Source organism: Neophocaena asiaeorientalis, unplaced genomic scaffold (assembly GCF_003031525.2).
Source record: "Neophocaena asiaeorientalis asiaeorientalis breed wild unplaced genomic scaffold, Neophocaena_asiaeorientalis_V1.1 scaffold198, whole genome shotgun sequence".
Classification (NCBI taxonomy): domain Eukaryota; kingdom Metazoa; phylum Chordata; class Mammalia; order Artiodactyla; family Phocoenidae; genus Neophocaena; species Neophocaena asiaeorientalis.
The window spans coordinates 6949955-7022043 of NW_020175221.1; the positions used below are offsets into that span (position 1 = coordinate 6949955).

The 72089-nt window shown below is 38.2% G+C and overlaps 1 protein-coding gene across 1 annotated transcript; it reads left to right on the forward strand.

Annotated features, from left to right (window-relative positions):
- Nucleotides 1-9539: 9539 nt before the first annotated feature.
- IL6ST (interleukin 6 cytokine family signal transducer) lies at nucleotides 9540-58056 on the forward strand. The gene is made up of 16 exons (XM_024765354.1): nucleotides 9540-9710; nucleotides 23266-23344; nucleotides 28862-29167; nucleotides 30069-30189; nucleotides 34058-34224; nucleotides 34777-34931; nucleotides 36738-36897; nucleotides 39163-39245; nucleotides 40331-40541; nucleotides 41120-41302; nucleotides 43084-43185; nucleotides 43371-43517; nucleotides 43789-43929; nucleotides 48376-48472; nucleotides 52143-52224; nucleotides 53080-58056. Exons 2-16 carry the CDS (start codon nucleotides 23281-23283, stop codon nucleotides 53815-53817), a joined length of 2757 nt encoding a protein of 918 aa, XP_024621122.1. The 5' UTR covers nucleotides 9540-9710; nucleotides 23266-23280; the 3' UTR covers nucleotides 53818-58056.
- The last annotated feature ends 14033 nt before the right edge of the window (nucleotides 58057-72089 follow it).

Sequence of the window (72089 nt, forward strand, 5' to 3'; positions counted from 1 at the left end):
TTCCCTGACCAGGGATTGAACCCGGGCCCCCTGCATTGGGAGCATGGATTCTTAGCCACTGGACCACCAGGGAAGTTCCCCTAATAACTTGTTGAAAAAGATTATATTTCCATTTTACAGATGAGGAAATGGAGGTTCAGGTGAGACAAGTAACCCGCCTAAAGTTACTAGAGCTGAGAAGTGGTAGAGTTATCTGGTCTTCTGTCTCCTCTCCAGTGACTCTTCTCAGACCCATAATCATAAACACCAAATCATTACCAATTTCACATCATGTAAAAGGTGTTTGCCTGCCTCTATTCACCTAACTGGTTGCTTCCATCAAGGCCCAGCAGAACAGAAATCAGAGCCAACAGCTACCTACCCCTTGGCCAGTGCCTTGCACCCTCACACATAATGTGATCACTGTGAACTTCACTTAGAGACTAACACACAAAACGTCAAGTCATCTAAGGGCACAAAATAGCAATTAATAATTTTCTGTATTTGTATGGTTCCCTCTCCTAGAATGTTAGCTTTATAAATGCTATCATATAATTTCCCCCCAGGCAGTTTTAATGATGTGACCTGTTTCCTTATGTGTGAAAGGCTCAGGAAGAATATTGGAACTCATTACTTGCCTCAAAGAAGAAAATATTTTGCTTGGCACAATGCTGACTGTTAATCCGCAGATTCAACCTAACTATTCTATTTAGAAAAAGCACAAATGAGTTTGGACCCACAAACTCAAGATCTAAAATATTCTGGCCAAATCCTAGCGAAATTGGCCCTCTTACAAGTGAAAATTCCAACCAAAAATGAAAAACACCTCACACAGAGGCGATATTGTATATCTTCAGAGATTGATGCCAGGGCCACGATGAAGGTTTTCAAAGTCATACAATGGCAGCTCCTTCCACCCATAATGTGCCATAATTCTAATTAATTTCTTCCCACTGTTTGGTCTTTTTACCCAAGCTATAAAGTTTCTCAGGTCATGAAGGAGTATGTGTTGGTGTCTACAGTTTTTCTGTTGGGGGATGGTGGTGATAGGGTAAAGTAGGCCAAATACTGGTTGAGCCTGTATTGAGCCTCTCCTCACCCTCTCCCCTCACAAACCAAACCCCAAAAGCCATGCAGAGAGGGGCCTGAGGCTTAGCTGTAGAAGAAGCAAGAGTAGTTGGGAGCAGTCAGGCAGCTGCCTCCTTCTGAGACAATACCCTGGCTAATTTGAAGTTACCATACCCTCCAGCTACGTCTACTGTCAATATCTATATCGATGGACTCTATTTGAAGATTTCATTGGGCTAATAAAAGCATGATGAGTGTAGCTAGTAAAATGAGCTTTTAACAACATGGGAAATTGCTTATGCCATAATGGTAGATGAAGAAACAAAACAAAAAGTATATGCAAGTAAAAAATATTCTTATAAAATATGAATACTTCTAGACCGTAGGAGCATGGGTGCCATGGACACCTGCCATTTCCTGCCCAGCATTCTCCCTCCATGAAATAATTCCCTGTATTTGCTTTAGGGAACCACCCTCTCATTCTCAGACATGTGTCTGGTGTGAACCACAGAGGTGGGACCCAATGGACTGAAGCTGATCAGCTTAGCTCATTCCCTTTGCCATGGTTTGTGTGTGGACATGTAACCTAATTAGAGCCAATGAGACATGAAGAAATGTTTGCTAGAGCTTTGGGGAAAGGCAAGCTTCTACTTTTCCCCTATTAAAATGGTGTGGTAATGTTAAGTTTCAAACTTCTGCAGGTATTTTGTCACCACGGAATGGAAACATGGTAATGACCCAGGTGACCACTGAGTAGAGCCCAAGGCTCCAGCCATACTGTGGAAACACAGTAGAGAGACAGAGAGAAGACACATCCTTAGTGGCATCATTTGAGTTATTGGATCAAAGTTTACCTGGAGCCTCTGGACTACTCAGAAGTAGTATTGGGTTATTCTGTCACTTAGCATAAGGAGCCCTAGCTGATACAGAAATTGAGACTGACTGTACATATTTTAAATTATAAAAATAACTTTATACACTATAATTTATAAATAGCTGTTTTCAGAGTGTTTAAGAGCATAGTCTCAGGATTCAAGTCCCAGATTTTTCACACATAGTAATCCTTACTCATAGAAATTACCACCATGACAGCCCTGATTTAGAGGGAACAACATGACAAAGCTTTGTGGGTAGAAAAGAATTTTCTCCAAAGCCTCTTTCATTGCATTTTGATAAGCACAAAATAATGAAAGTCATTAGAGGCATTTGTGAGACATGTGGTGAGGTGACAATGTAGCATCATTAAAGAATATGACTTGTAGCAATAAAGACTTAGGTTTCAGTCCCCATGAACAGATTTCTAGCTGTGTGACCTCAGCCAGTTGTTTAAACCCTCAGAGCTTTTGCTTCCCCATATATAAAATGGGAATGACAACACTTTCCACATTGCAAGGATTAATTGGGATATAAAATACCTAATACAGTGAGTTCCTGTCACAAAGCTACACTCAAGAAAATGGTTGCTGTCATGACTACCCTTGTTATTCAGGCATCAAAAATTTGTCTCTGAGCAGTTAGAGAAAGCAGCACAATGGATTCCTACCTAGAAAAAACATCATTTTATCTTTTTTTTTTAAATCAAAATCACAGACTAAATGGTTTTGAATAGTTTTCTGCATTTGAGGTTGGGTTCTTTAGCCCATCTGCAGCTAGACGCTAGAGAGGTTTAAAGACATACTCAGCTTCCTTCCCACTTCCTACCATTACAGGTAAACACACGGGAGCTATTGCTCATTGTTTCATTTCTTGTTCTGTGTTCATGCATGCAGAAAAAGGCTGTATATGGAAAAACATCCACGATAATGATGTTAAGAGGTAAGAGGGTGTAGGAGAAAGGAAGGCATGAAGCAATAGCCAAAGCGGGAGAGACATGTAGCGGTGACCTTCCCTCCCACAGCTACACAACGCAGAACTGAGCTAGCCACCAAAAGAAGTTCAGTGCCAGGTAGCTTTTTTAGTTTTTCCCTTTATTTACCACAATAGAGAGTGTGGGCTACCTTGAATGTCACTGGGAAATTTTCTACATGACCTATGAGGCTCAGCCCCCAAGTCAGTCAACCCCTGGGAAAATATCCAGTTCTAAGCTCTGGCCCCAGGTACTTGAAAGCAAGTTTTCATCTAGTTGATCTCTCCCTTCTCACTACCCACATGGCAGAAATCCGACTAAAGAAGTAGACACTCTTCATTCCAATTTGGGGTTTCTTACCTATGACTGTCTTGGCCAATCTGAGAAGAGGGAGCATAGATTTGGAAGTGCAAAAACTTTATTATGGTATATCAAGATATTTTAGTATTCACTCCAAATTATGCTTTTTCTCTCTGCATTCCCCTATTTACTAACTTTCCCCTATTGCTTTAGAAAAATTAGCACATCATTAGCAGAGAATAAAGGTGTCAAACTCTTCCAAGTTCAGAAGCCTTGGTCCAGGTATACGACAGAGATTTGGGAAGAGTGTTTGCTGACCAGTTTTAATTGTCCCTTCTGCTAACATCAACCTCCCACCCACCCCCACCTGCAGACTAGATAGAGACTTTCCAAGTTGAGGAGCACAAAAGGGGACAAATGAGGGTAAGCAAGAGAACTTGAGCTACTGAAGCTGTAAGAAAAGGTCCTCCACCATGCCCCTTACCTTGAGGTTAGATCTAAGGTGGGGAAAGATGATGAAGGCTCATGATGATGTTGGGGATCTGTTACCATGTGAAATCCTGGGAGGCAGCAGCCTAGCAGATGTTTCTTAGCCCACAATATCGTGACAGTAGTAAGTTAAAGATGGCCACATAGAGTGCCATAGGTAAGGAAAGCCTGAGGCAGCTCCTCCGAATCTCTAGCAGCCCCAGAGAGGCATGGGGAAAGAGAAGAGCAAGAGGCTACATAGTCAAGACAATGAGTCGTGAAAGTGGGAAGTAGAATGGAATGTATATCAAGTCCAGGTGGGCCAAAGACATCTCCATAGGTGCCTAATGTGGCAGTGATGACACCTAAGAGCCACATAAGGCTATTGTTCATCTCAACAGACACCAGGGCATGTCAAGACAGAGGACAGAAGCCCTCTCCTAATGACCCAGAAGTTAGCTCACTCTGGAAAAAAGGAAGTAGAGGAGATCACCTGGAATCATTTGCATTCATTTTTTAAAATTAATTTATTTATTTATTTTTGGCTGCATTGGGTCTTCGTTGCTGCATATGGGCTTTCTCTACTTGCAGCGAGAGGGGGCTACTCTGCGTTGAGGTTCGCAGGCTTTTCATTGCGGTGGCTTCTCCTGTTGCGGAGCATGGGCTCTAGGCACGTGGGCTTCAGTAGTTGCAGCACGCAGGCTCAGTAGCTGTGGCTCATGGGCTCTAGAGTGCAGGCTCAGTAGTTGTGGTGCACGGGCTTAGTTGCTCCGTGGCATGTGGGATCTTCCCAGGCCAGGGCTCGAACTCGTGTCCCGTGCATTGGCAGGTGGATTCTTAACCACTGCACTGCCAGGAAAGTCCCTCTTTTGCATTCTTTTGCTGTGAGTTTCTCAGGGCCTAGAGCAGCGAGAAGTCAGAAAAGACTTCTGGAAGGAGGACATAACCCCTAAGACACTGAAGAAAGGTAATCAAGTTAAATGAAGAAAATGAAGAAGGCAATGATAGGCCAAGGGAACAGCATAAGCTCTTTCTTTGGCATGGAAGCAGGAAACAGAATACTGGAGGCTGGCCCAGGAACCATTAGCAAATTGGTAATGTGACAGCCAGGAGTTAGAGGTTATATTAGAGATAAGGCTGGAGAAGTGAGTAGAGGTCAGGTGAAAGAGGATTTTTATGACATACAAAATGGGCTAAGGTGATAGGAAGGCATTGACAGACCTTCAAAGAATAAGATAGTCAGATTTTCAGCATTGTGCGTGACGGATTTGAGGGTTTCATTCTGGTTATTTATTGCTCCTTAACAAAACTCAGTGACTTAAAACAACAAACATTTTACTATATCTCACAATTTCGTGGGTCAGGAATTTGAGCAGGGCTCAGCAAGGAAATTCTTCTGCTCTCTGTAGCCCTGATTGGCATCACAGTACTATTCACCTGGCAGCTGATACAGTCTGGAAGTTTTAAGATGGCTTTATTTACACGCCTGGTGCCGGGACAGCTGGGCCACTGTCCCTCTCCATGTCACCTCAGCCCTCTCACATGGTCTATCAAGGTAGTAGGACTTCTTACACGATAGCTCAGGACTTCTAGAGACCAAGGCAAAAGCTCCTCTTAAGGGCTAGCCCCCTCAACTGGCATAGTGTCACTTTTTCTGTACCCTATTTAATAATCAGTGCAGCACTCAAGCCTACCCAAGTTAAAGAGTAGGGGAAATAGACCTCATCTTCCACAGAGGAGTATTAAAGAATTTGTGGCCATCTTTATTTATTTATTTATTTTTTTTTTCGGTACACGGGCCTCTCACTGTTGTGGCCTCTCCTGTTGCGGAGCACAGGCTCCGGACGCGCAGGCTCAGCGGCCATGGCTCACGGGCCCAGCCGCTCCGGGGCATGTGGGATCTTCCCGGACCGGGGCACGAACCCATGTCCCCTGCATCGGCAGGCGGACTCCCAACCACTGCACCACCAGGGAAGCCCCCAAACTTATTAAGTGGTTTATAATGTGCCTTAAGCTGCTTCATTTTTTTGAAACATATATTGAATTAATTACTTTTAATTCTGTTCAGTGAATTCGATGTTATTAGGTTACAAAGATTTTAACACATACAGGAAAGCTGTCCCCAACTCTTTGAGTTAATATTTAATTCTTTAAATTTTCTAAGGTATTTTATGCTAATAATGAAAAATATAAAACTAGGGGACTGAAACTGGTAAAGGCAGGACCAAGAACTTAGGAGGAAATCTTTTAAAAGAATAAGATTGTTCTTCCTCTTAGAGGAAAAGAAGATACTCACAAATGATTGTCTTGGTTTTTCCAGGGGATAATGAAACAAGGTTCTGCACTAAGAATAAATGTTGGGACAGAGTTGCTAGTTCAAGAAAAAGGGAAATAGGAAATAACATTGAGAAGGTAAACATGGCTGAAGGTCAAGGAAATTAAAGACACTAGTGAGAGTGCAGCTAAAATGGTTGATAAAAGGGTTCTCAGAGTTTAAGAAGATAAAAGAAGGTGGGAAAAAACTGATAAACTAGGAGAACAAAGATTGGAGGTCACACTGAGGACAAACTACAGACTCAGTGGGAGTAAGAGAGGTAGAGGGTAGGTGGCTGTGGGTAGAGAGGGAAACTCACAAGCGAAAATTTTGCAGATGGAGTAATTTCATCTGATGACTGGCTTCAAGGTGTGGCTACATCTGTGGGTTTCTGATATGAGTGAAGTTGAAGGTGACTGAAAAAAGAGAAGGATGAGAAATTGTGAGGTCAGCATGCTGAGTTGTTATCATGGATGCTGAAATCATTAGGTTAATGCAGGACAGGAGGATAATTCAAGGCTGACAAAGAGTTTCAGAAACACAACTGGGCACAGGCAAGGAAGTCAATGGCCATCCTGGTCAGGGTCAGATTTATGCAAATAGCAAGGCAGGCAGAGTTTGTCTTTGACATTTATCACCTTTGTTCTATAGCATTTTCCCCTAGCTTTGTTCATTTACACTTGAGTAACCTCAGTGTCCCCTTTTTGCCCTCTCACTGTACAGGTTCCCCTTCTGCTGCTGACACGTCTAAAATCCCAAATAAGTCCCAAAGCACAAATGGAAAGTTCTCAATTGATATGTCACTTTTCCCCACTTATCTTTGCATTTTGACAGGGCGTGCTAATGACAAATCCTTATCCTGAAAGTGGTTGTTTCAGGACCAGTACCCTACAGAGGTATCTGGAGAGTCATCTAATTCCAGCCAAGGAGAGATGGGCTCTTGCTGTCCTGAAAAATCTTTCTCCAATATTGATTCATTGTTTTTTTTATAAATTTATTTATTTATTTTTGGCTGCATTGGGTCTTCGTTGCTGCGCGCAGCCTTTCTCTAGTTGCAGCGAGCAGGGGCTACTCTTCATTGTGGTGTGCGGACTTCTCACTGGGTGGCTTCTCTTGTTGCAGAGCACAGGCTCTAGGTGCGCAGGCTTCAGTAGTTGTGGCAGGTATGCTCAGTAGTTGTGGCTTGTAGGCTCTAGAGCACAGGCTCAGTAGTTGTGGCGCACGGGCTTTGTTGTTCCACGGCATGTGGGATCTTCCCGGACCAGGGCTTGAACTCATGTCCCCTGCACTGGCACGCAGATTCTTAACCACTGCACCACCAGCGAAGCCCTTGTTTCTTTGTTTTAACCTAGGACTTTAACCATTCTCCACAAAATGTGAGTTTCTTATGGGTTAGTGTTAGCCAATGCAAAGATATCCACGAAAGAACTAACTCAGTCCTTTGCTTTCCTGGCCAGTGCACAAGGCAGGCTAGTGTGCTGTGAGATATTGTTCCCCTCTATCTTCTCCCTATGCCAGAGAAGAATCATCATTTTCAATATACACTGCAATACAAAAAGGTCAAGAAAGCACATTCAATAATGGTAACAGCTGACATTTATTGAGCACCTACTATGTGCCAAGCACTTCATGTATTTTAATTCATTTAACCCTCGAAGCAATCCTTTTAGGTTGGTACCATTATTCTCATTTGGTTGATGAAAAATCTGAGAAGACCTGCCCAAGATCATAGACATGGAAAGTAGCAGTACCAGGATTCAAACCCAGGCAATTTGGAAACAGAAGGTACATTTAACCTCTACACATTGGCCCTAAATAAATGTCCAATAGATCTAAATAAAACTTTTAATTTAACAACTTTTTTATTTTTATTTTTCAAAGTATAGTTGATTTACAATGTTGTGTTAGTTTCAGGTGTACAGCAAAGTGATTCAGCTATATGTATTTCAGATATTTTCATTTATAGGTTATTACAAAATACTGAGTATAGTTCCCTGTGCTATACAGTAGGTCTTTGTTGGTTATCTATTGTATATACAGGTAGTAGTGTGTATATGTTAATCCCAAACTCCTAATTTATCTCCTCCTCAATTTAACTTTTTTTTTTTTTTTGCGGTACGCGGGCCTCTCACTGTTGCGGCCTCTCCCGTTGTGGAGCACAGGCTCCGGACGCACAGGCTCAGCGACCATGGCTCACGGGCCCAGCCGCTCCGCGGCATGTGGGATCTTCCCGGACCGGGGTACGAACCTGTGTCCGCTGCATCGGCAGGCGGACTCTCAACCACTGCGCCACAAGGGAAGCCCCAATTTAACATTTTATAAGTTTGTTTTAAACACCTCCATAAATGGCAGAGCTACAATACAATCCAGTCACTCTCTACAGGTTAGATAACAGGATGCCAGGGAGCAGCAAGAGTGGAACATCCTGCAGCGCCAACCCCAAGCTTGCCTGGGACTCCCTTAGCACTAGGCACGTAGCAGGCCCACTTTTCTGTGCCTTTTAAAAATTATCTGATCAACTAAGAGATGATAATTTGGTCTGTGCTTTACTCTATCTGAATCCCCAATATAATGATGAACCTTATAATTGTTAACTTACGGGTATAATTTGTTCAGGTCCATTAAACCATTATTGCCCTTCTATATAGTCTGCCATTCTTCCACAAAAGGTTCTGGCCTTGGGCGTGTTTCTACACACACACACACACACACACACACACACGCTTATCTTCTAAGCTTCTCATCTTGCTTCGGAAAAAAGCTGAATCAAAGTGAGCCTGAAGGTTCATTTTCCGGACCACGAGCGGGGAAGAAGGGGTTTTAACGAAATTGCTTTTTACTCCGTATTTTTGTCACAGATTGGGAGGTACAAACCGCAAGAAAAACTAGTTTCTTGGCATGTCACCAACTCTGGGGTTCATTGATCAATCACCCCCAAACTCATTTACTAACTTAAAAATATATATCGTGGCAAGGTTCGTTTACATAAAACTTGGACCGAAGCCGCCACAATCTGCGGTAATCTCGTGTGGAGTCATGGCCACCGAGCCCTTCACTTTCCCTCAGAAGCTCCCACGCCTCACCGGTCCCCAAGGACACCCGGCTGTCCCTCGCGGCTCTGAGTACCCTGGGGAAGGCCTCGAAGGGAGGCCGAAGAGGCCACGGCAAGAAGGGAGGACGGCAGGCGCGGGCAGCACCCGGACTTCAGTTCACGACCCCGTTATTCCACGGAAAAATGGAACATTCTGCTCCTTCCGCCAGCAGAGGGGAGGTGGGGAGAATCCTTCGATCTCATCTGGGAGAGACGACGCGGACGCAGCGACCCGAATCCGGGACGCCGGGAACCGCGTTACGGGAATCGCAGCCGCTCGGAGGGCCTCCCCGTCGCCTTCGGGCAGCCGCTGAGCCAATGCCGGCGCGCGTCGGGTCTCGCGGGCGCCAATAAGCTTACAGATCCCAAGTCCGGGGGCGGGGCGTTACGGAGCGCCGCGGGGCGGGGTCAGGGGGCGGGTCGCCCCGCCGCGGGAGGAGGGCCGCGTGCCGCGTCTGCGGGAAGGAGCCGGGAGTGACCCGAGGCCGGGGCGAGGACCTACAGGCCCGCGGAGCCCCGTTGGGAACGCACGGACGCAGCTGAGCTGGGGCCCGCGGCTGCCGGCCGAAGGGCCCGGCCCAGCCTGGCGCCGAGGGCGACGTGCACTGTGGACACGCGGAGAAACGAGTCACCGCGGCCTTTAGGTGAGGAGGGGCCGTGGTTGAGTTGAAGGGCCGTGTAGCGGGAGGGGGAGGGCTGCGTCGGGGCGGCCAGGGGACCTGGCACTCGAGGGGGCCACCCTCCTCCGGGAGAGGGGCGCCCCGACAGCGCGCGCCCCAAACTTGTTATCCCAGCCTGGAAATCCCCACATTCTTTCCTCTCCCTGTTCCCACACCTCCGCATTTGATCTCCACAACTTTTTCACGTAGATTTAAGTACAAGCCTCACTTCCAACACCACACACACACACACACACACACACACACACACACACACACGCCCTTCTGAACCATACCCCTTTTTGGTTACCAAATCCCCACTTTTTCCCCAGTTCTCTTTCCATCTCCCCTTAAATTCCGCTAGTCCCGCACTTGACCCTTCATTTTCAACTCGGAGGTGAATTTTCTTTCCCCAAAGCCATCTTTTCATACTTAAATGGTAACGTTTCAACGTTGCTGAAAGTTACACCATACTTATATAATTTCCAAGCTAATGTCTCTTTTCTTCTTCTGATCGCTTACATGGCCTGGCCCTAATGAACCCCGCATACCACTGTATCGTAAAGGCGCCGAGTTCTGTCTTTTTAAATTCTCTCAGCCGTTCCCCCAAGTTTAAAGATGATTCCAAGTAGCAAGGTTCTGTTTTTCAGTATTTTTTCAAACTGAAAAAAATATCACAGCTTAAAAATAAGACCTGCCACTTTTGTTCTTTTCTTTTTTTCTTCAGAAGGAAACCCATTTCGGTTTAATTTGTGTAGTATTGGGCATTTCAGCGATTATACTGCTTTAAAATAATTATTTGTTAGAATGCCAGGATGAATATTCTAAAAGATTGGAGTGTTTGGTTTAGTCAGTGCTGTAAACAAACCCTTTAGACTGTGTGACTGCCAGCTTCAAGTTGGAACAACTCTTAATTTGAAATTACTCAGATCATCGTATGAGCTATTCGCCATTATCATAATTTCTTAAATTCATGTTAATTCCTATTTGGAAGTATTTTTTAACTGTAAGCTGGAATACTACAATGTTAGAACCAACTTGCTATTAAGTTAAATAGTGCTTTCCAAATATTTCTCTTTGGGGACAATTTTGAACACTTGTTTTTAATCACAAGTGGAAGAAAAAATTTACAGGATGGAGAAAGTGTCAGAAAGGGAGGATAAATTTTGTAGTACAACTTTTCTTTCATCCCAATTCCATATTATTGACAACACTTGTTTAATTTTCTCATAGGTAATTTAGAATATTATAAATACACAGCTAATTTAATACATTTTCTTAGGTAATGAAAAATGTGTTGTTATTTACGAATTGCCGTGTTTTCAGTTTATTTAAAATTTTTTCAAGGGAATTTGCATTTCAGTTAAACGTTAGGGTGGATGTCGATTATCATATATCTGTGAAGTAGGTGTTACAATACCCACTTTATAGAGAAGGAAACTGAAGCTCAGGGTCCCTGTGAAACCTAGATCTATGTAATTGCAAATCCTGTGCTCTCAGTCAGTCACTGTGTCATGTTAACACATTTCTCATAGAGGATCCACTGCTACAGTTTGGTTTGGGAACTTAAGAACTCCCCAAAACTCTTCTGTAGGGAGGGTTTTTTTCTCCCAGAAGCTATTTCAGAACAGCTTATTTTAATGGGAGTCAGAATTCCCTGACGCTAATACATTTGCAGCTTGGCTCTTAGAGAAGCATGGAATGTTCTCACAGTCTTCTCCATTTCTTTGATTGCAGAGACATTTTGATCAGAGTTGAAGTTTCTACTGAGCTTTATTATTTTACATAACAAACACTAAGCACTTAGTACTTGCTGTAGGAATGGACAAAGATGCATGAGTCGTCCTTAGGACCTTCAAAGAGTTTACAGAAATTGGGTAGACATTTTGTGAAAAATGACAAGGATGCAAGGCAGTTTTCGTTATATGCAGAGTGATACAGAAGATGCTATAGGTATTTAAATTAGGGAGTAACCATTTAAGAGTTGAAAGGATGAAAGGATTTAACAGAGGTCAGCCTTGAAACCTGGGTAAGATTTGGATAAAGGGAAAAATGAAAGGAGCCCATTTCAATAGAGGTATATGTGGAAAGGGTCAGAAATAATCAAGGTATAGTAATTATAATAGTCAATATATGTATAATGCTTATTTCCTGTCAGTCACTGTTTTGAACACTCTGCTTATATTAATTCATTTAATCTTCATAACCTTATGAAGTAGATCTTACTATTCTCCTTTTATAAAGAAGGAAACCCAGGCATAGAGAGCTTAATTAACTCTCCCAGTGCCACACGGCTATTAAGTGGTAGATCCAGAATTTATACCTAGACAGCCTGGCTTCAGAATCTGAGCTCCTAAGGATGGTAAATATACTACCTCTTCATACAGTATACTTGAGTGACAGTTAACTAGAATAATATGGCCATTCCAGAAGGTCTTTTAAAACCCACTCTTAATTGTCCACTATGTGCTTCAGAGTATGTTAGATTCTCAGGATATCAAGACATATAAACAAAAATTACAATACAGTGTTATGAATCCTGTTAGGGAACTGTATACAAGTGCATTGGGAGCAAAGATGTTTGTGGGAGTTGGGGGGAATTCCACAGAAGAGATGATGTTTCATCTGAGATATAAACAGTGCAGAACAGTTTGGAGAAAGACATTCTAGAGCCAAGGAATAGCATTTGTAGAATCCCAAACTCTGAAATAGTAAAGTGTGTTAGAGAAAGTCTAGTAGTTTGTTGTGACTTGAGCTTAAAGTCTGTAGGGGTAGCTGGTAGGGCATGATAAAAGGTAAGACCAAATTGTGTATGGCATGGTGAAGTCAGGTAAAATGAAGAGCTTAAATATTTGCTTTGCATTTGGGAAACTACAAAAATAATTTCAGCATGATCTAAGTAGAAACCAGATTGCTCGCTGTTTTCTCTAGAGCTTGAGGGCAAAATCTGAGTAGAGGGTTTTGGTTTTTTTTAGAATAGACTTAAATATTGAAGAAGATAGATTGGGCAGGCACACTGAAACCAAATTTTTAGGTTCTTAAATAGCTGAAGTATTTGGCATTATTATTCACCCTTTTTAAAAAGCTTTTGAGGAAAAGAGTGACAAGTTTAAAGTATGCTTAGAGAGATTTCATCCATCAATAATAATGTTCAGAATGATTTGGAGGGAAAAAAGAGACTAGAAGCAGTTATAAGTATTGAGGTGAGCAGTGCCTAAATTAGGTTGGTCATGGTGGAGGGTAGAAAAGAAAAAACAAGTGGGAAGGATCATGAAGGAAGACTGAATAAGATTTGTAACTGAGAAAAGCTAGAATGTAATGGATAGGCAAGAGACAATGATGGACCCCATCGTGGTAGGAAATTCAAGAAGGGTGAGTGTTTTTAGATGGGGGAAAAAAAGCACTGTGATTTTTTTTTTTAAGTGCATGCATTTATGTATTTATGTGGGCATGAGTATGTATATGTGTATGTTGTTTTTAGACCTGTTAAACTTATTTGAGTCAGAGGCAGAATATCCAAGATGATGATACATAACTGAAATTAGAAGAAAGATCTCAGTCAGAATATTTGAAATTATTTTGTGTGAAGGTAGTAGTTGAAATCATACGTTTTTGAAGAAGTTGGTATTTTAAAAGAATAGTAGACGCCAAATACTTTTGGGTACATTCATAGCCAGAAGATAAAACCTAGCAGAGAATTCAGTGAAGGAGACAGTAAAGTAAATAAAGGAAAGAATATAACCACATGATATGGTTACATAGAAACAAAGAGATATGAGAAATTCAGAAAGCAGAGGTGGTCAACAACGTGAAATGCTTCAGAAATGCTTGTGATATTGTCACAATGGCTACAATCTCTTTTTTATTCTATCTAGTATATCTTAGTGAGATTTAATGAGAAGTGTTAGCCAATTGACATGAGTAAGAAAGCTACATCTCTTGAAACGTGGCTATAGTATAGATTATTGTTTTAAAGCTGAATGTATACATATCCATAGCAAGAGCTTCATTCCTTTCAGCACAATAAATCTGTTGCCCTGTTAAAATTTGAATATTCAGCCTCCAAATTTTCATTTGCTCTTGATCCAAATTAATCAGTTTCACCCTTTGCTCTAAGGTAGATTAGTTTTATCATTACTTCTGAATAATGCATTTCATACTGGTCTTCTGCACAATATGTTTTTGTTTGGATGTTCTGTTGTATGTGTTCCCCTACGCACTCCTCCTAACACAGAGTGTTTCAGACAGCACAGCTCTGGTTTGTAGACTGGCATGCTCTGAGATTTTGCCATTGGTAATCTACAGTTATAGAGTCAAACATGGTGTATAGTTCACGTGTATGCTACTCTCTCTGTCCAGAAAACCTTTACTCTTATTTCATGATGGGCTGTCCTGGACCCTGTCTGAATTGGGTATTCTTTTTACTCCTGTAGCACCCTGTACATATTCCATCTCTCTAAACTGAACTTCTTAAGGGCAAGAACTGTTTATTTGGCTGAAACTTTATTTGTAATGTTTTATTTCTTAAGCTATGGTGAGAACATGGATGGTCATCCAAGTACTCTTTAAACCTTTTCATAAATCTCAAACAGTCAAAGATAATTTGTAAAAGACCTGCTCTAACTATAAGGTCATAAGCATACTCTGTATTTTCTTCTCGTAGTCCTACAATTTTACTTTTACATTTATGTCCTTAATCAGTCTGGAGTGTATGTATCTGTGATGAAGTAGGGCTCTTTTATTTTTTTGCTTGTGGAGACAGTTGTCGCAATACTATTTATTAAATAGTCCTTTATTTCCCCAGTGATACCAGTAGCTTTTTTTTCCATAAGATATTAAATTCTTATATATACTTGGGTCTGTTTCTGTACTTTTTGTTTTGTACTTGATTTAATTTTCTATTCCTATGCCAATGCCATGTTTTAATTACTATAACTTGATAGTATATCTTAATAGATGGTACATCAAGTATTCTGTTTTTTCTTTTTGAAAATTGGCTTTTGGCCATTTTCTAATATTTTATGTGAAATTTTAAATTGGTTTGTAAAGTAAACCACTTTGCAATTTAGATTAAAATTGTATTGCATTGATATATAAATTTGTGAAGAACTGGTATCTCTCTCTCTCTCTCTCTCTCTCTCTCTCTCTCTCTCTGTCTCTCTCTCTCTCTCTCTCTATATATATATATATGTTTGTTCCATGATATTTAAGTCTTACTAATGAACTTTTTAGTAAAGTTTTATAGTTTTCTCCATAAACTATTTGCATTGTTCTGATTTAATTGTTTTTCCTAGATATAGTTTAGTTTTTGATGCTATTGTCAATAGGATTTTTTTCTATTACATTTTCTAACTGGTTATTGCTGAGAGAGGGGTTTTTTGGTGATCTTTTGTTCAGCTGTTATGTTAAACTCTCAGTGGTTCTAATAGTTTGTTATTTGATTCTTTTTGTTTTCATATCATCTACAAGTTTTTCTTTTTCCATTTTTGTATCTTGTTTTTTGTTTATTATATTTTTGTTTAAGCCTTCTAGAACAATGTTGAATAAGTGATGACATCAAGCATCTTGTTTGAATCCTGACCTTAATAGGAATGCCTCTAATTTTTATCTTTAAATATGATGTTTACTATAGGTTTCTGATAAAGTACTGTGGCAGCAACACCAAGAGCTGCACTGATAACAGCTGTTAGCATTTACTGAGTATGTAGTATGCAGCAGATGTATACTACATTGCACTAGGTGTATACTGACTTATTTAATCCTTTTTTTTTAACATCTTTGTTGGAGTATAATTGCTTTACAATGGTGTGTTAGTTTCTGCTTTATAACAAAGTGAATCAGCTATACATATACATATATCCCCATATCTCCTCCCTCTTGTGTCTCCCTCCCACCCTCCCTATCCCACCCCTCTAGGTGGTCACAAAGCACCGAACTGATCTCCCTGTGCTATGTGGCTGCTTCCCACAGGCTCAGTGGCCATGGCTAACAGGCCCAGCCACTCCGCGGCATGTGGGATCTTCCCTGACCGGGGCTCGAACCCGTGTCCCCTGCATCGGCAGGCGGACTCTCAACCACTGCACCGCCAGGGAAGCCCCCCCTGACTTATTTAATCTTGACAGAAGTCCTATGAAAGTAGGTTGTGGGGTTATCCTTATTTTACAGATAAGGAAAATGAAAATTAGGGATATTAAATGACTTGCCTAAGATGTTTTACAAAAAATAGAGGAGCTAGGATTGAATACAGGCAGTCTGATTACAGAGTCCATCCTCTTATCTACTTCATGAGTATAAAGATGGTCTCTTTCAGTCTAGTTTTCTAATACTTTGTTGTTATTTTAAAATTGTAGCTGAACAGTTGTTGAATATTATCAGATGCTTTTCAAGCATCTAGTGGAATGATTGTGTTATTTTTGTCTTTATTAGAAAATATAGTGGATAATATTGGTATCGTCTCTCATGTTGAACCATACTTGTAGTTTTAGGCAAAATACTTGTTAGTATTTACGGCTTTTTTTTTTCTTTTAAATACATTGCTAGAACAAATTTGCAAATGCTTTATTTAGGTTTTTTCACACCAATTCATAATAGTTTGACAATAGTTTTCTTGTGTAATCCTTGTTTGATTTGGTATCCAAATGACTCTGCAACTTCTGGCCGAAACGGGGAAACAAGGATAAGGTTTACCCTCATGTCTGAAACAACCATAAAACAGAAAAAATACATAGAACAGTAATAATCAAGACACTGGACACTGGATGATGAAAGGCAATGATCTTGTGAGATGGGAAACAAATGAGGTAGATCCTATGATTGAACTAGCGTACTACCTTGAGAGAGTTTCCAAACCATGTCAGAGGTTGGGGAAATCTAGGCTAAGCTCAGTGGATACTCTTTGAAGAGTACTGGAGAATACTGGAGAGAATACTGGAGAATCTTGAAACTCTTGAAACAAGAGAATTCTTGAAAGCTTCAGAGTCCCCTTCAGTTATTTAGCTGAGTGCATGCATATAAAGAAACTACCGGGACTTCCCTGGCAGTCTAGTGATTGAGACTCCACAATTCCATTGCATCAGGTGTGAGTTCGATCCCTGTTCAGGGAACTAAGATCCCACATGCCATGAGGCACAGCCAAAACAAAGCAAACAAAAAAAACAACAACAAAAAAGAAACTGCTGAGAAAGAAGCTCATGAAAGGATTAGCGGTAACAGTGCTTAATGATTCCACAGGGTTAGTTAGGAATTGTGCCTGTCCTCACCAGCCAGATTGGAAACCATCTTGATTCACGAGACATTGGATAGAGTACACAGAAGGGTCTTGTGTCAGTAGTAGGGAATAATTAGTCCCAGAATAAGCACTGCTCCAATCCCACCCAACTTATCTTTAAAAGCAAGACCTGAGAGGATCAGATTGTTTTCAAGTAAGTTAACTTTGTCCTGGAACAGGACAGGATTCTGTGTTCAAGAATCTTTAATAGGAATACAGAAGTATCCAACACGCAACAAGGTAAAATTCAGTGTCTGACATTTAATCAAAAATTACCAGGTATGCAAAGAAGCATGAAAATATATGTATTAGAGAAAATTCAGTTAATCAAAACTAACCAAAAGCTGACACATATTATAATTATCAAAGACACTAAAGCAGTTGCCATAACTGTGTTCTATATGTTCAAAAAGTAGAGGGGCCCCATCCTACTCCAGTATGACATCTTTTTCTTTTTTTAAAAAATAAACTTACTTATTTATTTATTTTTGGCTGCATTGGGTCTTTGTTGCTGTGCGCGGGCTTTCTCTAGTTGTTGTGAGCAGGGGTACTCTTCGTTGCGGTGCACGGGCTTCTCATTGGGGTGGCTTCTCTTGTTGTGGAGCACAGGCTCTACACGCGGGCTTCAGTAGTTGTGGCTCATGGGCTCAGTAGTTGTGGAGCGCAGGCTCAGCAGTTGTGGCACACAGCCTTAGTTGCTCCACGGCATGTGGGATCTTCCCAGACCAGGGCTGAAACCTGTGTCCCCTGCATTGATAGGCGGATTCTTAACCACTGTGCCACCAGGGAAGCCCCCCAGTATGACATCTTAACATCTAATTACATCTGTAACAGCTTTATTTCCAAACAGGGTCACATTTTGAGGTACTGGGGGTTAGGACTTCAACATATCTTTTGCGGGGACACAACTCAACCCATAACAGACTATAAGCAAAATAAGTTAATTAAATAGTATTTTAGAACAGGGATTGGCAAACAATGGTCTGCAGACTAAATCCAGCATGCATTCCCTTTTTATAAATAAAGTTTTATTGGAACTCAGCCATGCCAGTTTGTTTACATACTGTCACTGACTGCTTTTGCACTCCAAAAACAGAGTTTACTAGTTAGTTGCCACAGAGACCTGAAGGCCCACAAAGCCTAAAATATTTATTATCTGGCCCTTTACAAGAAATGTTTGCCAGCCTATTTTAGAAGGTTAAGTGCTAGTGAGAAAAAACAGGAAAGGGAAGATATGCAATATAGGCTAGTCAGAAAAGACTTGTATGAGAAGGTGAATTTGAGCAAAGACTACAAGGAATTAATCTTTATGTACTGACTCAGAAAGATGTCCAATATGTAGTGTTAAGGGAAAAAAAGTTACAGAACATTTTTGTGATCCCATTTTTGTAGACTGATAAAGTATATATTTATACAATATAAAGTTATACACATAGAAACTTTTGTAAGATTATACACCAAATTGTTCACAGTTACCTTGATCGGATTATAGGGGATTTTCACGTGACATATTGTCAATTCCTGTTCATTTGAAAGTTTTAAAATAATTATGTATTTTCTTTGCATTTAAAAATACCCTTGTTATAGATTAAATTTCTTATATGTTATTAAATTATATCAAAGGTTTAACGTGTGTGAAACAATAGTGGGGGATTCAGTTCCTTATCTGAGTTTGAAGTTATCTTGTTACATTTCAAAGAGGAACGACCTCTCCTTATGCTAGAATTTAACCTAATACTGAGCAGATTTTAAAGTGAATTTTTACGTCTGTGTGCATATAATAATTTGGCAGTTGAGGAGTCAGTAGCCTTAACTTATTGCTAGTGGAAGACAAAAGGTATGATTTTGTGTAAGATTTGCTTTAACTGCTTTTGTCAGATTCAACAAAATGTTCCTTTCACATGTCTGTGACATACATGGATATCAAGGAGGTTTGGATTAAGCATGGGGGAGCCAATAATGTTTCCAGGCACGTAGCAAAACTACACTAGGATACTTGAATACTCTTATACAAGTGTTTATGGGAGTGCTTTATACTGAAACTCAGAAGATATCTAAAATGAGATGCTTTCTCAAAACCTGAAAGACCAGTAGGTGGCAGGAATTTAAGTACACATATAAAAAATATTGTCAAAACTGTCTTTCTAAACAAGACTCTCCTCTCTACAGTGAGACCCAATGAAAAGAGTAAGAGTATGATATTTAGAAGCAGAAGACTTAGTTTCAAATCCCTGCTCTAGTTTCAAATCCCTGCTCTTTCACTTACTAATTTTGCGATTTGGTTAAGTACCTTACCCTGTCTGAATTTTTGTTTTTTCTTTTGTAAAGCTCCAGTAATTAATCCCTGCCTTTCCAAACCCAAGAATGTACAATTCCAAGAGTGAACCGTAAAGTAAGCTAGAGATTTTAGGTGACTATAGTGTGTCAATGTAGGTTCATCCTTGGTGAAATGTACCATTCTGGTGAGAAGTGATGTTAATAATGCAAGAGGCTATACGTGTGTAGGGACAGAGGGTCTGTGGGAAATCTCCTTACCTTCCTTTCAATTTTGTTGTAAACTTAAAACTACTGTAAAAAAAAAAAAAAAAAACCTTTAATAAAATAATGATCCCTACCCTATCCACCTGCTTCTCTAGGATATTAGGAGAATCAAGTGAAATAATTTACATGAAAGCAGTTTGTGTAATGTGAAATAGTATACAAGTATTAGTTATTATGAATTCATGATTAGTACTAATGGAATAGAACAGAGTTGGATAACTTTTTAAATAATTAATTTGATAATCAGTTAATGTAGGCATGACTGACTTTTTGCGAATTTATCCATAATAACACTACTGTGTATGACATGATGTAAAAGGTACCATATTGAAATTTCCCCATCCTGATCCCTGCTCAGCTTATTTATTCAACAAATATTACTTTGCCTTCTATTTGGCAGTCGTAATTCATCTACTATTCTATAGTTATAGTAGTACTGTTTCTATAGTAATGAAGTTTATACTGACAGTCTTCCTCACATGCAATGTAAATCTAAATTTATTATTCTTTTTCATTCTATCCTAATTTTTTATCAAATTAAAAGGGAAAAAAACTCAAAAATCACAATCCATAGGAATAAAAATAATTTATAAAGGGTTAAACTATTAAATATTTATCAATTAAACTCCACTACTTTTTCTCCCACTTAAAACATCCATGGAAATTAAAGTAAGAATGAACAGCTATATAAAGGATAGCTTTGGATTTGTTCTAATTTTTTAGCTGAATCATCCATAAACTTTAACATTAATAGTAGTGAATTATTTATGATGCATCTTATGCCTCCTTTCAACACATTACCATATTGAAACCACCATAGTTGAGGAATTGCTGCTGTAGAACAACTGCTCAGTTCTTGAAAAAATCCTTTCCTGTATCTGGTTAGTGGTTATGTTTTGGCTTCATAGAACCTTCCAAAATAACATGCAAATTTCAAGGAAAATCAATATATACAATATGTGCTTATAATATATGCATAGAATATTCTGCAAGAGATGAGGAAAAAGGATAGTACTAATAATAGAATTTTAAATTGATTATCTGCTGTCAACAGAATGAAAGGGGAAAAATAAGCAGAGCACTATCAATTCAATCAATTTTAAAACAAGATAAGCCCCCAAATGAAGTGGACTATATTGCATATAATATTTTAGATAGTATCAGTACTATTGTGTCTCTATCTCTTAGGTTTGGACTATGATATCAAGTTCCTTAATAGATGTTCCTTTATCACATTTCAATGACAATCCTTTAAAAATTAGGAAACATTACTTTCTAACTGTTAAAATGCGAAACCTACCTTTGCCTGTTTTCCTTTTACTTGTGTTTCGTGGCACTGCTCACATAAATCTAATTGCTTTGAAGTAATCATAAATACTTTCATGGGACTTCTTGTTTCAGAGTTTTGTTATAAGACTATAGTACATAAATAGAAAGATTGCCAGTTTTCAGAACTATAAAGAAACCTCTCTACAGTGTGAACAAGGTACTTGGTAAGGTAGGTGGTCAGGATGACATGACCACATACCACTCTACCAACATGCTCAGATATTTCTCTGTTTCTCTGTTCTGTTGTTTTGATGAACAGTTGAATGATGTGGTAGATTTTTCGACTCTGGGACTATTTAAAGTTGGGAAGTAAGGAATAAAATAGGTGGAGGAAAATGTATCCTGCAACTTAGTTCTTTTATAGCTTTACCTGAGACAGTCTAAGCAATTCATTATCAAATTATTTTGTTATAGAGTGGCTGTTACCTGGTTAGGGAGTATAAAAGTATTTATATTTTGTATAAATACATTTGTATGTTTCAAGTGTAGTACTATGAAGCCCTCATCAAGAAGTTAGTAGTTTTATCTTGGAGAGATGCGCATTAAGTAGTTTTTATTTGAATTATATTTATTTTCTATTTTCTAAGTACTGAAGCCACAGGGTACAACATTGGAAAAGGTATAAAGAGCACACTGTAGAATCTCCCTCCCACCCTAGTGTCTCAAACAGCCAGTGGCAGCCAGTATTTGAATTTTTATCCTTCTAGAGATGTTTTATGCACATATAAGGAAATGAGTATATGTTTTGCCTTTTCTGTTGTGTTTTTGCCCATAAATAATAAATACACTGTTGTGTACCGTAGCAATGTACTTTAGATATGATTCTATATCTGTACATTTTTTAATGACTACATGTATACTGTGTTTGGATATGCCATAATTTACCTAGTCCCTTATTCATGAACATTTAGGTTGCTTCAGCCTTTTACTATTAAAAAGAATGCTGTAGGGCTTCCCTGGTGGCGCAGTGGTTGAGAGTCCGCCTGCCGATGCAGGGGACACGGGTTCGTAACCCCGGTCCGGGAAGATCCCACATGCCGCGGAGCTGCTGGGCCCGTGAGCCATGGCCGCTGAGCCTGCGCATCCGGAGCCTGTGGTCTGCAACAGGAAAGGCCACAACAGTGAGAGGCCCACATACCGCAAAAGAAAAAAAAAAAAAAAAAAGAATGATGTAGTGAATAACCTTGTACGTGTGTTGTTTTGCTCATATTCATAGGATAGCATACTAGAAGTAGAATCATTAGATTCAAACGTACATGTACTTTAATTTTGACTGATAGTGCAAAATTGGCCATACACCTTGTCTGGGTAGGGTTTTTGTTTTTAATTGAGGTCTCATTTACAAACAATAAAATTCATAGTTTTAGGTGTACAATTTGATGGGAAGGTTATGCCAGTTTATAACTGGCAGTGTATGAGAATGCCTTTATGTCATATTCTCATAACACTGTTGGTAACTTTTTAGTTTTTATATTTTTGCCAGTATTCAAGGTGAGAATGATATTGCAGTAGTTTTGTTTGTTTTATTATTTTTACTAACTATGACTTATATACAATAAAGTTCACAAATCGTAAGTGTACGGCTCATGTTCAGTATCCCAGAATGCTCCCTTCTGTCCTCCCACCACCTTCCCTCCAAAAGAGAACCACTGTTCTGACCTATCCCCATAGATTAAGTTAGCCTGTTTTTGAACTTCATATAATTGTCAGTGTCAATGCTGAGGCTTATCATGTACTTTTAACTTGGTAAAGAACTGCCGCATTGTTTTCCAAAGTGTATCATCTTGCATTCCTATCTGGGTTGTTTTAATTTGTATCTCACTATGAGTGAGGTTGAAAGTATCATTTCATATGTTTGAGTTACTTGTATTTCCTTCTCTATAAACTGCTTGTTCAGCTCATCTTGCCTGTTTTCTTCTAAAAAGGCAAGATGAGGTGTTGGAATTTTTTTAGTGATTTGTAGGCATTCTTCATATGTCAGGAGATATTTTTGGTCAGGCTATGAATTACAAAAAACTCTTTCCCCCATTTTGTCGATTATCTTTTGAAGTTGCTAATGCTGGGTTTTGCCATGTAGAATTTTGTCTCTCTGAAGCTCTCAGTCTCACAGAGTATTTACTAATAGTGCAAGACTTCATAATACAGAAACAGAATTGCTCTTTTAATTAACCTTAAAGTATAAATTGTTTCCCAGTAATATTTTATGTAACCATAACTTTAGTGGGAATAAAGAAAAATATTCTGAAGACTTCAACTTGTTTTCTGCGTTCTCATAAGAATTTTACCACCTTTTAGAAAACAGCTATACAGTGGAAACAAAAGAGCTTTAGAAATTGTGTCTGAATTTATTATGTGTATTAAGAGTAAAAATATTTAAAATAATATTACATGTGTCTTTTACAGAAATATCTATGCAAGATGTTGACATTGCAAACTTGGATAGTGCACACCTTGTTTATTTTCCTCACCACTGAATCTGTAGGTAAGGTTCATGAAATATCCTACCTCCCAACCCCACAAATTAGGTTTGTGTATTTTTGTATAATTACATAACTAAGCTCATGTTGAATAATTAATTATGCTTATATATTTATTCTTTCTAGGATCATTATTGAGAGAATGATGTTGTCTTAAAAATGAATTTAAGAAGTAAAAAATACTCTTGATAAATTATAATTTGAGTTGAAACACTCAATTACTCAGTAATCTTAAATCCTGTTTATCTATATCTATACTAACAGTAACTTTAACGTAGAGAAAGAAAAAAGGGTTTATTTTGTTTGTTTTTATAAATAAAGAAATAGGAAATTTGTTAACTTTTAGCACGTCACTCCTTAACCTTCACTCCAAAGGTGTCACTGAGCAGCAGTGTGATTGTGATAACAGAAAAAAGAGGTCACCTAGAGCAATACTGCTCATACTAGACCACAGCCTGTCTGAGAACTGGTTGTTTTTGATCCACAATGAGATGAGTACAGAAATTAAGAATAAATGTTTAGAAACTCTTTTAACAATTTGACATAGCCATGACATCCAAGCATGTGATCAGTGGACTTGTCCCATTGAACATTAATATAAAACAAAAGTATAAGTTTGTGAAAGATCGGGAGAAGAAAACCTAAACTGATCCTTCACCACAGAGAGTTTGAGAAGCACTGCTCTAAGTCAAGCCCTCTTCAAGTTCAAGAATGCAGCCTCTTTTTAAACAGTTGAAATGATACAAACCTTATGTTGAAATTTTTCCTTATTTAAGTCTTTCCTTAGTCTTGAACCCAAATTTTCTTCCTTGTAACTTTTTCTCATTAATCCTAGAAATCCTTCTATAGTAGGCCCACTTTCCTTTCCCATGTTCAACTCTTCAAGTATTGAAGGACTGCTTTCCTGTGTCTGTAACCCCTCTCTTCCCCAAACTAAATTTACCTAATTATTCTTTTATAGGACTTGGCTTCCAATCTATATGTGCTAATTACCCTTCTGACTCTTCTCTTAGTTTCCCATATCACATTTAAAATATAATACCATCCCACCTCTCCTACTTACCAACTATGAAACTTTAGCCATTCACTTAATCTGTGTCTCAGTTTCCTGATCGGTAAGATGGGGATAATAACGGTCCCTAACTCCTAGGGTTATTGTGAGAATTAAATGAGTTAATATACAGAAGGCATTTGAGCAGTGCCTGGCCCACAGTAAGAATTATAAAAAGGATAGTAATAATATATTATTATTTTATATATTTATTATTTTATTATTATTATTGAATAAAATGCACTTAAGAAAAAAATTAATGTATCAGAATTAGACATGGTCTGAATATAGTGATTTTATTACTTACTTTGATCTGAACATCATTTTTATTAAAGCAACATAGTTTTTTGCCCACTAAGATACACCATAGTTTCATGTTAAGCTACCTACCAGTCAGTGAAAATCCTCACATCTTTTTTTTTTAACTTGATTTATTTTTGGCTGCATTGGGTGTTTGTCGCTGCATGCGGGCTTTCTCTAGTTGCAGCAAGCGGGGGCTACTCTTCGTTGCGGTGCATGGGCTTCTCATTGCGGTGGCTTCTCTTGTTGTGGAGCACGGGCTCTAGGCACACAGGCTCAGTAGTTGTGGCTCGCAGGCTCTAGAGCACAGGCTCAGTAGTTGTGGTGCACGGGCTTAGTTGCTCCACAGCATGTGGGATCTTCCCGGACCAGGGCTCGAACCCGTGTCCCCTGCATTGGCAGGCGGATTCTTAACCACTGCACCATCAGGGAAGCCCTCTCAGATCATTTTCACATGACTTACCTTTTAAGCCATTTCTCCCTGATATATTTATTTCTTATCAACCTAATTAGGAGATAATTTTCTCTCTTGCAAAATCCATTAGCCTATCAGTCTAATCTTTCAACATAATTTTGAATCCTAATGTTATCATCCAAATTGTTGGCAATCCATTATAGTCTTGTCCCTTGCTGATTTGATAAATATGTGTGTGTGTCTCTCTCTCTGTCTCTCTCTCTGTTTTCCCCCAAGTTATTGATAAAAATGTTGAAAATAACAGGACTACATTATCTATTACTGCCACACAGATTACTCTAAAACTTCATGCCTTAAAATGACATTACTTATTATTTCTTATGGTTTATGTGGGTCAGGAATACAGACAGGCACAGTCAGACTGATTCTTCTTTGCTCTGATATCTGGGGCCTCAGCTAAAATATTCAAAGATTGGGGGCTGGAATCATCTGAAGGCTCATTTACTTATATGTCTGATATTGATGCTGGCTGTAGACTGAGGGCTTTGCTGGGGCGCTTGGCCAGAACACCACACGTGGTCTCCACGTGCCCTTGGCTTCCTTGCATGTGGCTGGGTTCCAAGGGCAAATGTCCCAAGAGAAAAAGAGAGCTAGTCAGAAGTTTTATTTTTTTGATGATCTAGCCTTGGAAGTCACTTAGCACACTCTGTTGGCTGGAGCAGGCATAAGCACCCTTACAGATCTGAGGACAGGAGGGGAATACAGACCCCATTTCTTTGTAGAAGGAGTATCAGTCACTTTGTAAGCTGAGCATGTTCAATGGGATACATATATAGGTATGACCTTCGTTGGAAAATACAGTCTGCCCCAAGGACTGATGGCAGGCACTTCAGCTTACTACTTAAGTCTCCCTCTCATTGACATTTTTAGTCAGTGATTTTTTTATGTATGAGTAATTAACCAATTAAAAATCTATTAGTTTGAAGCTATGAAATTTCTGTTTTGTAGATCAAGAATAGCTAAATATCAGCAGTTTCATAATGTTCATTCTAATATCTGTGTTTTTTTTTTATAAATTTATTTATTTTATTTTTGACCTCATTGGGTCTTCATTGCTGCGCACGGGCTTTCTCTAGTTGCAGCGAGTAGGGGCTACTCTTCATTGCGGTGCGTGGGCTTCTCATTGTAGTGGCTTCTCTTGTTGTGGAGCACGGGCTCTAAGGTGCACGGGCTTCAGTAGTTGTGGCACACGGGCTTAGTTGCTCCACGACATGTGGGATCTTCCTGGACTAGGGCTCGAACCCGTGTCCCTTGCAGTGGCAGGTGGATTCTTAACCACTGCGCCACCAGGAAAGCCCCTAATATCTGTTATAGTATATTCTAATCCATAGTTCTTCATCTTGTCTACATGAATATCCCAACTAACTTTATTAAATACCTTTATTTAAATTAAAATACTCTTTTTAAAATTTGATCTCAAGTAGCCTAGTAGTCCTATAAAAATGAGTTTAGTTTGGTATGGGGTGGTTTTAGTGAGCCTGTGTTTCACTTTGAAAACTGGAACATTTGCCCATTTCTAGTATTTCTCTTACTCTGTGTGATTAAAAATTGTTATTTAGTCTCTGGTTATGTCTTAACGTTCTTTAGTACTCTGAAGTATATTTCATAGGTACTGTTCCCTCTAAATATTATAGAGAAATTAAAACAGGAATGATTTTACCAAGGAATAAAGTAAGGTCAAGGGAGTTTTAAGGACTGGCTCAGTATCAACAAGGTAACTTATTAGTGTGCCACAGATAGAAATTTAGAGTAGTTTGTACACTGGGACTTGCCATAGACATGTATAAATAATGGCAAGGTCATGTAAATAGGCCACATCATAGGTTTTGAAACAAAGAAATAAACATTCTGACTCTGGGCCTTATGGGTTTTATGAGAGATATGGAATAAGAAGATAATTGTTTAGCTTTTTAAAGTAGTTTTATCCTTTGTGCAGTCTAACCTGGGACCAAGTTGGGAATTGAAAGAATCTGCCTGATACTTGAGGTTGACTCGGTAAAAGTATCTCAGTGATCTTTATAAAATAAAGGGTTGAAGTAAATGATCTCCAAGGTTTTTCTCAGTTTCGTAATTCTCTGATTCTGTATGTCTTCTACCTTAACTGCTAGAACCAGTCACCTCTAAGAGACCCTTCCAGACCCCATCAATGTGACTAGATTACTTGTCTCTGGAGAGTAGTAGTAATGATGATAGGCTACCATTTATTGGAGGCCTGTTGAATACCAGGCATTGTAGTAGGTTCTTTACATAACTAATTTCTAATCTCAAAAATCTTTTCAAGATAGCCATTTTTAGGGAGGGTGGGGGGGAGGGAGACGCAAGAGGGAAGAGATATGAGAACATATGTGTATGTATAACTGATTCACTTTGTTATAAAGCAGAAACTAGCACACCATTGTAAAGCAATTATACTCCAATAAAGATGTTAAAAATAAATAAATAAAATAAATTTTAAAAAAAGATAGCCATTATTAACTTCATTTTCCAAGTGAAGAAATTGAAGCTCAGATAGAACTTCAAATCCCATTGGTAAATGGCATTCACCAGAGAAAGCTGCCTTAAGTTTCTAGACAGTGAGGATAGAGAAAGAGAATAGAATCATGCCAAATATTTGAGAATTTTATTTTGATCGTACTAGATAGCCATTAAATAATTTAATATAGGGAAATGGCATATTCATTTTTGAACAGTAACTCTGGCAGCTGTATGTAAGATAAACTAGAAGGAGATCAGACAGTGGTATAGTATGATGGCCTAAGCACCAGCAGCCAAAATAGGGTTGATGAGAAGAGGTTGATACACATACTAGGAATACAGAAGACTCAGGGGAGGAGGCTAATTAGAGAGAGGGGACTACAGGTTATCCGGCCTAGATGGCTGGATGGGAGTCGTGTTGTTAGCAGAGGTAGAGAAATAAGAATAAGAAAGAATAACTTTGGAAGGGACTATGATGCATATAGCTTTAGACATGTTCATTTTAAAGTACTTACAGAATATCTCAGGTGGATGTCTTATAAGCCATTGAAAACTTAGGAAGTTAGAGCCAGAGACAGGGGTTTAGATGTCATCAACATGGAGTAGGTGATAGGTGAAGCATATGGTTGTATTTTATTTTTTTATACAATTTGATTTTTTGTTTTTTAATATGAGATTTTATCCCATATACTTAGTGTGAAAACCAATGTATTTGGCCATCTTATTCTAGTCTTTGTTTTTTACTGCTCCCCTGCTCTTTCCTTTTTGTCTGATTTTGATACATGAACAATGTAGACTATCTTTCCATGCCCCCATTCGCACCTCCAAAGGAATTCAGGACTGGCGAAGAGCAGAGACCACTGCCTGTCTTCTGGAGAGTCTAATTTAGACACTGGGTCTGAATCGAGAAACAGGATTGGGGGCAGAGCAAATATGAATCATGCTGCAGGCAAACTGTTTCCTAAACAAAGTTAAAATATTATAAAAAGCTTGCATAGGTTTTTTTTTTTAAATCCAGCTCCATCTGCCATATAATTTGTATATTTCTTTACAAATTTAGACATTAAGTTCTGATCATATTAAATTTCACAGTGTTTCTTCTTTTTTTGTGTCTTTAGAGATATTTTAATGAAGATTGAGGAACTGCATTGATGCAGAATATCATTTTGTACCAGAAAAGTTCAGTCCATTTTTATATTTTCTGTTATTGTTCCTTTTCAGGAGAACTTCTAGATCCATGTGGTCATATCCACCCTGAATCTTCAGTTGTACAACTTGGTTCTAATTTCACAGCAGTTTGTGTGCTAAAGGAAAAATGTATGGATTATTTTCATGTGAATGCTAATTACATTTTCTGGAAAACAAACCATGTTATTGTTCCTTTTGAACAATATACTGTCATAAACAGAACAGCATCTAGTGTCACATTTACAGATATATCTTTATTAAATATTCAACTCACTTGCAACATTCGTACATTTGGACAAATTGATCAGAATGTTTATGGAATCAGAATAATTTCAGGCCGTAAGTGTTTTACTTTTTTCTTATTTCAGACTTTGTCATGACTGTTGAATTACAACTTTAATGTCTGTTGTCTATTGGTCTTTATGAAATGCAGAAGCTGTCAGCTCAGTGAGTTTTGGACATTTTTTTTTTAATGAGCTTAGAAGTAGAACTGCATTTGCATTACAAATATACAAAAAACCTAAAGAGTAACACAAGTTTTATATTTTTCCTGAAAGCCAAGTATCTGTCTGTTTTCTGGAAAATTATTTTGACATTAGACACCCCCAAAAAATGTTGAATTGAAATCTGTGACTGTATTCATAGTAAGTTTCAATTTCCCTTAGTTGCTGAGAAAATGCAGTGTAAAGCAACTACCTGAAGAAGGTGAATAAATACTGGAGAGAGTCCTTCTTCCGTGTTGAGGCAAATAAGTAAACTTAGTATGATCCAAGAATGGATTACCAAATTTGTGGATCACCTAAAACTATAATTTTGGCATTTGCTTTTCCTCCAGCAGAGTTTGGGAAGGCAATAGGGAGAGAAATATAAGTGAATCATTTTTGCTTCTATTTAATTGCCTCTTCCTAACATTCAAATATTATTTTAAAATACATTTAATGGAGAAGTCAGTTGATAATGTCCAGCTATAAATGAAAGTTGATTTTGTGTAGAAAATTAATTTGAAACATACCTATTAATGATAATTATGATAGAAAATGTATGTTACTATCTAAAAGATTTGAATTTAAATAGAAAAGAAATTAATTTTTTAGTCACCAGTCTTTCATTATGTCCTTTTTTCTTGGGTTTGTTTTATTCTATCTAATTTAGGTTGTTTTAAATGTCTAGAGTAGTATATAAATTGCATGTTATTTGTGAATATAAAGCTTTTTGAAAATTTCTAATTTCTCCCTTTTAGTGCCTCCAGAAAAACCTAAAAATTTGAGTTGCATTGTGAACGAAGGAAAGAAAATGATGTGTCAGTGGGATCCTGGAAGGGAAACGCACCTGGAAACAAACTACACTTTAAAATCTGAATGGCAAGTTATTTTAAATTTGTTATGCATTGAATTTATTAAGTTAGCCTTTGGTGCTAGAATTTTTATTTTGTCAAGTAGTAATACTAAATGCAAAGTTTTAAACATTTTATTTAACTTTTTATTTTAGAATATCTGAAACGTGAAAGTAGAAAGAATTGTGTAAGAAATCCTCATGTGCTCATCATCCACCTTCAATAATGATCCGCTCATGACCAGTCTTATTTTATATATACCCCACCCCAGATTGTTTTAAAGAAAATCTAGACATCATATTGTCATATCCGTAAATATTTTAGTACATCTATCTAAAAGATAAGGACACTTTTTAAAACAACATGACGACATAGCTAAATGAAATTGAAAATACTTTCATATTGTCACATTTTTAATCAGTGTTCATATTTTCCCGGTTGTCTCATAGATATATGTATGTATTTTTACATTTGTTCAAGATGTAAATAATCACCATATATTGCCAATTCATATGTTTTGTCTCTCTTAACCGTAGTTTCCACCTCTCTCTCTCTTCTTTCTCTTTGCAATTCAGTTATTAAAATAATGGTTACACATTATTTAATACATTCCTCTGTCCCTTTATTTCCTAAAACTTGCCATTAGATCTAGAATCTTAATCAGATTTTCTTTTTCTTTTCAAAAATAATTCATAGGAGTATGTGTACTTCCATTAGGAACAACCACATAATGTTTGATTGATTTTCTTATGCTAAGTTTGAGCAATGGTTTCGGGTATTTTAAAATTCCCCATTAGTTTTTTTTCAAACATAAAGAAAAGTTGAAAGAATTTTACAGTGAACGTTTATACATACTCATTACCTAGATTCTACAATTAACATTTTACTATATTTGCTTTATCACATACCTGTTTATCTGTGCATCTTTGTCTCCATCTACCAATCTCTTTTTTTAATGCATTTCAAAGTGAGTTACAGACGTTTATATACTTCACCCTTAATCACTTCAGCATTTACACCATTAATTAGATTAATTAACTAGATGTTTACAAAAACAGGAACGTTTTTGTTTTTAGGTAAAATTTATGTATCAGTATCTCTTGGGACTTCGCTGGCAGTCCAGTGGTTAGACTCCTGCTTCCACTGCAGGGGGCACAGGTTCGATCCCTGGTCGGGGAACTAAGATCCTGCAAGCTGCATGGTGTGGCCAAAAAAGAAAAGAAGAAAATTTATTTTTCTCTCAAGATATACTTACATATCTTAAGTGTATTATTCAGTGAGTTTTGACTAGTGCATATACATCTGTGTAACTTAAACCCCTGTCAAGATACAGGACACTACTGTACTGTTAAACCCTCATGCCCCTTCCCGGTCAATCCCAACCACCACCCTATTTCACCACATTCCACAAGGCGACTACTTGTCTCATTTCTTCCCTATAGACTTTTGCCTGTTCCAGAATGTCATATAAATGGAATCATAAAGTATGTGCTCTTTTTGTGAAAGGATTAATGACTCAGCAGAATGGTTTTGGAATTTAACCATGTTGTTTCACATTAGTTTTTCACTTAAAGGTTTGAGCATTCATCAGTGATCATTATTTATATATGAGGTACAAAATAATGATATTTTATCCTTTTCTTCTTTTTTTTTTTCATCCGAAACACTTAAAGCTTTTCTCCATCAACTATTGGTTACCCTGACGTACAGTCCATATAAGAGAAGCAAAATGGTGTTAATATTTTCCATTTATTAACCAGTTTTATAAGTTGGTTCCCTACCATCCTCCAAAGGTAGATGTAAGGGGTTTTCCTCCTCATTATGGATTCATATTTAAACATATTTGATGTGTTTTAATCCATTACAGTTATTATTCTTCTTAAACTTAAATCGCCCCATCTTTGGTTAGTGGGAACTTTTCACATTGGCTCATCCTTTTGACACAGCTTCATTAGTCTTTGATAGCTTCCTGATTTCTGAAGTGACATGATGTTCCAGGTTCGTCTTAATATCAACCATTTCCTAAGTAGTCATGGTTCCAGTTAGTGTGAAGTACTATTTAGAGACTACAGTCTGGGTGTTAGGAATCTCATTGCTACTGGATTGTTGTTTCTAGGGTTTTTCAGTGGAAAGAGCTAAGAATGTTTTTAAGATAAAATACATCATGAACTCATACTGGTATTTCCAATTTAAAATCCAGACTATAGGTTTTTACTTAATTCATCTATCTAACATCTATATCGCCTTTCTTCTATGCTGAAAACCTTAATTCCCAGCAACACCAACATAATTATTCATTTGCTTTATTCCACAGTAAATAAAACAGCTACAGAGTAACAATTCCAGTATTAGCACCAACAATGTGATTACTAAAAAAGAATTTTAAGGTTGTTTTTCTCTCACTAAGGACATAATTAAGTTACTCTTTTAGAGTTACTTGAAATAGTTCCTTTCTGTGTGTTACACCACCAACTCAATACAAGAATTCATATGTTTCATTTTGCTTTCCGTTTTTAAGAATTTTCTTCATTGTGTAAAATAATAAATTAACCCACACAAATTTCTAAGACAAGATATGTTCACAGAGGTCTCTGTTCCCCGTGTCCTTTACCTTATTTCCTCCCTCCCTCTAGAGCAGGGGTCCCCAACCCCCAGGCCACGGACCGGGTCTTTGGCCTGTTAGGAGGGGGGTTGCACAGCAGGAGGTGAGCCGCCAGCAAGCGAGCGAAGCTTCATGTGTATTTACAGCTGCTCCCCATCACTCGCATTACTGCCTGAGCTCCACCTCCTGTCAGATGAGCGGCAGAATTAGATTCTCATAGGAGTGCAAATCCTACTGTGAACTGCACATGTGAGGGATCTAGGTTGCGAGCTCCTTATGAGAATCTAACGCCTGATGATCTGAGGTGGAGCTGAGGCAGTGACGCGAGCGCTGGGTAGTGGCTGCAAACACATATTATCATCAGCAGAGAGGTTTGCACAGAGACCATAATAAATCAACTGCTTGCAGACTCACATCAAAACCCTATCAGTGAGTGGCAAGTGAAAACAAGCTCAGGGCTCCAGTTGTATAATTATTTCATTATATATTATTGTAATAATAATAGAAATAAAGTGCACAATAAATGTAATGTGCTCGAGTCATCCTGAAACCACCACCCCACCACCCCCGGCTTGTGGAAAAATTGTCTTCCACGAAACTGGTCCCTGGTGCCAAAAAGGTTGGGGACCACTGCTCTAGAAGTTGCCTGTTTTGGTTTAGTTTTGATTTATCCTTCTGTTTTAAAAAATAGCAAGTATATATATAAATATTCTTAATTGATACATAATTTAAACATATGTGAATAAATATAGTCACATCACTTGAAATTTTCTGTGGTGATAGAAATCAGAAAGTGGTTGCCAGGGTTTGACTGGAAAGGGATTGAAGGAATTTTCTGGGGTGATAGAAATTCTTATCCCTACCCTATCACCTCCTAGCATACTGTGCTTTGAAAAAGCATACTGTGCTTAAAGAAAGACATTGCTGGTACAATAAAGATTTTGTTTCAGGAAAGGAAAGAAACAGTACTAATATCACAGGAAATGAATAATTTTTAGACAAGGTCAATGGGGATAGAGCATAACGTTCTAAATGTGATATTCTTGGAGTAAAATTTTGAAAATAATTTTGTGTTTTAAGATATAGATCAAACTCAGTTTTAAAGAAAAACAGGTGAACTTTTAACAAATTTTGATTTTAGTGTTCAACAGTTTATTCTAAACTTATTGGAATTAACTTTTTTATTCTAAGCTATAATGATCTGGGTCTCATCAAACTCTTTTCAAGTAACCTTTTTCACTCTAATTTTTTCAAATCTATTTTTAATGACTGATTCTACCATTTTTGTATTTAGGGCCACAGAGAAGTTTGATGATTGTAAAGCAAAACGTGACACCCGCACCTCATGTACTGTTGATTATTCTCCTGTGTATTTTGTCAACATTGAAGTCTGGGTAGAAGCAGAGAATGCTCTTGGGAAGGTTACCTCAGATCATATCAATTTTGATCCTGTAGATAAAGGTAGTTATAAACCTAAATTTGAGAATTTATTAGAATATACAATGGTTTTATAAATTAGTTTTAAGTTTAATTAATGTAGAAACAAGCATTTATTTTATTATCTTAGTGACTTATACAAATTCACTTTATCAACAGCATTAAAAATAATTTGGAAAAAGAAAAATATCCATAATCCAACCACACTCACAGCTGTTTTCACTTCGACTGTTATCTTCTGGTATTTGTCCAAATATCAAACATTTTATAGCATTGTAATCATAATATACATGTTCTATTTTTATTCTTTTTTTAAATTTCATATATCATAAATACTTAACTGTCTTTTAATACCTGAACCTGAAAAGATTAACACATGTAATAAACTGACAAGGAAAAAAACTAGAGTTTCTTTAGGAGCCTTTCCTTTCCATTATAATAGTATGGCATAGCATTGCTTTTAGAGAAATTATTTCATTTGGTGAGAATAAAAGAATACTGTGAAATAAAATCTAAAGAGTATATTTGACTTTGTATAAGAAGTTATAATCTATTGGATCTATTTTAATTCTTCAGTGAAGCCCAATCCACCACATAATTTATCAGTCAGCAACTCAGAGGAACTGTCTAGTATTTTAAAATTGACATGGATCAACTCAAGTATTAAGAGTTTTATAAGACTGAAATATAACATTCAATATAGGACCAGAGATGCCTCAACTTGGAACCAGGTAAATTGAAAGTTACTGTTTATTCAAATAGTCTTTCTTGCAACCCACTAACCTAAAAATCCCAATCATTTTCTGAATGTCTTAAGTTTCTGGTTATGTGAAGTATTTTGCTTGACACCTCTTCTAGATCTGTATCTCAAGCAAGGACCAACAGGAAGACATCCAGATAGAAAATACAATTTTGCTCAATACAGTAGCTTTAAAGTGAAATATGGAAGTGATGCAGGATGATAGGGAATAGCATTTTTGACAACAGGTGAAAGGACCACAAATAACAGGAAGTAGATTAAGTAGAGGAGTAAAAATGAAGAGATTATGCAGATAAGGTAGAGCAGGAGTTAGCAAATGACATCTGCAGGCCAAATCCAGCCTGTCATCTGTTTTTGTAAATAAAGTTTTCTTGGAACACAGCCACACACATTTGTTTACATATTGTCTCTGACAGTTTTTGTGCTACATAGAAAGAGTTGAGTAGTTGCAACAGAGACCATCTGGCCCACAGCCTAAAATGTTTACAATCTAGCCCTTTATAGAAAGTTTGCCAGCCCATGAGGAAGGGATTGTAAGACTGAAAAGGAAAAAGACAGTGTACCCAAAGATGATGCTATCAGCAAAAGAAGTACTTGGAACTTTTCAAAAGGCTATCACCATAGCATTGAGCTCCCCATACTATTCTTTGTTGTAACTCCATTTATCACTAACAAAATGCTTTTGCTTTGTTTCTCTGGTTGCAATAATGAGCTTAGAAGGGAATTGAGCCCATGACCTTCCTACTGCTGTCCTCCATTCCACTTATCTAAAGGGCTCAGAATACAATCAGAAAAAGCAACAAACCAAAATGGATTAATGTTTCATGTTGTACATGAGGATTGTACAGAGAGGATACATACCAGAAGTTCTTCAAAATATTTTTTAATATCATAGAATCTTAATTCATTGGTACAAAAAAGACTCGACACCTATTTGGTATTCAGTGTTGAAATCTCAGAGCAGAGTGGTAGAAAGAACCTGTTACTTATCTGTCTTTATTTCCTGAAAACCAAGTTTATCTACAAAGATAGCTTTTCTTTTTCTTAATTGGGCTGGATATCTTCCTTTTGCCTATCTAGATCTACACTGTACCCTTCTCCACCCTACTCTTTGTCTTGAGATGCTGACCTGTATGGATTTTATCTGTTGGTTCTCTCTAGTTTCCTAGTGAGTTCCTAGCTAATGGGAGGAGGGGTCCTGGCAAGAGAGAGGAGAGAGAGAAGTGAGATCAGCATATTTATTTTCCCTGCTTCCTCCCTGGAGCTTCCCTGTCTCAACCTGAGGTCACTGCTTCTCTCAAGTTAACCCTTTGTGACCCTGTTCTTCCAGGTTCTGGTACCGCCCCTCATCCCTTTGGGTCTAAAGGTGGTAGCACCTAGAAGCCCCAGAGTACTGCCTATACTATCTAAGGTTTCCCTACACTCTGCCCATACTTCCTATAGTAAACCCTCCTTGAATTAAATTCTAATTGGAATTCCCATCTTTTTCCTGCTGAGACCCTGAGTGTTATAAGAGTATAGAAGAAAGAAAGAAAGAAAAGAAAGGATAAAAGGATTAGTAATAGATGTTTCTGTATTTCCCAAACCTATTAACTTTACTGATTTTGACTGCTTATTCACTTGCACTTATTTCTCTCCAGAGCTTGAGTCAAATTAGTCTTCTTTCATTAGTTATTAGTCTTATTTCATTAATTAGCTTTTAAAATCTTAGGCAGTTTAGAAGACCTATAATAAATACCTTTGGGGGTTTTTTTTGGTCAATTTGCTTTGTTTTCAGATTCCTCCTGAAGATACAGCATCTACCCGATCTTCATTCACTGTCCAGGACCTTAAACCTTTTACAGAGTATGTGTTTAGGATTCGTTGTATGAAGGAAGATGGTAAAGGATTTTGGAGTGACTGGAGTGAAGAAGCGAGTGGGATCACATATGAAGATAGTAAGTAAATAAGTATATGAAGAAAAAAGCATTGGAATTCTGATTATAAGTTATGTCTGGTTTTAATAATACAGATCTCATTGCTTCTTATTTTGTGATCATTTTATTCAAACTGATATTTTACACTTCTTAAAGGATATCAAGTATAAAATCTAATATGCATTATTGATAGTACAAACCTTTTTGATACCTAATTAAAGAAAATTATGGAATAGTGTCTTAGATACCACGAGAAAACCATTAACGGTTTGTAAATCCAGAACATTTTATTAAAGGAGAGTAGTCCAGAAATCTCTAACTAGAGAATCATATCCTGAATCATTAAAATCACCATCTAGCAAAATGTGTTTTAGACCCTCACTATCAAAAAGATATTTGTACTATTGTTTTTATTCATTTTTTCTTTTTTATCAGTACTTAATAAGCCTCTGGAAAAGCATCCTGGCATTTTGGTTGGTTGATTTATTTTCATTTTCCCTTTTTTTCTCATGATAATACAGTGTGTATACTGTAGAATCCAAAAGGCATAAAAAGATACACAGTGTAAAATAAAATTCCTTCCCCAAAGCAGCTAATGTTAATAATTTCTTCTGTAGCCATCAAGAAATAATCCTATGGCATAGTTTTGTTTTTGGGGGTTTTTTGGAAACATTTTCCTATTATGGTCACCCTCTTTAGGTGTCAGTGGCAGCAGCCATGGCTTTAAAACCTTCCCTACCACCTGTATCCCTTCACTTCCATGGAGCTCTTCCAGAGGTTTCATGAGAGTTACATGAATTGAGAATGTCAAAGGCAGAAAAGTAAAGTACCCCTTCTCCACCAAGAATTTTCTCTCATTTTGATAAATGCCAGGAAAGAAAGTACTCCTACTATTGCTGGTTTGGGAATCCTCGATCAGATCCCTTTGTCTTGGTCAGGAATTCTTTTCTTTTTTTAAAAAATTAATTTATTTATTTTGGGCTGTGTTGGGTCTTCTTTTCTGCGCGAGGGCTTTCTCTAGTTGTGGCAAGCGGGGGCCACTCTTCATCGCGGTGCGCGGGCCTCTCGGTGTCGCGGCCTCTTTTGTTGCGGAACACAGGCTCCGGACTCACAGGCTCAGTAATTGTGGCTCACGGGTCCAGCCGCTCCGCGGCATGTGGGATCTTCCCAGACCAGGGCTCAAACCCATGTCCCCTGCATTAGCAGGCAGATTCTCAACCACTGCGCCACCAGGGAAGCCGCAGTCAGGAATTCTTAAGCTGATATTCTTGGGGCCTTTAAAAGTACTTGGGTCAGTTTGGGGGAGTTCTTGAACTACTTCAAAATGTTGACAAAATATTGTGGTTAGTACTTGTGTGAATTTTCTGGAGCGATGGTACATAACCTTGTCAAATTAAAGAGATATCTGGTGTCCAAAAAGTTATGAACCATTGGATTATGCTTTTCTTCAAATTAGTGAAAGAAGCTCCTAGGTCCTCTTTATGTTAGGAACCATTTCCAGCCCATAAAATTTCCTTTATAACTTCATGTTCTTTATTCTTTTGGGGCTCTGCACTGTACTCATGTATATATCTATTTGAACTCCCTGTACCAGCAGCTTTTTCCCCAGCCTTCCTGGTCTGCCTTTCCTCTTTTCTCTGTTTTGTCAACTGTAGTTACCTCTTCATGATCAGCACATCACGGCTTAGATTTTATTCAGATCCTTTTTTATTCTGTTGAATACCATAGTTTGCAATTATAGTTATAAAAATTTTGAATTTTTAAAACCTAATTATCAGCATTTGATGTTTTGTAAAGTGCTTTTTCACATGGTTGGTGATTATTACAACAATCCTGTGAATTCATTTTTATAATATCCCATTACATTGACTCATCCCAACATAAGGTAGTAAACTTATACTACATTTAACTCCATTTATTTTAATTTGTTTTCTATTCTTAAATGTATGCATTTAGGGGTTTTAAGCATGTATTTAAATATGATTTTTCAGTTTGATTTTTAGCAATAAGAAATAGTGATACATCTTTGGTTATTGCTTAGGATATATTTGTACCTTTAAAATTTTAAGATTACAAAAGAGTTTCAATGTACTCTAAATCATCAAGCTATCACCCTGACTAAAGGAAGACCCAGGCATATCATGCTGGGATGGGAATAGGCTGGTATAAAGAAAGAGTTAGAGACACCATATGATTGGAGGGCAAGAATATTAAGAACAAAGTAAGAGAACAATTTCTAGGATTTTATTTTACTGTTATAATAAAAAGTTTATGTCATTTCTTTAGGACCATCCAAGGCACCAAGCTTCTGGTATAAGATAGAGCCATCTCATACTCATGGCTGTAGATCTGTACAACTCATATGGAAGGTAAAAAAAAATTGCCTATTTATATTCTTCTATTTCATATAAATATATTTTATATGGTGTTATGAGTGGAGCTTAATTTTTGATATCTATTTGATAACTATAATAAATAGAAACACAAAGCTTTATATATACTATCAAAAAGTCAGGTTCCTAAACTACAGGTGATACCTCATATATATTTCAGCGTAGTTCCGTGAAAGTTATGTGAGAAGAGGGGCCTTGTTGTTGTTTTTTTATAAATTTATTTATTTATTTTTGGTTGCGTTGGGTCTTCGTTGCTGTGCACAGGCTTTTCTCTAGTTGTGGTGAGCGGGGGCTACTCTTTGTTGTGGTGCGTGGGCTTTTCATTGCGGTGGCTTCTCTTGTTGCAGGACACAGGCTCCAGGTGCACAGGCTTCAATAGTTGTGGCACGCGGACTCAGTAGTTGTAGCGCATGGGCTTAGTTGCTCCGCAACATGTGGGATCTTTCCCGGACAAGGGCTCGAACCCGTGTCCCCTGCATTGGCAGGCGGATTCTTAACCACTGCACCACCAGGGAAGTCCTAGCGGCCTTGATTTTACCAAACTTTTCTCAGTGCCTCATAGAAAATAATTAATCAATGTTTTGGGTAATCAAAGTGTATGCTGGTAATAGGAAATAAAGTTGTTGTGCACTCCATAAATGTTCACGAGTGGATCATACTAAAGTAAGGTAGAAAGAAAAATACTCAAGACATAAAATAATTTAGGCCAACATAGCCACAGTGCAGAACTGTGTAGAGAACAAAAGGCTAACAGAATGGTGCTTTCCCTCGTAGTTGACGTCATGCTTTTTTTTTTTTTTTTTTGTTTATCCCCTGCATCGGCAGGCGGACTCCCAACCACTGCGCCACCAGGGAACCCCCGTCATGCTTTTTGAAGTCAGTCTTCATTCAGTGTATAGTAGTTTTACTTCAGTAGTGAGTTCAAAGTAAGGTTGCCAGTCCCTTCCAATTAAATATTTAGAGATTTGACATATAGCAGAATTTGTGAACATGAAGAAAAACTGATTAACTTTATTCAAGATTTATGAAACACATTTTTAAAATAAATTATTTTATTACAGACATTGCCTTCTTTTGAAGCCAATGGAAAAATCTTGGATTATGAAGTGACTCTCACAAGATGGAAATCACGTTTACAAAATTACACAGTTAACGACACAAAACTGACAGTAAACCTCACAAATGATCGCTACATAGCAACTCTGACAGCAAGAAATCTGGTTGGCAAATCAGATGCATCTGTTTTAACTATCCCTGCCTGGGGCTTTCAAGGTTTGTGTCCCTTAGATAGAGCCTGACTTATGAATGGGAAAGGGTAGTTAGGTATTGACAGGGCTCCTGTAAAAAATTGTAAGTATTCTAAGACTGTCTCTTCAGTATCAACAGTGATCATATTTTTAGAAGTCAGTCAGCAGCCGAACCTGGTCGATCATTTTGTGGCTCACTTAAACTTTGCAGTAAGCTGCTTAATTCATTTAAGCATTTTCTGATTATCTTTTTTAAAATATATTTTTAATGTTTTAGGAACTTTATATGTATATGACTTAAATATATTGTTTTTCTATAGCTTTATCTGTAGCTTTCAAAGAAAAAAAACATTACAACTTATGTACACAAAACACTTGAAGAACTTTGGGAAAGGAAGAATTTAAGTTCCAAAATAAATCGACTATTTACTTTACATGTAAATTATAATAAAGTGCTTTTATTCATGTAAATACATGTTAATATTATATGCTACAAAAACGTGATAGCAAGATCACATGGTTATGGAAAAGAATGTAAAATATTGGAATATCAAATTTTTAAATGTTCATTTATCATATCAGTATTCAAACTTTGTTTTAAAGCTACTCACCCCATAACGGATCTTAAAGCATTTCCCAAAGACAATGTGCTTTGGGTAGAATGGACTGCTCCAAATGAATCTGTAAACAGATATATACTTGAGTGGTGTGTGTTATCAGATAAATCGCCCTGTATCCCAGACTGGCAACAAGAAGATGGTACTGTACATCGCACCTATTTAAGAGGTATACCTGGCTACAAACATTTAAGTTGCTGTCCTTTTTCTAGCTCTTCAGACAGATTTTTCTTTTACATATTCTTTTCTGCTTTGTGGTCCATTGAAAAGATACCCAGTTTATCATAGTTGCTAGTTACGTCTTGTGTACTAGATTTGTGACTCTCAGCAAGTCACACTTAACCTCTCTAAACTGCAGGGTCTGTTTATGGACTAAGTGGGGTTAATGCTATCTTCTTGTAATATTCCACTGTAGTTTCGATCATCAAAGGAATGTTCACAAAACTAAAGTAAGATAAATACAAGATAATTCAACCTCTGTTGCTAATAGTATCTCTGTACCTTATTAAATTCCCTCATCCTTTAATGAGAAAATATTTTCCCTGAGCATCTAGATGGCTTATTAACTTCTTATAGCTGTTGAAGAAGCGAAGCAGAACTAGAACTTAGATTTCCTTGTCTTTTAAACTGCAAGTACTAATGAAGGACAGAAAGTAATGTATTATAGAGCTCCAAAATGGGTTGCTCTCATTGTAAGATACTACTTATCAAGTGATACAACAACTTTAAAGAGAAAACAAAGCATTCAGTTTGTATGTGTGTAAAGAAGGAAAACCATTAGAATACAGCTTCAAATAATGATTAATCAGCGAAAACATGTTAACAAAGATCTACCATATATCTTTATATATAGCCATAAACTTAATGAGCTTTATTCATAACATAGGCTGTTTGGCCCTCATTAACCTATTATTTAATATATAGTTTTACTAATCCTGGTTGTCTAGTTTATCAACCTTATCCAAATAAAAGCAAGGTGGAGCTAGAGAGGAGATAGATTGATAATAACTGGACAATAGGAACTTGTACTATAGCATAGCATAGGCTCTGGAGACCTTCAGGTTTTGCAGGGATCCCCACATAGCTCAGTAGGCCTGATAAAACATCACTGTATTACAGCAGAATATAAAAATATTGTCTTCTTGATAATATTGAATCATCAAGAAAATTACTCTAAGAAATCAAAAAAGTGTATGTCACTTCATGCATAATAGTTAAGGAAATGTAATTCTTATTGAAAGTATAAACTTCAGTATAACAAAAAGAAACTTTTTGCTGTTCCGTGCTGAAGGGATAGATAGATTGCTTTGTTAATCTGGAGAGATTATAAATAAAGGAAACATTTAAGATAATTTTTTCTTTTAAAATTATGTTACTTTCTGGGAGAAATAACACTAATTCTTTTTTTCCCAGTCACCTGACAAACCACAGCCATTAGCACTTTCCCTAGCTCTGATAGTGACATCTTGCACTTAGGCAGTTCTCAGAGAAGTAGGTAAAATGTACAAAAATTGCCAAACTCTAAGGAAGACCCAGGATAATTTGAGATCAGTGTTTTATAAATCCTGAATATAAATGCAATCATTACTTTTATTGACAGTATAAATATTTTTTATTCACTGTATTGGCAATAAAAGTAACCTTTTATTTTCAGTTTTATTCTGTTAAGCTTGAATCCAGTAAACAAAAGGCAATGCTTACTTTAAAAGTTGCAGTTTTAAAAAAAGGAAAGTTCAGTGGTAATAATTTCATAATGTATGCAAACGTCAAATCATGATTTAGTATACCTGAAATATGTTGTACATCAACTATATTTCAATTTTTAAAAATGAATGAAAATAAAAGAAAGTTCAGTGGTCATGAAATTATAATGTAAAAGTAAGTAATGGAATTAATTAGGTTTTTTTCACTATAGGGAAAAAAATGCTTAATCCACTATTCTTACTTTAGGAAACCTAGCAGAGAGCAAATGTTATTTGATAACAGTCACTCCAGTGTATGCTGATGGACCAGGACTCCCCGAGTCTATAAAGGCATACCTTAAACAAGCTCGTAAGTCCAGACCTATTTTCTTTGAAAAACGTTGTTTTTTAACTAACAAAGACATTTTATCCCTTTTAAATAAGGATATGTCTTATTATGTTCAAATAATTTCATGATAATGAAATTTTACGAAGTCTTAATGATTTACTAAATTCTAATGATTTTCAGTTGGTAAATACCCTATTCTGTTTCAGCACCTTCCAAAGGACCTACTGTCCGGACAAAAAAAGTGGGGAAAAATGAAGCTGTCTTAGAGTGGGACCAACTTCCTGTTGATGTTCAGAATGGATTTATCAGAAATTATACTATATTTTATAGAACCATCATTGGAAATGAAACTGGTAATAAAACTATATCAGCTATTAAGAATCAGGGGTTTTTTCTTAAGCTTTTAAATACTAATTTGTCTCACCTTCTTGTGTTATACATCTTAGTATAGCATATTATCCTCAGAAAAGAGATACCTGAGAATATGCTTTATGGTTGCTTTCATGGTCCTATTAAAGAAACATTGTTTTCTAGTAAAATATGTTTTAAGACACTCACAATGTCAAATATAGGCCAAACCAAGCAAGAGTAGTTGAATAAAGCACACTTACTGATTTCTTCCAGCTGTGAATGTGGATTCTTCCCACACAGAATATACGCTGTCCTCTTTGACTAGTGACACTTTGTATATGGTACGAATGGCAGCATATACAGACGAAGGTGGAAAGGATGGTCCAGAATTCACTTTTACTACACCAAAGTTTGGTAAGAAATAATGATGTTTGATCTTTCTTCTTTTCTCTTTTTTCTTTTTAAAATTTAATCAGACTAAAAATGGGCTTAGTTTATATGCTAAAATTTTGTTTAAAGTGCATCTTTGGATTCATATAAATGAAGTGTTCATAAATTATGATTTTTATATTGTTGTTTATCTGGTTTTGGTTATTTCTTTACAGAAAATTTTTTCCTTACTTTTTTGTTGTTTCTTTAATTGTCTCTGACTGGTTTCACTTGTACTCTGTAAATCCCAAAAGAATTGTGTATCTTTCTAAATGAGTTTACTTTTTCACTGGCAAAACTTGGATGTGGTCTCTTTCTTCACTTGTTCTTCCTCTTACGGGCAGGTTGCTGTAAAGACTAGTCCACCCTTGCAGTCTCATTTCCATACCTCCAGCTCAGTCTTTAACCTGCTCAAACCAGGCTTCCAACCCACCACTCCACTGAAACCTCTCTAGTGTCACTCACAGAAGACCCCTTACTTGTCCTATCCAATGCATGCTTTTTAGTCATCTTTGTTGTCCTATGCTTCCCAGCATTTGACCCTGTTGGCCTGTTCATCCTTGAAACTGTCTCTTCCCTTCGTTTGTTTTTCTAACAGCACTCTCCTGAGTCTCCTCCCTGTCTGGTATTTTCTTCTTGATCTCTTTTAAATGCTCTATATTCTCCAGAGCTCTGTTCTTGGCACTGTTTTCTGATTTGCCTATTCAAATTCCCTGCCTATGACTTCAGCCATCCTCTCTTCCCTTCTGAAATACATTTTTCCTTCTTTGTTCCATGCCACAGCTCTTTGCCAAAGCCAGAAATTTAGGTGCAATTGTAGTAAGTTTCTTCATATCTTTTTCACTTACATAAACCAAGTATCAGGTCCAGTAGATCATGCCTTCTAATTACTGCTTGTGCATGTGCTTTCATAATCTCTTTCTTTGACCCTAAACTTCTCGTCATTTTCCCCACCCTTTTGTCTTTTCCCAGTATGTGGCCCTATACCTTTTCTTGTTTTGGCTATTCCTGTAGCCTCCCTAAAGCAGACTTAAACTGCATTCTTTCCTGTATCTACTACATTTTGAATCATTATAGAAATTACCTTATTTTATTGTAATTGTATTTGTAACACCCACACCCAAGCACCAAGACAGTGAGTGATAAATAATAAGCTGTTTATCATATAAATAAATAAATCATTCAACCATATTCCTCATTGGTTGAATGATTGCTGAGAGAGCAAATAAGTAGATAAGTGACTACATAAGATGGATATTAAAAGATCCTGAGCTTTGCTGTGATGGCCAACAATAAATATAGGCTATGGGATAAGATTTGTGGTGACATGTTTGTGGAATATATATGTAACAAATACAGGTTTCCCCCACCATCCAAAAGTAGAGCATTCCTATGAAACCTTTCATAAGCCAAAGTGGTGTAGAGCAAAGAGTATTCCCCACTTTTGGAAAGCTCACATTATGCCACTTCACTTTCACGAAAGACCTATGTTAGTACACTAACAAGCTTTTTTCATAAATTTATTTCTGTTAGCAAAAACAGACATTAATGTAATTTATGAAAAAAGCTTGTAGTATACTGATGTAGGTCTTTCCTGAAAGTGAAGTGGCATAATGTGAACTTTCCAAAAGTGGGGGGATACCTGTAATATTTGAAATAAAACTTTGTGTCATGATCTTTAAAAAATAGTAATAATAAACTTTAAAAATATTATCCTGATTATAAAAATAGTGTTCATTATAAGGAATTTAGACTATACAGTAAAATACAAAGAGGAAGAAAAACCACTCCTGATCCCTCATCCAAAATAATCTCAACATATTTATATATCCTAGTCTTTTCTGTGCATACATTTTTTTCCAAAAACGAAATCATACTTATTACTTCATCATCTGCTTTTTCCTCTGGCCTATCTATTGTTGTATGGATTCATTATGGCTACTTCACATGGCATGGAATTTGCTCCCAAGGACCATATAGCTTAGTTGAAGAAATATGGTACAAGTAAACAAAACAAACAGAGAGACATTTGAGCCATGTAGATAGTAAATAGAGCAGGAATTTAAAGATATCTGAAGTGGGGAGTTTTACCTTCGAAGATTTTGTGGGGAAGACAATACTTGAGCCTTGAAGTTAAGATGTGGACAGATAGGAAGAAGAAGGCATCTTAGTTCAGCATGAGCAAAGGCCCAAGGCATGAAAACATAGTAAGCAGAAGTTCAGCACCAATAAAGGAGAGGATCTTCCTGAATTTGATTTGGCATATGTATGAGAACCTTAGCATTCAGGAATTAATATTTTCCAACCTATAGTTTATTCCTGAGACTTTATCTGATTTCTTGGTTCCTATCATGCTTTGTAGGAGGTAAAGTTACTTACAAAGGGATACGTGTGGTGGAAAGATAAGACTAAGTGAATACTGTATTACTGTAGTACTACTTTCATACTACTTTTTCCTGTAAAAGACTAGTTACAGGGGGCTGGAGGAGTTAACCAGAAACAACCATAGGTAAATCATTAAAAAAATCTCTAATATAAATTGTCCCAACTAGTGATTCATTTGATTAATAAGTCCTCTTTTATTTTTTTATACATCTTTATTGCAGTATAATTGCCTCACAATACTGTGTTAGTTTCTGTTGCACAACAAAACGAATCAGCCACATGCATATACTTGTCCCCACATCCCCTCCCTCTTGAGCCTCCCTCCCCTCCTCCCTATCCCACCCCTCTAGGTCATTGCAGAGCACTGAGCTGATCTCCCTGTGCTATGCGGCTGCTTCCCACCAGCCAACTGTTTTACGTTCAGTAGTGTATATATGTCGATGCTACTCTCACTTCACCCCAGCTTCGCCCTCCCACCCCATGTCCTCAAATCCATTTTCTATGTCTACCTCTTTATTCCTGCCGTGCAACTAGGTTTATCAGTACCTTTTTTTTTTTTTTAAGATTCCGTATATATGCATTGGCATCCAGTATTTGTTTTTCTCTTTCTGACTTATTTCACTCTGTATGACAGACTCTAGGTCCATCCACCTCACTACAAATAACTCAGTTTCATTTCTTTTTATGGCTGAGTAATATTCCATTGTATATATGTGCCACTTCTTCTTTATCCCTCCATCTGTCAGTGGACATTTAGGTTGCTTCCATGTCCTGGCTATTGTAAATAGTGCTGCAGTGAACATTGTGGTACATGTCTCTTTTTGAATTACAGTTTTCTCAGGGTATATGTCCAGTAGTGGGATTGCTGGGTCATATGGTAGTTATATTTTTCGTTTTTTAAGGAACCCCCATACTGTTTTCCATATTGGTTGTATCAATTTACATTCCCACCAACAGTTCAGGAGGGTTCCCTTTTCACCACACCCTGTCCAGCATTTACTGTTTCTACATTTTTGATAATGGCCATTCTGACCGGCGTGAGGTGACACCTCATTGTAGTTTTCATTGCAGATAGGGATTCATGTGGTATTTAGGAATCTCAGGCTTGCTGCATTTTAGATGATATTATTCCTACTTCTGCCACTCCTTGTGCCTGTTAAGATTCTCCTAAAATTCTTAGCCCTATGTCAGATTTATCATCTTTTTGAAAATAGTAAATAACTATTAAAAATTTTGCCTGAATTTTACATTTTTATTCCTTATAGAAGATTACATTTATAGTGCAATTATTGAGATTGTTTAAAGCTTTTCCAGGGACTTCCCTGGTGGCGCAGTGGTTAGGAATCCACCTGCCAATGCAGGGGACACAGGTTAGATCCCTGGTCCAGCAAGATCCCACATGCCGCGGAGCAACAAAGCCCGTGCGCCACAACTACTGAGCCTGCGCTCTAGAGCCCGCGTGCCACAACTACTGAAGCCTGCATGCCTAGAGCCCGTGCTCTGCAACAGGAGAAGGCACCACAATGAGAAGCCTGTGCACCGCAACAAAGAGCAGCCCCTGCTTGCAGCAACTAGAGAAAGCTAGCACGCAACAACAAAGACCCGTCGCAGCCAAAAATTAATTAATTTTAAAAAAGAAAAAACTTTTCCAATTCTACCCATTAGTTCTAGAACTCAGAGATGAGCTTTTGCTAAGATTCTGCTGAGTGCAGACCATAAATGTAATAAATAGGTTTGAAAGCTCTTACTAGGTAGATAGATTATCTATCCAATAAACTGAACTAATCAATTTATTCCCCCAGCCAACATATATTTTATGCATACTGTGTGGTCAGGTTACTGTGTAAGGTGTAAGTAGCTAGGATATGATTTACCAAGGGGGAAGGGAGGGGGGAGAGAAACACCTTTAAGTTTGAAAAGGTTGTAAAAAAATATTAGGATGGCATTTCATCTTTTCAACAGTAATCTGGTTGGGAAGTTGCATTATTTCTCTTTAGCATACGTGTCAACAGTTATTTTCTTTCTTTCCCCTTTCTTTTTCTTTAGCTCAAGGAGAAATTGAAGCTATTGTTGTACCTGTTTGCTTAGCATTCCTATTGACAACCCTTTTGGGAGTATTATTCTGCTTTAATAAGCGAGACCTGTAAGTACCCGTATTTATATTTTTGCCTTTTCCCCCACCTTTATTGATCTATAATTTACATGCAATGAAATTCATCCATCTTAAGTGTACAGTTTAATGAATTTTTGTAACTGTATATAGATGTATAACTACCACCACACTCAAGATAGAGAACATTTCCATCACTCTAAAAAGTTGCTTCATTCTGTTTTGTACTCTGTCCTCTCTCTCAGCCCCTGGCCGCAGCAATCACTGATCTACTTTCTCTGGTTGCAGTTTTACCTTTTCTGGGATTTCACATATATGGAATCAAACAACATGTAATTTTTTGTGTTTGATGTCTTTCACTTGACATATTTTTGAGATTCATCCATGTTGCATATATTAATATTTTTCTTTTTATTGCTGAATAGTATTCTATAGTATAGAGATACCAAATTTGTTTACCCGTACACCTATTATGAAAGTTTAGGTTGTTTCTTTGATTTTTGGCTATTATGAATAGCTAAAATATGTATGTGTTGTTACGAACATTCACATACAGATCTTTGTGTGACGATATATTATCATTTATCTTGAGTAAATACTTAGTAGTGAGATTGCTGGGTCATACGGTAAGTGCATATTTAACTTTATAAGAAGCTGTTTTCCAAAGTGTTTGTACCATCTTGTATTCCCAAGAGCAATGTGAGCGTTCCATTTGTTCCATATCATCCTCAATTCTTGGTACTGACAAGGTTTTTAATTTTAGGTATTCTTTATCATGGGTTTGTAGTGCTATCTCATTGTGGTTGTAACTTCTGTTTCCATGATAACTAGTAATAGATCTTTTCATGTGCTACCTATACGTCTTCTTTTGTGGTGTGTCTTTTGAAATCTTTTGCCCATTTTTAAATTGGGTGATTTGTCTTGTTAATATTGAGGTTTAAGAGTTCTTTATATATCTGGTTACAAACTTTTTGTCAAATATATGTTTTGCAAATTCTGAACTGTGGCTTGCCTTTTTATTCTCTTAACTGTGACTTTAGAAAAGCAAAAGTTTAATTTTGGTCAAGTCCATTTTATCAGGGTTTTTTTTTAATGGTTCTTGCTTTTTATGTCCTGTTTAAGAAATCTTTGCCTAACCCAGTGTCACAAATATGTTCTCCTATATTTTCCTCTAGAAGTTTAATCATTTTAGCTCTGTGCTGTGATCTATTTAGAATAAATTTTTGTGCATGTTGTGAAGTCAGGGTCAAAGTTTTTTTCCATAGATATCTAGTCATTCCCAGCATCATTTATTGAAAAGGCTATGTTTTCCTATTGAATTATCTTGAACCTTTGCCAAAATCAATTATCCATATAAGTCTGGATCTATTTGTGGACTCTCAATCCTGTTCCATTGTTCTATATGTCTATTCATCCTGATAACACGTGGTCTTGATTTATTATAGCTCTATAGTAAGTTTTGAGACCAGGTGGTAGAATTCCTCCTATATTTTTTTTCAAAATTATTTTTGCTAGGTTCTTTGCCTTTTCATATAAATTTTAATATCAGCTTATAAATTTCCTTTAAAAATCTGTTAGAATTTTTATTGGAATTTTATTGAATCTGTCCATCAGTTTAGGGTAAAATGCAATCTGAACATGAGTTCACATGTTCATGAGTCAAATAAATCTTTCAGTACGTGAACGTGGTATATCTCTATACTTATCTTGGTTCCTTTTGCAATGTTTTGTAGTTCAGGCCTTGCACATCTTGTGTTAAATTTATTCCTTCCTAAGTGTTTTTTTTTCTGTGTGCTATTATAAATAGAATTTCAAATTTTTTACTTTCTAATTGTTCATTGCTAGTATATTGAAAAGTGCAATTGATCTTGTAAATATATTGGTCTTGTATACTGAGATCTTCATAAATTAATTTAGTCACTTTTTGGATTTTCAACATGCACAGTCATGCTGCCTGCAAGTAAAGATTCCAGTCTTTATACTTTTAGTTCTTTTCATCATTGTACTGGCTAAGACCTTCAGTACTATGTTGAATAGAAGTGGTAAGAGCCAACATCTTTCCATTATTCCCAATCTTAGGCGAAAAAACGTTCAGTCTACACCATTGCATGTTATATTAGCTATAAGTTGAGGAAGTTCTTATATTTATGTTTTGCTAAGAGTTTTTGTCATGAATGGATATTGAATGTTGTCAAATGCTTTTTCTGCATCTGTTGAGATGAGCTTATGATTTTTCTCCTTTCTTTCTTAAATATGAATTTTATTCATTGATTTTCAGGTGTTATACCTTGCATTCCTTGGATTTTGCTAGATTCGGTGTGTTAATTTTTGTATTTTTATGTTCATGAGTGATATTGGTTTGTCCTTTTTGTGGTGTCATTGTGTAGTTTTGGATTCAGGGTAATACTAATTATCTCATAAAATGAATGGCCTCAGGACATATTACCTCTATTTTCTGGGAGAGTGTGTAGGGTTGGTATTATTTCCTCTTTAAATGTTTGATAGAATTCACAAATGAAGCCATCTGGGCCTGCTGTTTTCTTTGCGGGGAGGTTTTTAATTAAAAATTGAATTTCTCACAAGTATAGGGGCTATTGAAGTTTTCTTTTTCAATCTGTTTTGGTAATTGATCTCTTACAAGGGATTTATCCATTTTTTTTTTTTTGGTTGGTCAGTTCATTTAGGTTGTTAATGTTATTGCTTTTTATATTATGTCCAGATTTCATAGTTGTTCCTGCAGGACAGTCTGTTAGGATCTTATTACTCATCTTTATTTGAACTTAATTCTCAAGATGACTCATTTCCTGTGTACCTATGTACACTATGGACCTCTAATGTTGGGCTAGGGACTGTATTAAGGTAAACATATTTAAATAGATTTTTTATGATGGGGGATATCCTGAATTCATTGTTAGCCTTTTCTTCCTTGTGAAAAATCAAATTTATTTTCTCTTGTACCAATGTGAAAATTGAACATTTTTGGGGTTTTGTTTTGGGGAGAGAAGGTATACCACAATTTTTTGTGACCCTGGCTAAAGTTTTTAAGTGTTGTTGTTTGTTTTAATTTATTTATTTTTGGATGCGTTGGGTCTTCGTTGCTGCGCACAGGCTTTCTCTAGTTGCGAGCAGGGGCTACTCTTCGTTGCAATGCATGGACTTCTCATTGTGGTGGCTTCTCTTGTTGTGGAGCATGGGCTCTAAGCACACAGACTTCAGTCGTTGTGGCACGCGGGCTCAGTAGTTGTGGCTCGTGGGCTCTAGAGCACAGGCTCTGTAGTTGTGGCACACCGATTTAGTTGCTCCACAGCATGTGGGATCTTCTCAGACCAGGGCTCAAACCCGTGTCCCCTGCAGTGGCAGGCAGATCCATAACCGCTGCACCACCAGGGAAGCCCTTTAAGTGGTTTTTATTGCAGAATTTAATTCCAGAGATTTTAAAAAATTGAATACTGATTATCAGCTTTAGTCTTATAAACAAACACTTTTTCTTTAAGGATAAAGATCCTCATGCATTTTCAACAGTATTTCTTTTTCTATTGGTTACAAGAAAAATAACGTTTTTGTTAGCTTTGGGATATAGTAGGTATTTTTTATTTAATTGGTTTGATTCTTAAGATTCTTGGATGATAATGTTTAGAAATAGGGACTATTCATTGTTTATTAACATGTGGTTCTACATATGCGTTATTTCTTTTCTCTCCAGAATTAAAAAACACATCTGGCCTAATGTTCCAGATCCTTCAAAGAGTCATATTGCCCAGTGGTCACCTCACACACCTCCAAGGGTAAGAGAAAATATTTCTGACTTACTTGTAATACACAAGCATATTACGATATATTGTAGAGTTCAAGCAAAAGATAATCAGACTGAATCGAAAAGTAGATGAAAATAGTACATAAATGAGAATTTTAGTCAAAATTTAAAATAATACTTATGTATTCTAGGAGTTTATTATCACCATAGCATATTTGTCCTTATACTCCCAATTCTATTTAGTATACATTAAAAATATTTGATTGAACTTGTAAGTTGAAAACCTATGTTTTAATGCTGCTGTGTGATAATTCTGTTTAAGGCAAGCATTTTAGATTATATATTAAAATAAAAATTTAAATCTATCAGTCATTTTAACATGATTAAATGGCTTCTGGAAACCTACAGTAAATTCCTTGAACTTCCCTAAAGGGGGAATGATTTGTACTTATTATCTTCTGACAGTCCTTTAATTTTAGATTAGCAGATTGAAATGTATATCCTATGAAACTTCAGTCATTTGAGTTTGATTTAATGTTTTCCTCATTTTTCTATCCAATTAATCCTAGGCTGCCCAGACTAGGCATGAAATATGAAATTTTATTTCTAGACCTTTAAGTTTATCAAAATGTAACACCAACAATATTGACTTAGAATTCTGAGGAAATACAGTCTAATTCATACTTTTTAGAATCATTTCACAATATCCGTGATTCACGTGATTTAATTAGTGATATAGATTATCTCTGCACCATTAAAAGTTACTGAGAAGTTTCAGAGATTCATTACTCTGTGGCTTTAACTAATATGTCATATGTAATTATTTCAGAGGAGTTTCTAAATGAACATGCACCATAGGTAATAATTCATTTTCTCTCTTTCTTAGCATTTTAATTCAAAAGATCAAATGTATCCGGATGGCAATTTCACTGATGTAAGTGTTGTGGAAATAGAAGCAAATGACAAAAAGCCTTTCCCAGAAGATCTAAAATCATTGGACCTATTCAAGAAGGAAAAAATTAATACTGAAGGACACAGCAGTGGTATTGGAGGGTCTTCATGCATGTCATCTTCTAGGCCAAGCATTTCTAGCAGTGATGAAAATGAATCTGCACAGAACACTTCGAGTACTGTCCAGTATTCCACTGTGGTACATAGTGGCTACAGACACCAGGTGCCATCGGTCCAAGTGTTCTCAAGATCCGAGTCCACCCAGCCCTTGTTAGATTCTGAAGAACGGCCAGAAGATCTACAGCTGGTAGATAATGTAGATGGCAGTGACAGCATTTTGCCCAGGCAACAGTATTTCAAACAGAACTGCAGTCAACATGAAACCAGTCGAGATATTTCGCATTTTGAAAGGTCAAAGCAAGTTTCATCAGTCAATGAAGGAGATTTTGTTAGACTTAAACAGCAACAGATTTCAGATCATATTTCACAGCCCTATGGATCTGGGCAGATGAAAATGTTTCAGGAAGTTCCTGCAGCGGATGCTTTTGGTCCAGGCACCGAGGGACAAGTAGAGAGATTTGAAACAGTTGGGATGGAGGCTACAATTGATGAAGGAATGCCTAAAAGTTACTTACCACAGACTGTAAGACGAGGTGGCTACATGCCTCAGTGACGGACTAACTCCTGTTACAACTTTGGAAGTACCTGTAAAGTAAAGCTAAAAGTATTTTATCTGTGATTTCAGCTCTTCACTCACTGAAGATGATCATTTGCCCTTAAGGACAAGAAGGTACTGTCCTCCCATGTGGGCTGTTTCCATTCCAGATTATCTGGGATTTGACTTAAAGCACTACATAAACTGACTTCATCCTCCAAATAGCTGAATGACTTTGTGCTGTTTCAGGATGTTTGCACTGAAGAAAAACAAAGCTTGTCTTAAATTTATAAAGTGAAACTTCTTGTTTTGCTATCTAGAAAACAGAGGGTATTTAAATTAAAAGCAGTGGTAAACTTAGCACAGTTATACTGATTTTTAACGAGAATAGTCATCAAATATCGAATCTTGGGGAGAATTAGCATAAAAATTAGGGGAGCAAGATCTAGACCCTCTACTTCAAGTGACAACATAATCTTAAAAGAGTCCAGATGGTACAACTAATATGAGCCCAGCTTTTGTTGTCTGACAAAAAAAAAAAGAAAAAAATTGGGCTCATTTATAATCATACCAACATATATTAGTTCTCGTCCATTGGTAATGATGCTGCCAGTTACTGGAGAAAAGGAATTCTGGAGTTTTAACTTGGCAAACTAAAAGTATTAATTTTTTAATATTAGACAGTTAAGTAAATTTTCAAACATTTGCTTTCTATCACTATTGACAATCTCCGAAGATCCATTTCACAGACTCAGCAGAGGGTCCAGATAAGAGCTAGGAATGAATGTGACGAACTATCTTAAACATTTAAAAAATCCTTTGTCACTTATAAAGGCTTAAATTGTTAACACTTTTCTATACATGTATGTAAACATTATTGACCCTTCTTGTTAAGACGTCAGAGAATTTGGTTGATGAAGCACTTTATACAGTATGTCTGCACCTTAAAATGTGTTTTGATTCAATATGCTTTGTTTTTTAAGTAGGCCAAGACTGAGTTTTTTCTTTCTTTCTAGTAGGTGTTTGATGCAGACTAATAAGTTAGAAGGCTTGGGCAATACTCACCAAAACAAACAAAGCACCACCCCAAAAATGTACATATTGATCTTAGGAAATATCACAGTTGGCAAATATCCTTATTGTAGAGGCACTTAATGAAGAGATAGTATTTTAATGTCTTGCCAGTTCTGAGGTAGGTGGAACTTAGTTCTACATGATGATTTAGGAATATTTTAAACCTCTTCCCACATGTTCTGTTCTTCAGGGGAAAAGTGAGTTGGGCTTCCAGAGTTTAGCACTAAACTCACTTTCGCATTTATGTTATTCCCTACCCACCACGTTTGACAAGGAGGCAGGGGCTAAAAACTAGGAGCTGAGTAAGTAAGAAGAAATTGTCATGTGGTTGACTACTGCTGTCAAGTAAGTTTGTGTTGTTTTTCTGTCGTATTTAATTTACAGAAACCAAGCCAACTTAAAATAGTTTGTAGAGGTTATTGAAGAATAAAAGGCTGAGAAAAATTAGTACACATTTACAGTTGAGATGTAACTCAACTCATTACTCTCTCAATATTGTTCACATTAGACTTGCTGTTATGCTTTATCCCTTGTATTCTTGCCTGATACTTTTCAGAGTTCTTTCTCATATATGGTCTTTGCGAGACAGAGCAGATGCTTTATTCTGATATATCCTGTTCTACTTTAGGCAAAACCAACATGAGATTGGTAGGATGTCAGAATTAGTAGTAGATGAGGAAAATTAGGCACAGACAGGTCAAGTTGGAACAGAGAGACCCCAAACTCACACACACTACACACTACAAGGTAATAAGCATTACCACCGTTTAAGTTGGTCATCAAAGGCTGGTCCAAATCAGGACAAGATTTATCTTGCTAAATGTCAACAAATTTATATCTATTACATTTTTCATTTCCTCAAAATAAGTAGTCATGTTGTTATAACCATGTTTAGCTCTAACCTTCCTCCTAACAAATAGCAGTGATGTGGAGAACATTTTAGTGTGGAGATTGTACATGGGAGGTGGGCAGTTATAAAATGTGAACTCATGATCTCTGGGAATCAGAACAAATAGTTACTTAAGAAAGGACATCATATAAGCAAATTTGTATGTTGAAACTTGTATAGAACATGGTGCAGTGAGTGAATGCCCCCCAGCCACAAAAGCACTTTAGGCATATTAAATGGATATAGTTACTGTGCAAAAATTCATTCAGGAAATAAATATATTTATGTAATATACATCTTTGCCCCAAAAAAGAAAAGCAATCATGAAACTTAAGTACAAAATTACTTTCATAAGGCATGTCTTAGAATAATCTGTCTTGATATATGTAAATTATATTTTAGGTAGGCCCAGAAACAAATCCAGTTAATTTATGTGAAAATTAGACTATGTTTAAGATAGTGGATAAACTACTCATTAAATATATAGTATCCAAAAATTTGATGCAGTTGCCCTCTTGCAAGATTAAAAAAAAATAAGCATATGTTACATGTGTTGTTACTGTAATTTGATTGTTACTGGTGTCTTTGGTATCCTACCCTCATCCTTCATAAAGGCATGAGGCTAAATAACTGTTGGAAAACTATCAGACTTCAAACCCACTAAAATCTAAAAGTTTAATTCTTTTTTAACATGGATCATTCAGCACTAGGGAACATACCCAGCATGTGAGCAGAAGCAAGGGAAAAAGCAGAATCATTCACATGTTTTGTGTTCACATCTGTTCTGTGCCTAGTTGTTTGTTTAATTTCAACCTTTTTCTTTGATAAGAGATTTTTTTTTTACGCACGAAGTCATCCAAGACCCTAGTTTATTGTGAAGTTTAGGGTTAATGAAGTTGAAATATACTTTTAAAACATATATTTATGAAAAGTCAAATTTAAAGTGGAACATCTAAAATAGCACTATAAATAGAAATCAAATTTAAAAGATGTCTTTTTTCTACTCACGTAGTTTAGTTAAAATCATGACATAAATTTAGAAATAGAATAACTATATAGTAGAATTCCCTAAAATATTTCTGTTAACTGGCATGTACTGACCAACTATAAATTAAGTAGGAGAACTCTTCCTAGTCTATTCCGTTATATTCCACACCAACCTCCTCCTCTCTTTGGTGTTAGGAACAAATTTCTATACCATACATTTCTGTTTCAGTAGTTTTTTTGTTGAAATGGGTAAAATGTCAAAATAATAAGCTACATAAAACTTAAAGTTCAATTGTTTAAAAATATTGGGATAGCTTTCTGTTGGAGGTCGTGTTAGATTCTATTGCCCAGGTAAGATTACTTTAAAAATTTCTTTGCACTTTTGTAAATTAAAAGAATATGAAGCCATAAAATGGCAAGATATTTAGGTTTAAGAAATTTTAAACTAGCAAACTTACAGCCTAATTCTATAAACTGGTCCTTGGTAGCCGTTCCTTTTCAGGCTATTTATAAACAGAATTTAGATGTATGTCAAAACAAAACTTTCCAAAGCTAAATGTATATCTTTTGGGTTAATCTATTTTTTTTTCATTGTATATACTACTTGTATGTGTATCCCCACGATATTCTAATATACATTGCATTAAAAATAAAAAGGCAGCTCTGGATGAGCTCTTTTGTTACCTATTTCTAAATTTTTTAATAAGGCTTTTTGTAGTCAGTTCCTTAAAACGGGTTAAACTTCATTACACAGTTCTTTAAAGTTGATAGATCATGATGAAAATGAATTTAAGGCCAATGGTGATAGATGTTACAGACCTTTTATCCCTTAAACATAAGCTTTGAGAATGATAACTACATGCTTCAGATGCTGTTACATGAATATCAAAATGTGATGTGTCAGAAATAAAGGGATAGTTTAAAGGTGGATATTTGAAAATTCTTTAGTCTTAGTATATATATATATATATATATAGAATAGTATACTCTAAAAATAAGTGTGCAATTTGCCAGTACTACAGTACAGTGAGTAGCATTAGGTATGTCTCCTATTTATACCCTATGTCCCATTTAATTGTAAGTGCAATCCTTTTAAGTTCACTTGCTCTTCTACCCCGACCTAATCTAACTTCATATAGAAGGCTTGTCTAGAAAGACTATTGTATGTATTTTCACTTTTGCACAGTGAATTGCATGAGCAACTTGTAACCACAGCTATTGTTTTTATGTTGACATAACTCTAAATGTTCTCTTATATATCAGCTTGCATCCTTTAAGTAAATTTAATAAATTCTTAACTCAGTTTTTTTCTGGGTGTGGTCACTACCAGATGTCATTAAACATAATGTTTAAGGTAACAGTATTTATACGTGTTGGGCCTTTGTGTAAACTAGGTGCTTTTTGAGGGTTCTGTGGCTTTTTAAATGCTCATTTAGCATAATGGATAGGGTTTAGAAGAAAATCAATACCCTATCTCGGCCTTAATAAATACAGACTTGGAGGTGGCAAATTCATTTACCATTTTTCTGGATTTACTAAGATGATTTCTGGAATCCCAGCATCTTACCTCCCAATGGATATTTTTTAACTGGGTTGCCAGGGGACCAACCAAGTACAGAGGTGCTGTGCCATCCTGTGGCCTGTCTGTGCCCACACTCTACTAGAGTCTTGTCACAGTGAGGCACGAAGCGGATTGATCCATAGCATCCCACTGCTGCCCCCTGAGGTTGCTGAGTAGTAGTGTATGAAAGTGACAGTTCCACCTGGAAGGAAATCTGAACTACTAGATTTGTATCTTCACATTGTGATTTTATCTTAAATATGCAGTAAATGAAAAATCCACAAACACACAAGTTAACTTCATCCCTTCACATATATACTAAAGGTTGTAGAAATAGCGTCTTGGCTTTGGGCTATGTGTTTGTTTAAAATCTTTGGCTGTGGCTCTTACAGGCTCAGCCTGACTTCTTTGTGTTACCTCTTGTCTTACGCTAATTTATATTATGGATCCAATCCATCCTACTGCAAAAAGATTACAGAGTTCCCTCGGCATTCAGTTTCCCTAGCCCAGAGACAGAGAAACAATTTTAACTTCTGGTTTAAACTTTTTTCTTTTTAAATTAATATAAAACATTCCTTCCATGCTTTCAAAATATAAAGAAGAGGACAACAAACTGTGCTCTTACATAGATGTTTAAGTCTAGTTAAACATGCTCTGGTTACTTAATAGAGTACAGGAGAGAAGGAGAAAAAGAGACCTGAGGTGGAAAGAGAAGTGTGGAGAAGCAGAGGGAAGCAGGTAGTGAGTGACCCCAGGTCAACAGCCCATGCCCCCATTGCTGCTCCTTTAGGTTGGCTGCTGGCCAACCTCGAAAGACCTTCGAAAGGCTACTTGGTTCCTCAACAGCTTAAAACAGTTCTATCTACTCTGAGAGAGAAAAACCTACCTTTAAATTCAAAGTTTAAAATTTTTTAGATTATAGTTATTTTTTCCCAATTGCTAAAGGTTTCAAACATGGGAAGGCATAGCTTAGTTTTAGAAATCTCTGGACATTCAAAACCCACTTCTTTTACATTTATCCCTTGTGACTCTGATTTTGTCATTTTACATGTCAGAAAAGTATAACTAGAATTGTCTTTTCTCATTCTTGAACATTTTTAAAAAAACATTAAATGGTTTTTATTTATACATTTATGCATTTGTTGAAATTAGAATCCTTCCAGGATAATGTGGTGAGATACATAGTGGGAATCCTCACACACAAAAAAGGGGAAAAAGAAGACAACTCAGATCAAGCATTTCTCGCTCCGGCTACCTCATCAGCTAGGGCTGTGGGTGGTCCTTTTGATAGAGTGGCCAGATTAACCAAGCGGTCAAAAGTGATTTATTCCCCAGAGCACTGCTTCAAACACTGAATGAGATCCCACCCCTTGACTCAGTCCAGGCTTCCTTTGCTAGAAGAATCTTTTTTTTTTTTAGCATCTTTATTGGAGTATAATTGCTTTACATTGTTGTGTTAGTTTCTGCTTCATAACGAAGTGAAATCAGCTATATGTATACAGATATCCCCATATCCCCTCCCCCTTGCGTCTCCCTCCCACCCTCCCTATCCCACCCCTCTAGCTGGTCACAAAGCACCAAGCTGATCTCCCTGTGCTATGCAGCTGCTTCCCACTAGCTATCTGTTTTACATTTGGTAGTGTATGTATGTCAGTGCCACTCTCTCTGCTAGAAGAATCTTAACGGTTAAAGATAAAACTCATAAGTACACACCTGGATCCTGTCCTTATAGGAATTTGTTTTCCCTACAGTTTTGGCTGAAGTCAGAAAAAGCCTGTTGACTAGTGATAGCTTTTAAATGAATTAATATCAACTTCTCTGGAATTGGTTCTGTACGCTTCCAGAAAGGGGATCATGGTTTTAAATAAATGGCCTGAAAGAGAATGTTTAAGTAAAAAGGTACTCTAAGGCACTGAGATTCTGACCACAGAAAGAACTCTGCAGGAACATTTAAAGAATGAAAAGGCAGGGACTCCCCTGGTGGCTCAGTGGCTAAGACTCCACGCTCCCTGGTCAGGGAAGCAGATCCCACATGCATGCGCAACTAAGAGTTTGTGTGCCACAACTAAGGAGCCCAAGTGCTGCAACTAAGGAGCCTGGGACCCGCAACTAAGGATCCCGCCTGCCACAACAAAGGGGCCCACGTGCTGCAACTAAGGAGCCCGCTTGCCACAACTAAGACCTGGTGCAACCAAATAATTAATTAAAATGAAAGAAACCCCCCCCAAAAAAGGAATGAAAAGGCAGCCACTCTTCACTATAGGTCAAAGTCAGTGTGGATTTTGGCCAATGTTCAATCTAGACTGAGAAACACCTGAGTTACCAGCAGGCATCAGAGCCCAGGAAAGGACCTCTGAGAACATCTAAGTTCCACGTTTAGAACTGTGACTAGAAATTGTTGGCTGCTCATGTTGCTGCGGCGAGGGGCCCTTGCCCAAGACATTTCTGATCACCTACTGGGGGCCATGCTGGTGCAGGGTGTATACAGGTTAACAAATGCACACCATCTATGGAATGTTCACTTGGGGTCATTAAATCCTTGAAAAACTCTTAAGAGGTAGATACCAGAACCATTTAGACTCGTAGGCTCAGAAAAGTTGAACAACTCACTCAGGGTCTTATGGTTGACAGAGAGGAGAAGGGGCTCCAACTCCAGCCTGACTGCAAAGCCTATATTCTCTGCCATGTATACCAACTGTACCCAACCACTCTTAGCAAAACCCTGGATGGTGGGCATGCTGGAAGGCCAGCTCGTACAGGAATGCACTTCTGTTTCCCAGACCTTGCTAACTTCTTTCTGAGTTTCTGTCCCCCTCCTCGTCCTTTCCTCCCTACCCCAGCACCTCACGGTCACCCCCTCCCCGACGGACCACTTCAAAGCGTCCTAACTGGGCCTTGAGCCCAGAGTACAGTTACTTAATCAGGATCTCTCCCCTTATGCCCTCATCTGAGTTAGCTCTGAAGCCTGCCTTCCCTCCCCACAGCACATGCATTTATAGGAACACCTAAAAGAGAGGTAAAGATGTCACACTTTCCTGAGCAGAATGCATGTTGACACAACTCCTACAGTCTCATTATTTGGGGGCAGGGATGGGGGGGGAACCTCTAACGGTGGGATCTGGCGACTGCAGCCGGTGACGAAAGGATCTGGGGGCAGGGCATCTTTCCTGAGTGCTCAGATCACGTGTCCCAGGTGGTTCTGCCACAGACTTCCCGGGTCTGCTGCCGACCGCAGGGACCCACTTCCAGCCTGTCCACCTCTGGGGCCTTCCCTTTAACATGGTTCCCAGCGGCTCCTGCCCATCTCCTGCTGCTCCACTAGGGGGCAGCATTGGCAGCATGAAGGGCCTGCTGAGGTCCTGCTACTCTGACCAAACTGCCAACATTTGCATTTCAGGCTCCATCTTCTTTCCTGGTCCTGCTGGGCCTCTCTTTCCAGCCTCATATAGCCCCCTCTCCAGGTACACACTCCCTCGTTTCCGGACTATACTGTGTTTCTTCCTACCTCCCAGCCCATGCATATGATTTCCTCTCCTAAAATGTTCTCCTGCCCCCAGTCTGTAGCTCAGCTGGAAAATTCTTACCTACTCACCAGTAATAGCCTCAAACAGATCCTCCTGGGTGCGACCTTCCATTTTCCTCCTCTTTCCTTCCCTGCAGAGTTAAGGGCCTTCTGTGTCCTGAGACCAGACTAATGGCCAGTGTTTGTCTCTCTCTGACTTAGGAGCTGAACCCCCTGGAGGCAGGGTCCCTGTCTTATTCATCTCTGAGTCCCTGGCACCTAGCACAGTGTTTGGTATTTACAGGTGCTTCATAAATCTTGTTTACAGAAAGAGCTGGATGGATGAAGAGACAGAACAGACTTTTTAATTTGCTATTGAAACTTTTCTTTTTTTAATTTTTAGCATGTGTCTCAGATTTCATTTTACCCAGAGTTGCATAGTGCCATGGCAAGTTAGGAATCCGCCCTCTCTTCACCTCCAACATGAAAGCATCTCCTGATTCCCATCCCCAGCACACTTCCACCCCCACCAAGGGCAAAAGCTTTTTTAAAGCAACACATATACTTGGTGAGTCAAAAAACAAAAATTCAAGGACTTCCCTGGTGGCGCAGTGGTTAAGAATCCTCCTGCCAGTGCAGGGGACACGGGTTTGAGCCCTGGTTCGGGAAGATCCCACATGCTGCAGAGCAACTAATCCCGTGTGCCGCAACTACTGAGCCTGTGCTCTAGAGCCCACAAGCCACAACTACTGGGCCCGTGTGATGCAACTACTTAAGCCCGCATGCCTAGAGCCCGTGCTCCACAACAAGAGAAGCCACTGCAGTGAGAAGCGCGTGCACCGCAACGAAGAGTAGCCCTCCTGCTCACAGCAGCTAGAGAAAGCCTGTGTGCAGCAACGAAGACCCAACGCAGCCAAAAATAAATAATTTTTTTTTAATTTCAAGAAAAATATTAAAGCCAGTATGGATCCTTACAAACTAGCTTATTCAATCTTATCATCCTGCAGACAAGGAAAATGAGAAGATGAATGAGTGAACATTCCAACACCTCAAGAGGAAAAAACTCGATCAGGAGGGTTCTAATAGAAAAAGAGGACAGCCCTGCCCTCAGAAGTCATTGTCTGGAAAGAAAGATGAAATAAACAGGCTTAGGATCAGGCTTATCCTTAAAAAAGAACACATCAGGGCTTCCCTGGTGGCGCAGTGGTTGAGAGTCTGCCTGCCGATGCAGCGGACACGGGTTCGTGCCCCGGTCTGGGAAGATCCCACATGCCACAGAGCGGCTAGGCTCGTGAGCCATGGCCGCTGAGCCTGCGCGTCCGGAGCCTGTGCTCCGCAACGGGAGAGGCCACAACAGTGAGAGGCCCGCGTACCATAAAAAAAAAAAAAAAAAAAACACATCAGAAAAGTCAATTAAATCCAAGCCATGCACCAGGCTCTGAGTTATCTCCTGGCTAAACGATGAGACAGCCCCAAATGTAAAGTAATACCCCAATTTCTAATGAGAAGATCCTAAAGAAAAAAATGTGGACACCTTGAATGTTTAAATTTCAGAGATGTTGATTAAATAGTCAGATGTCTAACTACAGTCCATATTTTAAGTCAGACTATATAGAATATAGGAATATAGACTATTGATTTTTTTCACTCATACCTTACGAAATAATTCTATCCAAATCTTTGTATGCTCTTGGACAGCAAGACCTTTCCTTGTCATCACAAGCTCCCCTTTTTGAATCATCAGCATATTTTTCCAGAGCTCAGCCCATCTAGTTGTTTGAGACACCGCATGATGAAGCTGCCAATGGAAACAGCATTCCAAGCCCTAAGTACCACTTGTGTAATATTAACACAGTTTCCCCCAATTATCTTAGAAATGCCTATGTATCATCTCTAATGTAACCTCTTATCATTTTGTTTTTTAAAGGAGTCTTTTAAAAATTTGTTTACAATGAAATCTAACATATTAAAAATTGAGATCTTACTGCAGGAGTTACTTATTGCTAAATCTTTGGGGTTTGCCTTTGGTTCCTTTTATGGAAATTCTCCTGGTGATCTCCACATGCTTTCTAAACTAGTGTGAATTTTGATGAATGGGTTTTTCCTAAACATAACTTATTTTCAAAGTAATTGAGAGAGAACCTGTAAAATGAGAAATCTTATAAGAAATTTACTACTGGGGGATTCTTCCTTTTCTAGGAAATGATTTTAAGGGAAACACTCATTTTCTATTCAGGCAAAAAGCTGTATTCATCAGGCATGCCTTCCTGGAAGAAAATAATTTTCTGTGGAATTTTGAACAAGTAATGGGCATGAACTGGTGAAAAGGAGAGGGAGTAGTATGTGCAAACTGTTCTCATATTAATGTTGCCTTGGTTTTTGGGGTCAGATTGAACTATAATTCTTTTTGTGATGTATGATTTAAATTGCAGAATTGGGCAAAAGAATTTTTGTTCACCTCTCTGAGCAACATCCAGATATTACCTGCCCTGCTTCCAGCCCTTGGCCAAAAGTAATCAAGGATCCCAGTTGTCACATCTCCATTTTTCTCAGCCTGGCCACAGTCAGGTTGATCTACAACCCGCAGTCAAGTACTAGGGGGAGGGAATCCCAAGACAGAAATAGAAATGCCCAAGATGACATCTAATCAAAAATCTCTGACCTCGGGGCTTCCCTGGTGGCGCAGCGGTTAAGAATCCACCTGCCAATGCAGGGGACATGGGTTCGAGCCGTGGTCCAGGAAGATTCCCACATGCCGTGGAACAACTAAGCCCATGTGCCACAACTACTGAGCCTGTGCTCTAGAGCCCGCGAGCCACAACTACTGAAGCCCATGTGCCTAGAGCCTGTGCTCTGCAACAAGAGAAGCCACTGCAATGAGAAGCCCGCTCACCGCAACGAAGAGTAGCCCCCGCTCTCCACAACTAGAGAAAGCCTGCGCCCAGCAACGAAGACCCAACATAGACAAAAGTAAATAAATAAATTAATTTTAAAAAAAATCTCTGACCTAAATTAAGGAAAGTTCAATAGAAACATCCAATCACCACATTTTTACTGAATTTGAGGCAGCATGGAGCAGGTTTCTCTCTTCTCCAATAGAATCATGGAGAGCAAGCCATTCCCATTTCCAAACAAGGAGGGCTTGTGCAAACAGTCCTGCAGGTGTCAGATTCTCTCCTGATCCCATGAAAAATGAAATGTCATGACTCCATGATGTCAGAGACCTCCCCAGGGCCTCCCATAGCACAGAGGGAATAGTAAGAAATAAAGTGAGTGGGACAGACAGGAGCTTGGTGACAGGGCTGATGCTCAGATGAGGCCAGCGAGGTGCCCAGTGCACAGAGCCAAAGGAGACATTCAAGGCACATGCTCAACCCTGGGGGTGAACCCCACCCTGCTTGGTGACCATGTACCCAGCTGGGAGCCAGGTTTCCTGTCATCATATGAGGTTGCAAGTTGTCCAGGTTCTCCAACTGGGCAAGTGGGATGACTGAGAAGATTATTCTAGCACTTGAGTGAGGAATGGACAAGAGAGGGTAAAGCCTGGAATGAGAAACTGTTAAGGAGAGTTTCTCTGATGCTCGTGAAAACTGAAGGGGGCTTAGACTAGGAGGAAAACAGGAAGGCAAAAGCAGCTCACAAGACATTTAAGATGCCACATAGCCGGTCAGGAAAGAGAGAAAGGAGCTATATCTGGATAAATGAGCCAGGGAGGCAAAGGAAAAGCTACCCTACTTTTGACACTGTCTCCAAAGAGAGACATCCTGCAGACACTTAGGGAAGCCTGAGGTCCTAGGTGCTTGTCATAAGACACCAGGTTCCATCCTCCCTCTTTAGGACTGGCAGATTTCTGTCCTGGGGAGGCCAATTTGTTGGTTTCAGGGCCCCATGTTCATGCCATGTCTCTGGCTGTACCTATGAGCTGGGGAGGGTGGGTCCAACAGCAAGGGAGGACTTCCAGGGTATGACTAGACAGGGAATGTCACAGGGGTGTCTCCAGGCAACTGCTAATGGCAAAGAGCTGAGAAATACCTCATTTCCACTTTCAAGACAATTGTAGTCAATACCACTGCCCAATCAATAAAGGAAGCCTTTATCCCTCCTTCCTATATTCCAGTGCCAACTACCTAAACTCCCCAGGACACTGCCCTGTGACTTCAGGCCTCATCTGAGGTTCTGTCTGTGAAGAGCATCGAGCACAATGGCACTGATAGGGGGTAGGAAAATGTGGGACTTCTGCCCCAGACCCTCTCCAGGTTCTCAGTAAAGCCAGGTTTATACCCCATCCAAGTTCAACTCTTCCCAATTACACAGATAGACCCACAGACAAATGAACAAACAATGCAAGGTTACCCATTAGAAAAAGCGTGGGCTTTGAGGGAAGACAAAACTGGCATAATTTCTGTGACCGTTATTTACCTCATTTGTAACAATAACAGCAATAAGCACACCACCAACAAATTGGACAACCTACAAGAAACTGATAAATTTCTGGAAACACACAACCTACCGAGACTAAATCATGAAGAAACAGAAAGTCTGAACTGATTACTAGTAAGGTTATTGACTCAGTAAACAAAAGTCACCCAACAAACAAAAGCCCAGGACAAGATGGTTGCACTGGTGAATTTTTTTTTTTTCTTTTTTTTTTTTGCCGTACATGGGCCTCTCACTGTTGTGGCCTCTCCCGTTGTGGAGCACAGGCTCCGGACGTGCAGGCTTAGCGGCCATGGCTCACCAGCCCAGCCGCTCCACGGCATGTGGGATCTTCCCAGATCAGGGCATGAACCTGTGTCCCCTGCATCAGCAGGCGGACTCTTAACTCAACAAAATATTGGGAAGCCGTGCACTGGTGAATTTTATTAAACATTCAAAGAAGAATTAATACCAATTCTTCTGAAACTCTTCCAAAAAAATAGAAGAGAAGGGAATATTTCCAAACTCATTTTACAAGGCCTGATATCAAAATAAGACAAGGACACAAGAAAATAATATTACAGGCCAATATCCCTGATAAACATAGATGCAAAAATCCTCAACAAAATATTAGCAAACCAAATCCAATAACACTTAAAAAGGATTATACACCATGATCAAGTTGGATTCATTCCAGGATGCAAGGATAGTTCAACATACATAAATCAATGTGATACACCACATTAATGAAATGAAGGATAAAAAATCATATGATTATTTCAATAGATGCAGAAAAAGCATTTGACAAAATTCAACATCCATTTATGATTAAAAACTCTCAACAAAGTAGGTATAGAGGGAAGGTACCGCAACATAATAAATGCCATACATCGCGAGTCCACTGCTAACATTATATCCAACAGTGGAAAGCTGAAACTTTTTCTACAAGATCAGGGAAAAGACAAGGATGCCCACACTTGAAGCTTTTATTCAACATAATATTGGAAGTATTAGCCAGAGTAATTAGGCAAGAAAAAGAAAAAAAAGGCATCCAAGTTGGAAAAGAAGTAAAACTGTCACTATTTGTAGATGACATGATATTATATGGAGAAAGCCCTAAAGACTCCACACACAGAAAAACTGTTAGAACTAATCAACAAATTCTGTAACGTTGCAGGATGCAAAATCAATATACAAAAAAATCAGATGTGTTTCTATGCAGTAATAACACTATCAGAAAAAGAAATTAAGAACACAATTTCATTTAGAATTACATCAAAAAAATAAAAAACCTAGAACATGGTTCCCCAGCTGCAGTGTCAGGGCAGCCTTTTGGCACTAGGAACTCTGGTCTGAAGGGCTAGTGCAAGGCCTCTGCATGCAGTCCCCTGTGAGCAACTGAAACTAGATGAAGCATGAAGGAAAAGAAGAAAAAGATGGGAAAAAAGAATACCAGAAGAGAGTGAGCAGCCTGCCCAAGGTCACACACAAATAATCAGAAAGAGAAAATTTCCAACCCAGATCTCCCCCCAATTTTTTAAAACATATATTAATGAAATAAAATAGAAGGGAGTTAAATTTGAATAAAAGTTCAAGGTAAAGAGAGGAGCAAGGTCCACCCAGACCTGGAACCTCCTAGGCAGCCTTAGCAGTAGTATATTAGTATAATGTCTAAAAATCAAAACAGTTAACATTTGCCCTCCTCTCACAAAAACACCAAAATCACCACTAACTGCTGAACAACCATCGACAAAAAGACTGGAACCTACCAAAAAAGATATTCTACATCCAAAGACAAAGAAGAAGGCATGATGAGATGGAAGGAGAGGAGCTTTTGCAATATAATCGAATCTCATACCCACCAGATGGGCAAGCCACAAACTGGAAAATAATTACATTGCAGAGGTTCTCTCACAGGAGTGAGAGTTCTGAGCCCCACATCCGACTCCCCAGCCTGAAGGCCTGGCATCAGAAGGAGGAGCCCCCAGAGCATTTGGTTTTGAAGGCCAATGGGGCTTGAGTGCAGGACTGGGGGAAACAGAGACTCCGCTCTTGGAGGACACACAAGTTGTTCTTTGCACTGGGACCCAGAGCAAAGCAATGACTCCATAGAAGCCTGGGCCAGACCTACCCACAGATCTTGGAGGGTCTCCTGGGGAGGTGGGGGTCAGCTGTGGTTCACTGTGGGAACAAGGACAGTGGTGGTGGAGGCCCCAGGGAATAGTCATTGATGTGAGCTCTACCAGAGGTCGCCACTTTGGAACAGAGACCTGGCCCCACCCAACAGCCTGCAGGCTCCAGTGCAGGGACACTTCAGGCCAAACAACCAACAGGGTGGGAACACAGCCACGCCCATCAAAAGACAGGCTGCCTAAAGTCATCCTGAGTGCACAGACACCTCCAAACACACCAGAGGGACAAGACCCAGCTCCATCCACCAGTGGATGGGCACCAGTCCCTCCCACCAAGAAGCTGAACAAGCTCCAGGACCAACTTCACCCGCCAGGGGGACAGACACCAGAAGCAAGAGGAACTATGATCCTGCAGCCTGCAGAATAGAGACCACAAACACAGAAAGATAGACAAAATGAGACAGCAGAGAAATATGATCCAGATGAAGAAACAAGGTAAAACCCCAGAAGAACAAATAAATGAAGGGGTGATAGGCAATCTACCAGAAAGAAAATTCAGAGTAATAATAGTAAAGATGATCCAAGATCTCAGAAAAAGAATGGAGGCACAGACCATGAAGATACAAGAAATGTTTAAGAAAGAGCTACAAGATTTAAAGAACAAAGAGGGATGAATAATAAAATAACTGAAATGAAAAATACACTAGAAGGTATCAGTAACAGAATTAATGAGGCAGAAGAATGAATAAGTGAGCTGGAAGACAGACTGGTGGAAATCATTGCCATGGAACAGAGAAAAGAGAAAAGAATGAATAGAAATGAGGACAATCTCAGAGACCTCCGGGGCAATATTAAATGCATCAACATTCACATTATAGGGGTGCCAGAAGGAGAAGAGAGAGAGAAAGAGATGAAAAAAATATTTGAAGAGATAATAGCAGAAAACTTCCCTAACATGGGAAAGGAATCACTCAAGTCCAGGAAACGCAGAGAGTCCCATACAGGATAAACCCAAGGAGGAACACGTCTAGACACATATTAATCAAACTGACAAAAATTAAAGACAAAGATAAATATTAAAAGCAACAAGGAAAAAGCAACAAATAACATACAAGGAAACCCCCATAAGGTTATCAGCTGATTTTTCAGCAGAAACTCTACAGGCCAGAAGGGAGTGGCACAACATATTTAAAGTGATGAAAGGGAAAACCCTACCACCAAGAATACTCTACCTACCAAGGCTCTCATTCAGACTCGACAGAGAAATCGAAAACTTCACATACAAGCAAAATGTAAAAGAATTCAGCACCACCAAACCAGCTTTACAACAAATGCTAAAGGAACTCCTCTAGGCAGAAAAGGCCACAAGTAGAAACAAGAAAATTACAAATGGGAAAGCTCACCGGTAAAGGCAAACATACAGTTAATGTAGGAAATCATCCACACACAAGCACAATATCAAAGCCAACAATAATGAGAAGAGGAGAGGACAAATGCAGGATATTGGAAATCCCTTTGAAATTAAGAGACCAGAAACTTTAGAACAATCTTGTATACATATAGACTGCTATATCAAAACCTCATGGTAACCACAAACCAAAAATCTACAATAGGTACATACACAAAAAAGAAAAATCAATCCAACACAATGCTAACGATAGCCACCAAATCACAGGAGAAGAGAACAAAAGAGGAAGAAAAAAGACCTACAAAAACAAATCCAAAATAATTTTTAAAATGGCAATATGAACATACATATCAATAATTATCTTTAATGTAAACAGATTAAATGCTGCAACCAAAAGACATAGACTGGTTGAATGCATACAAAAACAAGACCCGTATATATACTGTCTACAAGAGACCCACTTCAGATCTAGGGATGCATACAGACTGAAAGTGAGGGGGTGGAAAAAGATATTCCATACAAATGGAAATCAGAAGAAAGCTGGAGTAGCAATATTCATATCAGACAAAATAGACTTTAAAATAAAGACTGTTACAAGAGACAAAGAAGGACACTACATAATGATCAAGGGATCAATCCAAGTAGAAAATATAACAATTGCAAATATATATGCACCCAACATAGGAGCTCCTCAACCTATAAGGCAAATGCTAAGAATCATAAAAGGAGAAATCAACAGTAACACAATAATAGTGGGGGATTTTAACAGCCCACTTACACCAATGGACAGATCATCCAGACAGAAAATCAATAATAAGGAAACACAAGCTTTAAATGACACAATAGACAAGATAGACATTACTGATATTTATAGGACATTCCATCCGAAAGCAGAATACACTTTCTTCTCAAGTGCACATGGAACATTCTGCAGGATAGATCACATCTTGGGTCACAAATCAAGCCTCAGTAAATTTAAGAAAATTGAAATCATATCAAGCATATTTTCTGACCACAATGCTATAAGATTAAAAATCAACTACAAGAAAAAACCTGTAAAAAACACAAACACGTGGAGGCTAAACAATATGTTACTAAACAACCAATGAGGGGGCGGAGGGGAAGACGGCGGAAGAGTAAGATGTGGAGATCACCTTCCTCCCCACAGATACACCAGAAATACATCTACACGTGGAGCAACTCCTACAGATCACCTACTGAATGCTGGCAGAAGACATCAGACCTCCCAAAAGGCAAGAAACTCCCCACGTACCTGGGTAGGGCAAAAGAAACAACAGAGACAAAAGGATAGGGATGGGACCTGCACCAGTGGGAGGAAGCTGTGAAGGAGGAAAGGTTTCCACACACTAGGAAGCCCCTTCACGGGCGGAGACTGTGGGTGGCGGAGGGGGGAGCTTCAGAGCCATGGGGGAGAGCACAGCAACAGAGGTGCGGAGGGCAAAGCGGGGAGATTCCCGCACAGAGGATCGGTGCCGACCGGCACTCACCAGCCCGAGTGGGCGGGGCTGCGAGCTGAGGTTTGGGCTTTGGTCTGAGCGCAGGGCGAGGACTGGGGTTGGCGGCGTGAACACAGCCTGAAGGGGTTAGTGCACCACGGCTAGCTGGGAGGGAGTCCGGGAAAAGTCTGGAGCTGCCGAAGAGGCAAGAGACTTTTTCTTCCCTCTTTGTTTTCCGGTGCACGAGGAGAGATGATTAGGAACGCTGCTTAAAGGAGCTCCAGAGACAGGCGTGAGCTGCGGCTAAAAGCACGGACCCCAGAAACGGGCGCGAGCCGCGGATGAAAGCGCGGACCCCAGAGACGGGCGGGAGAGTCTAAGGCTGCTGCTGCCGCCACCAAGGGGCTATGTGCGAGCACAGGTCAACTATCCACACCCCTCTTCCGGGGAGCCTGTGCAGCCCGCCACTGCCAGGGTCCCGGGATCCAGGGACAACTTCCCCGGGAGAACACACGGCAGGCCTCAGGCTGGTGCAACGTCAAGCCGGCCTCTGCCGCCACAGCTTCGCCCCGCACTCCGCGCCCCTCCCTCCCCCCGGCCTGAGTGAGCCAGAGCCCCCGAATCAGCGGCTCCTTTAACCCTGTCCTGTCTGAGCAAAAAAAGTTTTCTTAATAATTATTTTTTAATTTAATAAATTTATTATATTTTACTTTATTTTATTTTACTGTATCTTCTTTCTTTCTTTCTTTTTCCTTCCTTCCCTCTTTCCTTCCTTCCTTCCTTCCTCTCTCCCTCCTTTCCTTATTTCTTTCTTCCTTCCTTCCCTTCCTTCCTTCCCTCCTTTCTTTCTTTCTTTCTTTCTTC

Excerpts from the sequence above, each read along its gene's own strand:
- IL6ST (XM_024765354.1), top strand. The coding sequence starts at position 23,281 with ATGTTGACATTGCAAACTTGGATAGTGCACACCTTGTTTATTTTCCTC. Across the intron at positions 30,190-34,057 it reads TACACTTTAAAATCTGAATG|GGCCACAGAGAAGTTTGATG; the intron begins GCAAGTTATTTT and ends TTTTGTATTTAG. Across the intron at positions 36,898-39,162 it reads TGGGATCACATATGAAGATA|GACCATCCAAGGCACCAAGC; the intron begins GTAAGTAAATAA and ends TCATTTCTTTAG.